At 52.8% G+C, this 69,925-nt stretch overlaps 1 protein-coding gene and 4 pseudogenes across 1 annotated transcript in view; 4 read left to right on the top strand and 1 right to left on the bottom strand.

The window, feature by feature from the left end:
• The first annotated feature begins 6,032 nt into the window (after nucleotides 1-6,032).
• Nucleotides 6,033-8,860, top strand: LOC114684805 (annotated as a pseudogene).
• A 3,241-nt stretch (nucleotides 8,861-12,101) lies between these two features.
• On the top strand, nucleotides 12,102-15,537 carry LOC114684815 (annotated as a pseudogene).
• Nucleotides 15,538-17,307: 1,770 nt separating this feature from the next.
• LOC114684828 lies at nucleotides 17,308-31,141 on the top strand (annotated as a pseudogene).
• Nucleotides 31,142-37,939: 6,798 nt separating this feature from the next.
• On the top strand, nucleotides 37,940-53,106 carry LOC114684827 (annotated as a pseudogene).
• Nucleotides 53,107-65,761: 12,655 nt separating this feature from the next.
• Nucleotides 65,762-69,925, bottom strand: part of LOC114684808 (ret finger protein-like 4A) — a 5,250-nt gene continuing 1,086 nt past the window's right edge. Inside the window, exon 2 of the mRNA XM_037201671.1 lies at nucleotides 65,762-66,390. Coding sequence (XP_037057566.1) covers nucleotides 65,880-66,390 — 511 coding nt within the window. The 3' untranslated portion in view covers nucleotides 65,762-65,879. The remainder of the gene's footprint in view (nucleotides 66,391-69,925) is intronic.

Here is a 69,925-nt window from a genome sequence, read left to right as displayed (position 1 = left end):
AAAAATAAAGCAGAGCACGGTGGTGCATGCCTTAAATTTCCAGCACTCAGGAGGCAGAGGCAGATAAATCTCTGTGAGTTTGAGGCCAGCCTGGTCTACAGAGTGAGTTCCAGGACAGGCTCCAAAGCTGCACAGAGAAACCCTGTCTCAAAAGCCAAAAAAACAAAACAAAAAACAAAAAACAAAAAAAAAACAAAAAACCCAAGTAAGGCTTAAAAAAAAAAAATTCAGTAGCTATGGTAGGTGGTGTCTATAATAATGAGGCAGAGGATTGCAGTTTGAGCCCGGACTGGGCTACAAAGGAGCAGTTATGTACATTGTGGGAGTGAGGAGATAGTTTCCTCATGAATGTGCAGTGCTCTGCACAAGTAGGGAACGAAAGGCCACGTAGCTTGTAGTTTCACCTTGTCCTCCATCTAAACGTGGCTCTTCAACCTTGTTAACCCCGAGGGCCAGGGATTCTCCACTTGTGGGTCCTTTTTCACATGCCGGTAACCGTTCACTGAGAAGTGGTCTTATTTCTAAACTAAAACATTTAAAAAATCTCTGTGTGTGTGTGTGTGTGTGTTGTGTGTGTGTGTGTGTGTGTGCATTTGCGTGTTTATGCATGCCATGGTGTGCTTGTGGAAGTCAGTTCTCTTCTTCCATCATGTGAGTCTATTGTCAAACTCAGGCCGGGTGTCAGACAGGCTCTCGGGGTTGGCAGCAAGACCGTTTATTTATCCACGAGCCATCTCACCAGCCTGATCCTTAAGTCTTTGAATGTGAATCTCACAATCCGTGAAAATGGAGGGAACGTTTTAATAGTTTGAACTTTGTCGCCCCCATAAGGCCTGGGAGAGAGTTCCTTTATGGGGAAGTTTCATGACAATCAGCTTGGGTTTTTGTCCAGTGTGCTTTCCAGTGCAGAGACTGTGACCAGGGCAAGTTAGGGAAGTAAGGGCTTATTTCACCTTACAGTCCGTCATGGAGGGAAGTCATGGCAGGACTCACGGCAGGACCTGCAGCAGAGGCCACGGAGGAGGCTGCTTACTGGCTTGATTCCCATTGCTTCTTCATTTGCTTTTTTATACATCCCAGGACTTTTTGCCTGAGAGCCCCTCCCCCCCCATCAGTCATCAATCAAAAAAAAAAAAAAAAAAAAAAAAAAGTCCCACAAACTTGCCTCCTGGCCAATCTCTTGTATATTTTGTTTGTGTTCTGACAAAGCCTGCCTGGAGATCAGAGGACGGAGCAAGTCACTAGTTAACCATTGAGGCCAGGCGGCAGTGACATGCACCTTTAATCCCAGCGTGTCCTTGAGAAGGAGGAAGCAGGAAGATCAGGAGTTCAAGGCCACTCTGGTTACAGGAGATTAAACCGGTCTAAAAGAGAAACAGAGCCAGGTGGTGGTGGCTCATGCCTTTGATCCCAGCACTAAGGAGTGGAGACAGGAATATAAGGCGGGTGGAGACAGATTTCGTAGAGGTAAGACGTCTTTAGTGGCTGGCTGCTCTGCTCTCTGGTCTTTCAGCTTTCGCCCTCCACTCCTGACTCTGGCTGCTATTGTTTAGACTAATTAGGATCTCTATTCACCAGTCTACTGGAGACATTTTTTTTTCTATTGTGATTCCCTTCCCAGTGTACTCTAGCTTGTGTCAAGTTGACAAAAAAACAAAAACAAACAAAAAGTAGCTGGGAGGTGGTGGCGCATGCCATTAATCCCAGCCCTGGGAAGGCAGAGGCTGGCAGATCTGTGAGTTCAAGGTCAGCCTGGCTACAGAGTGAGTTTCAGGACAGCCGGAGCTACACAACCAGCACAGGCTTCCTATGCTGGTCCCCCAAGAGTCACAGGGTTCAGAGGCTCCACAGAGCTGACTTAGTGGCATGTTCTAGTGCTTCCGGGAAGAGTGACGGTGGCCGTTGGTATGGGGCTGGATTAGTAGTCACCGTTCCCGGATCCTCCCCAGGGTGTCCCGTGTCAGCCTGGGAGGCTGCACAGCCACGGCAGCATGGCCGCCAGATCGAATGGTTGACCCCAACTGTGGGCTACGCTGGAAACCCACAGGTGCCAGGGGAGGCAGCGGCGTGGGACACCTGGCAGAGGGAATTTTAATTAATCCCTTCTCCTTTCAAGCTCCAGATTCCAAACTTCTGCCCACCCTGTTCCCGATGGTGCCAGAGGCCTCCTCTTTCACCTCTTCTGTTCTCCGTGATTTCTGTCTTCTCTATGCTCCCCCTTGCCTCCCCACCCCCCTTGAAAACAGTGTCATTGGTGGGAGTGGTATCTCCTGCTGTGTATAGTCGAGGAGCCCCTTGTCCCTGGATCCCTGGGCCTGAGCTGGCGAGAGATTCCATTGTCCGTGGAATATGAAAGCCCTCGAGAGTTGCCTGTGCCTGCAGAGCACTACACTGGAGCCCAAGGCAACATCAGCGCCGCAGTCAGTGGGGAGCCCCTCAAGGGTGCCAGCGTTCCAGAAGGGCATTGCTTCACACACAGCTTCCGGCATCAGCCCTGGCTCACACTTGGTCTTTACGGTCCTGGTGATGGTTGGAAGCTGCAGTTGGCGTCCCCGTTCGGGCCAACAGGGCCGGATAATGGACGGGAAAACTGCGTTCCTGCTGGTGGCACAAAGCCAAACAACTCAGGCCAGCGAGGAGGCTCTCCAGGTAGAAGTGCTCACTGCCTGCTGTCCTGCATTTGATCCTTGGAACAGACTATGGAAGGAGAAAAGCAACCCACAAGTTGTCCTCTGACTTCCACGTGTGCGATGACGTGCACACACTCACCTGTGCGCACACACACAGGCTGACAATACAAATTCAAAGACTTTCTTCAAGTCGTATTTTTGTTTAATGGACGTTTGTTGCCTTGCTTGCATGTATGTGTGGGCACTGCGTGTGTGCAGTGCCCTCGGAAGCAAGAGGAATGTGTCAGACCTTCCGCACCGGAGCTCTGAGCCACCACGTGAGTTCTGGGAATTAAGCCCGAGTCCTCTGGGAGAGCAGTCAGTGCTCTTAAAGCGGAGCCATCTCTCCAGCCCAGACAATAACGTATTTTCTATAACGCAAAGTGACTCCCTTTCTGGGCCCAGGGATGGCAGCCATACGTGCTGGCTCCCACCTGTATTCCCCAGCACTTGGGAAGTGGAGACAGGAGGATCCGGAGGCGAGGCTAGCCTCAGCTACACAAGACGCTTTCTTATAAGTGTCTTGTGGCAAAAGGAAAGACAGAAAGAGGATACAAACAGGAAAGAAGCCAATTGTCCCTTCTTGCAGGCAACGTGATTCTACACCTAGACCCTATGGGCCTCACCAGTAAGAAATTAGGAAAAATAGTCGATTCACAATAGCTTAAACTAGAAACGTACCTCAGACTCTGAGTCAACCTAACCAAGGAGGGGAAAGACCTCCACAATGAAAACCTTTAAGACATTGAAAAGAGAAGCGAAAGAAGACAGTGATTAGATGATGGGCAGACAGACATTCCATGTTCCTGTTCTGACAGAATTAGTACTGTGGAAATGGCTGTCATTACCAGAAGCAGTCTACTCTGCTTTTGTATTTTATATGGCTCAAAGCCTACCAGGGAACTGTGAGCCTGGGTCCTGAGCACTACCTACTGTTAAAGCAGTACAGATGGCCTCAGGCTCAGACGACTGGACTCGTGTGTGTGTGTGTGTGTGTGTGTGTGTGTGTGTGTGTGTGTGTGACCTGTGTTCATGTGCCCTCAGAGGCCAGTTCCCCTGGAGGGAACTAGTGTCAGTGAGCCACCTCATGTGGGTTCTGGGTTCCGAACTCAGGACCTCTGGAAGAGCATGGTGTGCTCTGAACTGCTGAGCCATCTCTCCGCCCCTGACAAGGTTCTGGATGTGCAAGTGTAACATTCAATTCAGTTGTCTGAAGAATCCTATTAGGCCACCGCAGGCTGCAGTACTAGGAAGAAAGTGGACATGGCATCCAGAGGAGAAGCTGCCAGGACGGCGGCTTCAAAAACAGAGTGGAAGACCGGGCCGCGTGGCACACTCCTTTAACCCCGGCACTCGGGAGCAGAGGCAGGCGGATCTCTGAGAGTGAGGCCAGCCTGGTCTACAGAGTGAGTTGCCAGATTCTGTCGTTTTTTCAAGACAGGGCTGTGTGCTTACGTCCTGGAACTCACTTGTAGAGCCTCGAACTCCAGAGACCTGCCTCTGCCTTGCAATTCAGATTCTGTCTTAAAACAAAACAAAACTAAAAACTAAATCAAAACCCAACCAAATCCACTACTACCACCAACCCCGCCCCCATCCACAAACAAACAGACAAACAGTGGAACCTATCAGGGCATGGATCTGATGGAAGATGAAGCCTATTTGTCTGGCTTTTGGGGGTGGGGGAAATGAGACACTAAAGTGTTGGGGATCTCCCCTAAAGCTGCCCTCCCTGACCCCACCCAAAGAAAGCCCGCTGAGGGCCAGCCCCTCCCCAGGGCTGCTCAGGACCACGCCTACAGGGTATTTGAGACCCAGTTGCCAGACCTGCCCTGTGCTCTCTCTCCTGCCTCCCCAGAGTCACCCGGGAGTCGCTTTGCTCTGTTTTTTAAACCTGGACTCATTAATTTGGCCTGATCTGACTTTTTGCACACTCACTACTGGGGATTTTTACTTATCACGAAGGGTTTAGATTTATGCTGATTTCTGGTGAGATTGTGGTAGGAATTTAGCAGAGTCACTATATTTTGGGTAGACATAAGAAGAACAGCTGTTTTCTAGAAGTACTTTGACCTTGAAGAATCCTTTCAGATAACAGTGATTTGCTGAAAGGGCATTACAGCCACTCTATGATTTTGGTCACAAGATGCCTCAGGCACACCTGAGGCTTTTGTCTATTGTGTATTGCAAATGATATATAATAAAGGACTAGAGTCATGGGGGCATGTGATGCTCTCCTTCAGTCAGACATGTAAATTAGATTAGGGATCTTGGTATGAGGAAATACTTTGAATAACAATCAATAAATATGACTTTGTATGGCTGTTTGGGGTTCAGTCCATCAGAGAGGCTGGACCTTTCATCTTGAAGTGCCTTCCTTCTTCAACTGACCCATGCTACACAGTGCAGCCTGATAGAGACTTTATCATGATCGTATCCAAGGTAGGAGGCAGGGATGCCCCTGTGGTTTGAGGGGGTGGGGGAGCCAAATCCAGGGTTTGGGCATACTAAGCAAATGCTATACCATCCAGTAGTGTCTTTGTTTGTTTGTTTTTTTTTTTTTTTTTTGGTTTTTTTCGAGACAGGGTTTCTCTGGGTAGCTTTGCGCCTTTCCTGGACTCACTTGGTAGCCAGGCTGGCCTCGAACTCACAGAGATCCGCCTGGCTCTGCCTCCGAGTGCTGGGATTAAAGGCGTGCACCACCACAGCTCGGCTATTTCCAGTTTTGCTCCCTCTCAACTTCTAGTACATGGTTCCTGCACTTAGACCTAGATGCGCACGACGCACCCCTAATGGCTTCTCGCGTCCTCGCTGGTCCAGGCTGCATAACAGTGAATGCTCAGACCTCCGCGAAGGGCCCAGAGCGCCGGCTACACTGGGCAAAGGGCTCCAGTGCCCTTGCCTGCACTCTTCTCCATTCCGGAAAACCCGCTTCCTTGACTGACTGCATAATACGTAGAAAGTCTGGTTCTCTGAGTCTCAGCTTCCCCATGTATTCAATGGGAAGTATACACCTTCCCATGCCTGTGCCTAGAGTGTCTGGCATCCTCTGGGCTTTACTTTCCCCACCTGATCACTGGCAAGAATCACAGGCCCCCCCCCAAACCTTTGTTTTGAGACATGTGAGTGTCATGTCGCCCAGGCTGGCTTCAACTCGCTATGTTGCTGAAGATGACCTTGAACTTCTGATCTCTCCAGTTTCCACTTCTGGAGAGCTGGGATTAAAGACTTGAGTGAGATACTACTACACCCGGAGGATCGAACCCAGAGGGCACGGTAAAGCACTCTGCCGACTGAGCTATACCTCATCTCTGTCCCACTTCGATACCTAAAGCTCCAGGTTTCAGTTTTCCCATATGCTCGGCAGAGAGCATTTCCCTTTCTATGTCAGTATCTGGTGTAAGCGTTGCAGCTCGTATGGAAAGGTATTTTAGCGACCGAGAAGCCAAGGACTATCACAGAGTCACTGTAAGCCTAGCCCCTTTTTACCTTACATCTGGTCTTCTCCAGCCTATTTCCCCGTATGTTAGTGGAGCACGTGTACCTCACCTAATCTGGCAACGTCTTCTTTGGGCATTGGCTTCCCCGTACCCCGCCAGAGCAAACATCTGGCCGCTGGACATCAACCTCTCCATTTGCTCAACCAACAGGAACACCCTTTCTCTACCTTAAGTGGCTTTGCCTGAGCGGAAAGGGGAGGGAGGCAGGGTGGAAAGATGGCAAACTGCACATTCCAATTCTTTAAGGGTGGTTTGCGAGACTTCACGGGGCCAAGCTTCAGTTTACTGGCCATTCAAAGCCAAGGAACGGCTCTTGCTGAGGACGGGGGCACGCAACGGGGAACTGTTCCTTTGCAGGTCCCTCTCGCTGGCCACGCGCCAACCTACCCCCCGCCCCCACCGCGCGCTCCCACTAGAGGGGCCGACTCCGGCGTCGGAACCTTGGTGCGTGGAGCGTGCGTTTCTGATCGGCGCTCTTTCCCAGGGACGCCGTCGCCCCTCGCGCCCCTGCGCCCCCCGACCCGCGTCCCCGGCGCCGCCGGCCCGGAGCTACCCGGAAGCTCGCTCCTGCCGCGGCGCTCGTCAGGGCAAGCCCGGGTCCGTCCGGGACCTCGGCCCTGCTCTCCCCCGGACCCGAGAGGCTGCTGCACCGGGTACGGGGGCCGGGATGGAGGGAGGAGCCTGGCTCGGGCTGGGCGCGAGGCCGGCAGGGCTCTGGGTGTGGGTCGGGGGCCGTGAGGCTGGGAGACAGGGGCGTCGGGAAGGCAGGGCTCCTTATGGAAGCCGGTGGAGTAGGGAGGCCCTGGATATAACGGGATCGGGTGGTTCAGAGGACCAAGGTGCTAGAGCGCCCCAGCGCGGGACTGTGCATCATAGAACCGGGGAGGTGAAGAGAGACAAGAGATGCCAGCTGCATCTAGAGAGGAGGGACCAAGGTTAGGGAGAGCTGGCGTGGGAACGGGAAACCAGAAGGTCCCGTGTCTGGCTGCAAATGGGAGGAGGCTCCACGGTGCGGCGGCGGTGGAGAGAGAAAGAAGATGTCAGGATACTTTCCGGGGAGGGGAGGGGGCTGGGGATGGTGGTGAAGGAAAAAAATGCAACAAGATGGGGGCGCATATATGAGGAAGGCAGTTGAGGATGAAGTAGAGACGATGTGGGAAGAGAATGGCGAGACCTCTAAGTGCGGAGTGTGGGGATAACATAAAAGAGCCCCGAGTGGAAAGTGGGGAATTGGGTTAGTGGGACTCCGGGCAAGTATCTAGGGAGGGAACTTGAGGCCACGACAACTGTGGAGATTTGGGAGGCCCCGAAGGGCATCGAGTCGGGTGGAGGTCCCCCACCCCCAGGGTGTTGTGGGACCCGAGGGAGAGGATTAAGCCGGAGCTTGAGTAGAGCTCTGGCAAAGAGGGAAGGGTAGATGGGAGAAAAATCCCGGAGGCCGCCGCAGGGCCTGGAATGTGAGATTCGAGAGGACCTAAAGGGAGAGAATGGACTTGGAGACGGATTGCGGTGGTGGGGATGGGCGGAGGGAATCCGGAGGATGTCCGAGGTTCTGACCTGAGTCGGGTGGAGCTGGGTGTTGCCCAGCCCTGGTGGAGGAGTCCCAGAGAGGAGGACTGGATCAGTTTTCACTTTGTAGGGAGGTAGGTCAGTAGCACAGAGTCTGGCAGAGAATAGGAACACCTTCCTTTTTAGGAATTTTTTTCCTGAAAGGAAGAGACGATCTTAACTTCTCTTCCCTCCGCCGCTCCCAGCTGCCGCTCCAGATGCTGCTGCTGCCGCCGCGGCCACCCACCCTCGGTCCTCCTCCCCGGAGGTCATGGACCCACCGCCCCCAAGACTCCCCCTTTTCCCAAGGCGGAAGGCCCCTCCTCCACTTCTTCCTCGGTGGCGGGGCCGCGACAACCGCGGCTGGGCCGCCACCTGCTCATCGACGCCAACGGGGTCCCTACACGTACACGGTGCAGCTGGAGGAGGAACCTCGGGGCCCGCCGCAGCGCGAGGCGACCCGGGAGAGCCGGGTCCTCGCAAGGGCTACAGCTGCCCAGAGTGCGCCCGTGTCTTTGCCAGCCCTCTACGGCTGCAGAGCCACCGCGTGTCGCACTCGGACCTCAAGCCCTTTACATGTGGTGCTTGCGGCAAAGCCTTCAAGCGCTCCAGCCACCTGTCGCGGCACCGCGCCACCCACCGCGCGCGTGCTGGCCCACCGCACACCTGCCCGCTCTGTCCACGCCGCTTCCAGGACGCCTCGGAGCTGGCGCAGCACGTGCGCCTGCACTGAGCTCCGCCCTGCCCTCTCTGGGCCACCACGTCTGACCCGCACAGCGTCACACCCACACAGTCCCAGTTCTGCTGAGGTTACTGCCTTACCCTAGGCCTCAGTTTCCCCACCTGTCCCCCAAAGAGAAACATCATTTTGTCTTTTCTCCCGTCTAGCTGTGTGATGTAGACCAAAGTTGTTGCCCCTCTGGGCCTGGGTGTCAGTTGGAACTGGGCTTGGTCTGGCTGCGCTGGGTGTACGCCTTTGCAAGTGATGCGGCCTCTCCTGAGTCTTGGTTTTCTACTCTTGCCAAGAGGTGAGGTCCTCGTGGAAGACATGGCAAAAGCACCAGCACGGTCTGGATCATCTCTGTACTTCCCTCTAATGCCCACGACCCCTCATTCTTTCCCCAATAAACATTCCGCACTTCACTCTCAGGCTCTTGCTTGCGTGTGGGTTGAATGTTGGGAGAAGGGAGATTGGGTCCGGACCGCTAACACCTAGGAACCTTGTGCTCTAAGTGCGTTTCCTACCGGAGCTATTTTCTGATGCTCAGACGACCCGCCCTCTCCTGGACCCTCGTCTCTCTGAGTCCCTATTTCCCAAACCTGGTACTGCCAGGTGCTGACTGTAGCCAAGGGTTTCTGGTCCCTCTGCCGCCTACAGCTGTGGGCGCAACCCGGGGCTGTCGCGGGCCGCCCGGACCCGAGATGCTGCTGCACTGGGTACCAGGCATGGGAGGGGGATGGAGACCCTAGCGGCAGCAGAGGGGGCGGAGCCCGGTAGGACGCGTCCCAAAGGGCAGCTTTTCGGAAACTTGCTGGGAAATCTCCAAAGGCGGGGGCTGCGGACCTAGAAAGAACTACGGGTGGGGCCTGTAGTGGAAGAACCTAGACACAGTGGATGGACCCACTTTTAGACCGGGTGGTGGTCAGAGCGCGGAGAGTCCCGGAGGGCCACGACATGTCGTGCAGGATGGCTGCAGAGTGACCGCAGGAGGGCGCACGGGGGGAGGGGACTGAGGTCTTGACTTATAGAGGGAAAGCGACTGCGTGAATATAGTGGGTAGTGGAGCCCAGAAGAGAGACTCCAGGGGCCTTATAGGGACAACGCAGAGGACCTTGGGCAGAGCACATAGCAAGAACGGAGTCCTTGTTCCTTCTCCCGTAGATCCTCTCATACTCTCTCCCATCCATCAGGCCTCATTGACATCTGGGGATGCTGGTGCTGTTTCCTCGCTGCTCCCAGACCCAGGCACTTCCCTCTATTGAGGCCATGGAGGGGCCCCTCTCTCGGACAGGTGGGTCCCAGGCTTCATTCCCTCCAAGGCTCAGCGATATCTTCTCATTGACACTAGGGTGTCCCTACCTAGTGCTGGTGGACAAGGGCACAGAGGGAGGCCGGGGCCAATGGACTTCGGTTCAGAAAAAGTGCTACAGCTGTCCGGTGTGCGTTAGGGTCTTCCAGTACATGTCTTACCTTCAGGGACACAGCATCACCTACTCCGAGGTGACGCCCTTCAAGTGCGACACCTGCGGGAAGGCATTCAAGTGCCAGTCACCTTGAGCGGCACCACTCCATTCATAGGGCAGGTGCCCTCCCCGCTTCCGGGATGAGGGTGAGTTGGCCCAGCACATCCGTGGACGCCCATTCCAGTGCCTGCATTGCCCGTGCTGCTTTACGAGCAGAACACACACAGAAGTACACTCGGTGGAAGCATCCATGAACTGTTCCTGGGGACCCCAGGGATCCTGGGTCTCCTGAATCAGACACTGGCCTGAGTTGCAGGCTGGCTTTCAGGGTCCTGGACACAAACCCTCTTTGACGTGAGCCTTGCCTGGAAGAGTCTCTGAGCTGTTAGTGCATCATGGTGCTGTGGAGCTATGATGGGAATGAGCCCTCAAAGAGGCCAGCCCTGCATCTTGAACACTTGGGATATTATTCTGGAGTCCTGACCGGAGGGATGGAGGACAATGCTGTTTGGGAAAACTCTTACCTCAGAAGTTTTGGTGGGCTGTCAAAAGTCTCCTCTGTTTTGACATTGGAGGTAGGGCCCTAGACTAGACACCCAATAAACACCCCATTCTCAATCACTGCTTAAAGTTTTGAGCTATCTTAGTTTACACTCGCCACCTGGTACAAAGACCTTGGCTGGGGAATGGGAAAGTTTGCCTTTCTCCTCTGGAGTTAGGCCCACTTCAGTTCCTCCAAACCTGCCATCTATTTGTTTATTGATACAAGGTTGTAATGTAGCTCAGGGTACCAGTAGACTTATGACCTTGCCTCCACATCCTGGGTACTGGAACTCAGGGCTTTTTGCATGCTAGGCACCCTACAGACAGGGTACATTCCCAGCTCCTTTGGAAATATGAAACACCACCCTCCCCCACTTAAATTACAACCCACATTAATAGACCTAAAAAAAAAAGCAGCCCAAAACATAAGCACACCAAAGGTATGTGGAACAGTTTTAACGGTAGTTACCTTTAGTGTGCACAGGACACACTTATATTTTAAATCTAGAGTTCACCTTCCTAAATACAGTTCTCTGCGGTTTGAAGTCCTGATCTAGGGCAGGTGGCTCCCCCTGGATTGCTGACCCAGGCTGCAGCTGATTCGTAAAGTGAAGCGCGAGGAAGCTGCTTGTCTCTTGGTGACACGTTCAGCCTCCCTCTCTGCAAGGTTAACGCCATGCCTCCATTAGGAAGGCTTCATAACCATAAGACAGGCTGTTGCTTGTGAGACGGAGAGGCAGGTGGAACCTTGCTGCAGGCCTAATAAACATGTCTTCCCCGTCCCTTTGACGCCGGTTTTGTGGCAGATGCAGTTAGCTTCTTACATGACTCCTTTCGGGGCGGAGGGGCGAGTAGGAGTGTCTTAAGCCGGGGCTTCTACTCCACCGCCTGACTTCAAATAATACCGAGCGCGCTTGGATCTTAAGCCCAAGAGTGCTCCCTCTTGGCTGAGCCTTTGGGGTCACACCACTGCATGCCGCGTAAAGGCCCCAGAGAGCAACTTCCACTTAACAGGTGAGTAAACTGAGGCTAGGGAGGAATGAGGCAGCAGGGATTGGAGTGTAGCTGTTCTACAGGCGGCTATTCCTGACCCACACTCTGCGGAGATACAGCCACCACACAACCCATTCTCACATCTGGCTCTCGTATTCCTTTAAACCTTTTCGTGGATGGGGTTGGGGTTATGGCTGGCTGAGGCGTCTAGGACCAGAGGTGTGTGTGCGCCAGCTCCCCGGGGATCATTAAAAGGGGACTCAAGCTTCGCCTCAGTTTTCCTCGCTGCCTCATACCTTCTGACTTTTCTTGGCCCACCGGGCACACAGCCACTCACCCGGAGGACCCCTGTTGTCAGCTGTGCAGGATGAGAATTTCGTGAGGATCCCTGCCTGGGCTCTGGGAAGGGAGGGGGAGTGGGGTGGGTGGGTTGCAAGGGGCTATCGCGCAAGTGCGGCCCCGACCTCCGCGCAAACGGTGGGCCTCACCTGGGCTCCGAGAAGAGGCGCGCCTGGCCTGGCCGGCCGGATCCCGCCAGTGCCTGCGTCCCGGCACGCTCCGTCCTTCACTCCCGAGACTCCCCCTCCACTGCCGCTGCGCCCGCTTGCTGGTGGGTGGGCGCTTTTCCGCGACACTTTGCAGACGCTCCCCAACGCCGGCATGGGCGCCGCCGCCACCGTCGGTCCCAGGGCTGGAGTCCTTGCGCGGGTGGGTGAGAGCGGGGCCCGGGCCCCTTGTACCCTGAGCACCCAAGGGCGGGGAATGGTGCCCACGGTCGCCACTCCCATGCTGGTTGCCCTTTCTGGGACCTTTTGCCACGGTCACCCCTCCCACCCGTGGGACAAAGGGCGGGGGCGCATCCCCACGCGTGACCTCCCCCGCACTGCGCACGCGCCCAGCCCCCACTTCGGGGGAGGGGCTCTTAGCCCGCACGAGTGCAGGAGGAATGGGCGGCTGGGACAGGGGGACGCCTGCAGGATGGACCCCCCACCCACACGTGGAAGTTAGGGGTGGTTTCTCCCTTCCATTTATGGCTTTGGGTCCGGAGATGGCCCACGATGAGGGTCCTTCCTACTCAGGCCAAAGTGTCTCTGTGGTGTTGACCCCATGAAGAGCCAAAGAATCTAAGGGTCGAGCTCCTTCACAACCAAGAGTCCTCGCCGAGCCCCCTCGCTCTGGGTACACGATTTGGAAACCTCAGTGTCTCTGTCCAGGAGTATGGGTTCTTTCCTCCCTCAGACCATGGCTCCAGGCCGGTGATCCCTCCCAACTCCAGAGGAACAGGTACCCCACCTCTCCAGGAGCTGACTACATTCGGTGACCTGTTTCTGTCCAGTGCCCGAAGGCTCGGCTGCTGGGTCTGCTGGAAGCCTCGCTATGAATGACCGAAGCAACCGTAGGCGGACAAGTGAGGCACTTGGGGACCCTTTGCTCATCCTCGGGCCGACATTCTGGTTCCCTCTATCCACGGGGAAGTTATGGTTGGGGGTGGTCTGAAAGGGCCAGGCCGCTTCTGGGGTGACCTGCACTGGCTCTCTCCAGTGAAGGACGAAGAGACCTTTGAGATCTCCATCCCCTTCGAAGAGGCACCCCACTTAGACTCACAGATCTTCTACAGTCTGAGTCCCTCTCAGAGAAATTGTGAGGGTGAGCTGAAAGGGCGTGGAGGGACTGGACTCAGGTGGGGTACTGCCTCATCCTGGGCATGACCTCTGCTGTTGTCCCTAGAGCCTCCAGAGGCCACCTCCCCGACCCTGGCCCTGATGAACAGCGTCAAGGCCCAGCTGCACATGGCCCTGGAGAGGAACTCGTGGTTGCAGAAGCGCATTGAGGACCTGGAGGAGGAGAGGGACTTTCTACGGTGTCAGCTGGACAAATTCATTTCCTCAGCCCGGATGGATGCAGGTGGGGGCGGGGACACACCGTTCCCCCCAGGACCCCGGGATTCAAAGCCCACTGTTGGGCCGACCTGATGAGGACTTGCCATCCTTCCACTAAGAACCATGATATTTTAGGGTCTTCCCACCCAGCCATTTCCTTCGTGGTGTCAAAGACTCATGTCCTACCCTGTCACAGACTGTCCCTAACCCACTAGCCTCAAGCACTTGGTGTAACTGAGTCTGGATTTCCAGCCCAGGTTCCTCATCTTAGGGGAAATGTCCCTTGTCCCCTTGCCAGTAGGCCACCGGATTCCTCGGAGGGGCCCTGCCCACACCCCAGGACTTCTGAATCATATATTCCAACCATCAGAGGTGCCCTGGAATAACAAATCAGTGGTCTGTTTCCCACCACCCTGTTTTGTATGCCTTGGCTAACGTTTTTATTCCTCAGAGAGAGAGAGAGAGAGAGAGAGAGAGAGAGAGAGAGAGAGAGAGAGAGAGAGTGTGTGTGTGTGTGTGAGTTGTCCCCTAAACTCTGCCACAGGTCCTGGCAGATTCACCACTCTGCCTTGCGCTAATTTATGACGGCAGCATGGCAGTGTCCGCTCTTCCTGCCACATTCCTCATTCGATGCTGCCCTTCCCTAGACTTCAGCTCAGGTCTTGGAGAACTTAACCTTTATTCAGGCCAGAACCGAACCTCTGTATCCAGCTGAGCTGCTGGCAGGCTTTCCAGCTGGTGATGTCAAAAGCCCCAGCAACGGGACTAAGGGATCTCAGTTCCTGGGACCCAGCCTTGGGATGGCATCATGTATGTCCCCTCTCCTACACTGAGAACTCTATCCCCAGAGTACTGACTTCAGTCCTCTTCAGGAGTCCCTCTCCTTTGGAAGAAGCTGAGTCTGAGCCTCAGTTGGCTCCCTGTTCAGGGAAATGTAGTTAGCCTTCTCCAGCACCCAAACTGAACTCTGATATCCAACCCTCTCACCCAGAGCCTTGCCTGCCTCTGGAGGCCCCCGGATATGTTCCCCTACAGAAACCCCACATCATCACAGAGCCCAGTGAGTTCCTTGAATCTGGGGCTTCACCCTGTCCCCATCCCGAAGACCTAGCCTCCAGGTCCATTTTCCCCTCCCTTCAGGGCAGCGATAGGACATTGTGTCACAGTTCATTTTTTGTCTCTCCTCAGAGGACCACTGCCGGATGAAGCCTGGGCCACGGAGGGTTGACGGGACAGCAGCCGGGCTGGGGTTGGGGGAGAAGCTTCAGACCCGGAGTCCGCAGCCTCCTCCTTCAGTGGGGCGTCCGAAGAGGGCAGTACCGGGAAAGGAAGAGGCAGAAGCCCAAGGGAAGTACTGGCCGGCGGCGATTTGGGAAGCCCAAGGCTCGAGAGAGGCAGCGGGGTGAGTGGGGACATGTGATGGCCTGTTGGGGGGTGTCCACCTGCTATTGAAGTGTGAGTTCTGCCGCGATGCCCCAACTTACCCATATACAAACCCACCAGACTCGGCCCATCTCCTGAGTTAATTTCAAATTTCCGTTTACACCAACCGGCAGTCAGTCCTGTTTCCTCCTCAGAAAGGAGGCCTCTGGGCCCATCCCACAGGTGTTAGCCTTCCCCAGCATGCGCAGCCTCTCCTTTCCTCTGGTGTCCTGGCCTGCCTTCTTCAATCTCCCCCTGGTCCATCTCTACTTCTTACTCTGGTCTCTCCTGTTCCCGTTTTTACTCCTTCCCTTCCTCGATTTTCTCCCGCTTCCTTTCTAACGCGTGTGTGTGGTGCATGCATGTGCGCCTTTCACCCCACCTTTCCTCCTCATGCTGCCCTGCTGTTTCTCCTGGGTTCCCCACATGGCTGTCTTTCCCCGTTCTCCTCTTCTGTCCGTCTGGCCCTGCAGTGAAGGACGCTGATGGGGTCCTCTGCCGCTACAAGAAGATCCTGGGCACCTTCCAGAAGCTCAAGAGCATGTCTCGAGCCTTTGAGCACCACCGCGTGGACCGGAACACGGTGGCGCTGACCACGCCATCGCGGAGCTGCTCATTGTGGCTCCCGAGAAGCTGGCTGAGGTCGGAGAGTTCGACCCTTCCAAGGAGCGCCTGCTGGAGTACTCCCGCCGCTGCTTCCTGGCGCTGGACGACGAGACTCTCAAGAAGGTGCAGGCTCTCAAAAAGAGCAAGCTCCTCTTGCCCATCACCTACCGCTTCAAGCGGTGATGCCGGCGGCGGCCCCACACGCCTCCCCGCCCCCGCAGATCGCTGCCAAGGCTGGGGTCCCCCCGCACCCCGGGGCCCCCTGCCGCCCTCCCGAGCACTGGGCCCTGCCCTCGGCCGCCCACGCTGGGCATGCCATCTCCATTCCACCCAGCAAGGGCGGCCAGCTCGGCCCCTGGCCAGGGGTAGCCCATCTGCATCTTACACGAAGACAGAGCATTATTCAGAGAATTTAAATTAAAGAGACATGAACATTTTCAATAAACTGGGGCCCAGGTCTTCCTAGAAAGGGGCCGGGCCGGGAGGGGGGTCCGTCGCCACGGAGACCGGGACGGGGGCGCTCGGGCTGGAGCCTCCGGAGAGGCTGGGGAGGACAGGGTGTAATTATCCCCAGGAGGCAGGGGCGGGGAAGGGGAGCAGCCGCTTCTTCCCCGGGGAACCAGGAAGGGAGCCGACTCTCAGGCGCGGCCGTGGCTGGGGCACCGGTCCAGTGACCTGCAGCTGAGCCTGCCTGCCGGGGGGAGGCTCCGGGGGGCGCCGCGTGGACCCCGTCCTGCCGCCCGCCCGTCCTGCCGCCCGCCAGGGGCCGGGAGTCGGCAGGCCCGGAGCGGGCACGTCCTGCGCTTGCGCGCTGGGCAGGAGCGGGGTGGGAAAGTGAACGCGATCGCCAAGGCAACCGGGAGAGCGCAGTCTGGTTTAACGGTCCCGGGGTTGGCACCCACGGGAGGGGTGGGAGTGGGGGGAGCCCCCGCGCACGCGCAAGGTGGACTGAGACCGACTGACCGCTACGCAGGCGCAGACACGCCTCCCGCCGCCTCTTAATCATCTTGCGCAGGCGCTCCGAGCCGCGCTAAAAAGAAAAAAAAAAACCTCCGCAGAGGCCTCGAGCCCCCGTGGCCCCCACTGGCTGCGATTGTCCCGCACACCTTCTCTGGCCTTCCGCGGTCGGCCTTTCTTCCCGATCGCCTCACCGAGAGAGCCAGGCGCCCGGAGTGAGACCCCGCCCCCTCTCCCGTAGCTCCCCGACCCACCTCTCCTCTGCACTCCCTCCCTTTCTGGGTCTTGGAGCCGAAAGGAGCCGAAGCGACGGCGGAAAAAGCCGAAGTTTCCCCCGGTGCCTGAGGCCTTCCCGAAGCCGTGGCGGAAGGGAACGGAAGTCTCCGGAAGGGCGGAGTGACCCAGTGGAACCTCCGGAAAGAGCCGAAGATTAGAATCGGGCTTAGTCTCTTGAGGGCCGTGAGCGAGCGCTGGAAACCTTCGGAAAGAGCCGAAGGTCTGGACGGTTGGGATTGTTGGAAGAGACCGACTGCTTGGACGGGGCCAGCGAGGGGTGGGGCGGATCTTCAGAGCAAGCCAGAGCCTGGGGCGGCTTGAGCTGTAGGAAAAACCCGAACCTTTAGAAGGGGCTGGCGGAGGGAACGCGAGGACCACGGAATCCTCCGAACGTTGAGACACTAGTCTCCGAAAAGTTGCCGAAACTTGGGCAGCCTGCAAAATCCTCGCCTTGGGTGATCCGAGGGCCGCCGCCGCCGCCGCCCGCAGACTCCTCGGTCTGCGGCCGAGAATAGCCGACTGGCTTCGGAGCCGGGCTCGGCGGGCTCGGCGGGGGGCGGGGCGGGCGGGGCGAGGGGTGGAGTCGGGGCGGGGCTTGGGGGGCCTTGATTAGGTAGGCGACGGAGCGCCGGCGGGGGCCGGAAGTAGCCGGAGCCAGCGGCGGAAGTAGCCGGAGCGGGCGGGCGGCAAGGCGAGGCGAGAGCTGCACAGGGCCCTACGCGGCGCCTAAGCATGTCGGACTTCGACGAGTTCGAGCGGCAGCTCAACGAGAATAAACAAGGTGAGGGCGCCGGGGCTGTGGGGCGGCCTCTTGCTTCGCTCCGTGCCCCCTCCGCCGTTTCTCCCTCTGGGTCCCCTCCCCCGGGGCCGCATGATTTAACCCCCCCCCGTCCGCGCCCGCGCGCCGCGTCCACGTGACCGCCCCTTCTCCCCGCCGAGGGAAGGGGCCGCGGGCCGGGCGCAGGGCGCGTGCGCGCAGGGCTCTCCCGCGCCCACGTGGTCCCGGCGGAGGCGGCGCGTTGCGTCGGCGCGTTGAGAGCGCGCCGCATTCTACTACGTGAGGTTTTTTTTTTTTTTGGTTTTTAGGTTTTTCTCTTTTATTTGAGCAAGAGATGAATTTAGGTCCCTTAATCCAGCCTTTTTCTTTTGCTGCCTTGGCACTTCCGCTTCCGGTCGGGCGTACTTTTTCCTTTCTCCACGCCCCCTTTGTTTCCAAAATGGCGGTGGCGAGGCATTCCCTCCCCCCTTGCCTTCACGTGGACTGGCGCTGCAATCTCCCGGTGTTTGCAGATTTCGAGCCTGTTATATATTTTCTCGATTTCTCTGGAGCTTTCCCCGCCAGAATATTTCTGTCCCAGCCGCCACCCGGCGCCTTATATGTAAATGTGTCCGACACCTGTTTGCCCGCCAAAGTCGGGGAAGCCACTGCATTCTTTGTGCCCATCATACACAAATCATGTATGCCTTGGGGTTTTTGGCGGCTGACAGTTTCTGAGAGTGTCTTCCACATCCCTGGTTTTAGGCAAAACCCCAAGTCCTTGTATCATTTCAAACTCGGGTACTTAGACGCAGTCTCACCGTGGAGGTAAAATAGTCAACAAAATGAGAAAGAGGGAGCTGGCCTAATTGACATTAGTGGATTAGTGGATGCAGGTACTCCAAAGTAGGATCTTGTACTGTGAATTTGGATCAGAAAGACAGGCTGTGTCGGTGCTGATGAGTTTAGGGATCCAGAAGAAAGGGCTCTTGTAAGACATGCCTACAACCTTCTCTGTTTTGGTTTGAGTCTGAAGAAGGGCTTAAGTTTCTTGAGGATTGATGCTCAAGCTGGCTTTTGTTCCTGGTTGGTGTTTGCAGGACTGGATGAGGCAATCAGAATTCTTTGAATTGAAGCTAGAGTTGAGAAGAGAGTACCTGAAACAGTGTACGTGGAAAAAGTAATTTTTCTGAGTGCCATTCGTGTTTTCTTTGAGTAGTCTACTGTGTAGGAATTGAATACCTGAGTTCAAATACCTGCATTTGTTGTTGGTAGATATGATGCTCTAATACCTTTGTATCTGTCTCCTGTATGCTGACTATCACTGTATAGTTACTGGGTTTTTGAGATTAGTAACAGTGGTATACATTGATTATAGTTGTAATTAAACTCAGGGCTTACCATGTGTCAAGGCATGGCAATTTGTTAATAACTAATTTTCCCCCCAAGGCAGGGGGAAGACAGTCCTGGCTGTCTTTGAACTCTGAGTAGATCAGGCTGACAGAGATCCATCCACCTGCCTTTGCCTCCCAGAGTGCTGGGATTAAAGGCGTGCGCCACCACCGCCTGGCTAAATAGATTTCTTAAGTGAGTCATTTGTAACAGGCTTCTGAGGACAAAAATAATTCTTGTTGATCGGGCAAAAAACTGAGACTCATAAAGTTTTTATTTTTCCTTTAAAAAAGAAAAAAGCTCCAGGCATTACTTAGTCGAAAGCTGGAGCTGAGATTAAGTGGAGCAATGCGTACATATAGTATGTGGCTTGGATTACAATAAATGCTTAATTAGCCATATTTGTTACTGTGTAGACAGGTGATCGTTGCTCAGGTAGACCTGGTGTTGGAGTTACAGAATGGTGGGAAAGTGGATGCCCAGTGTTACTCCTGTAAGACCTCGAGACCTGAGTGGTGTAGCTGTGACCTTCATTCAAGGAAGAGAAAACGGGATGTTAAAGCTAAGATCCTGCTTTTGTTTAGAGCTCTGACTGCAAAGCCAGTTGCACTGTGCTGCAAGTGGAGCTGATTTAGCTGGCCTTTGAGGCTGTGGTAGATGAGTTGTAGTTCCAGAGTGTCCCTGCTGATTGGACACAGGGCCTGAGACCTGGCACCCAAGGGTTGGTTGGTGGAGCTTTGTACAGAAGACAACTGTAGTGTAGCATTTTGAGCAAATGAAAATTCCATTTTCTCAACTGGCCAGCGTCATTATGTGGAAGGCGCTTGCCTTGCTGGAAGAAAATTCTGCCAACTTGTCACCCTGCCTGTGGTATTTGTCTCTGACCCAGCCTCCCTGTATTTCTCAGCTTCAGCCCTTTTCAGCCCCCTGAGTCTTCCCTGTTTGCTCTAGGCACCCGGTGTTGTCATTGCTTCCTCTCTGGAGATCTTTGCTGGTCTTTGAGGCTTAGCAGCAGGAAAGACATTTGAGATTTATTTATAAGTGGTGCCACTTGAGGTGTGGCTGCCTGGTGCTGTGCCTGTCCCAATATTCCATTGCTTGCCTCTGTCTAACTCTTGATTGGTAGGTTTTTTATTTTTGGGGTGTGTGAATGCAAATAGTAAAATCCTTTGTCGTTAGTAGTTGTGCCCAGACTGAGGTGAATGTTCTGCCTGATCCTCAACAATGCAGCCTGGTGTCTAACTTACTGGCATTGCAATTTGAGTTGGGGCTTCATTGTTTCTTAGCTGTTGGGCTTTGAGCAAGTCATGGTCTCCTCATGCCTCAGTTTCCTTTTATCTGCTATATGAGCTTCTAGTTTTTCCAAAGCAATAGTGATAATTAAATGCAAGTGAAAGTATTCTGTCTGTGTAGTTTTCTGATAGAAGCATCTTGAGATTGTGTTTTCTTTCCTGGGTGCTTTTCTCAGTTTAGTAGCTAATGGAGTTAAAATAGATTTCAAATTTTGCTACTACTTCTTTTTTTTTTTTTTTGTTTTTGTTTTTTTCGAGACAGGGTTTCTCTGGGTAGCTTTGCGCCTTTCCTGGAACTCCCTTTGGAGACCAGGCTGGCCTTGAACTCAGAGATCCGCCTGGCTCTGCCTCCCAGAGTGCTGGATTAAAGGCGTGCGCCACCACCGCCCGGCCATCAAATTTTGCTACTTCTTGCATCAGAAAAATATATAATACAAATGTGTGGTGAGTTTAAAATCTACTTTGAGATCTTTTTCATTGCTTTTTCCTACTGCTAGTCTTAGAAGTCAGTACTTTTAGGATACACCTGTTAACAATTTTCGAGTTTGTTTTTGTCTGTCACAGGGTCTCCTTTAACTTACTAGCCTCCAATTCCTGTCTCAGCCTTCCACATGCTGGGAACATTAATGTGCCTCCTTACTCCGGACTTTGTGTGTATGTGTTTGTGTAGACTTGACCGTTGAGAAATCAGTGGTACCTTGGAATTAAGGAAATACATTGAAGTGATCCTGGTTTAGCGTCTACCTTGAAGGGCCAGTCTCCAGAATTGAGGTTATATAGTTGTGTTTTTGTAGGTCCAGCAGGCCTGGAACTCTGTGTAGACTAGGCTGGCCTCGAAGTCGAAGAGCTCCATCTGCCTGCCTTTGCCCTCTTAAGGTTCTGTAGTTTTTCTTGCAAGGCTGTTCTCTGTTAGTAGCCATAGTCTCTGAGGCAAAGAGGCTAAGAAGCAGAATAGATATTAGTGAAGACACAAGTCCTTATTCTGTCTAGCCCATCCTGCCTTTGGCTTTGAGAGAGTCAGGCAGGAGGGTCTGGTGGTTTTGGATGAGGCTGCTCTGGACCACCAGTTGAAGTACTGGAGAGGCATCTTTTCCTTACTTTCTGTACATTCAGAAAGAAGTCCTCTTTTTCAGAGGGTGCTTGCTCTTACATTATTCACCTGGTTGGGAAGGGATGGAGTTGAGTTTCCTCACTTCTTAGGGTTACTAGATCCTGTCTGGCACCTGACCCTTGGGGCCTTATGGTGGGACTGTGGGTGCCAGCTGGTTGCAGAGGTTTTTCCTGAGGGGTTGCTGAGTTTCTTCAGGAAAACATCATTGGGTCTCTTGATTCCCCAGCCTCTAGCCCTGCCCCTCTCAGGACGACCCTGGGGTCAGGCCCCTCAGCCCTCGAGGGGGACCAGGAGCCAGCCCCTCTGTCTTCTCTGGCTCCTCAGCTCCTCTTGAGCATCTTCAGGTATCTTACACCCCGGGGGCATTTCCAGGCCCTGTCCCTTTGGTCCCTTCAGAGTCCTTGGGACTCGGGTGTGGACCCAGGAAGCCTGTTGTCTCCCTCCATTAAAGCCCTCCCCTGGGGTGGGGGGTGGCCTCCCTGGGTCTTGGCATAGCCACCAGCACGCAGGGTGGGCTGGGCCTGCACTTTCTCTCCACTCATCCCATCTCTTTTCACACTTGTCCAGAACGGGACAAGGAGAACCGGCATCGGAAGCGTAGCCACAGCCGCTCTCGAAGCCGGGACCGTAAGCGCAGGAGCCGGAGCCGAGATCGGCGTAACCGGGACCAGCGCAGTGCCTCTCGGGACCGGCGAAGGAGAAGGTACTAGAACTCTGGGACGGACCTCTGGCTGGGCCCTCTGTCAGAACCTGGGTCTGTGTGGCTGTTCTCTGTATGGGTGCCCCTTGTTCTGCCTTGAACTCGGGTTTCCCTGTTTCTGGAGTTTGAGTTTCTCTTTCGGCAGTACCAGTGGGTTGCTGGGGCAATAGTTCCTGGGATAGGGAATGAGGCTTTTTCTCTTTCCCTTTCTAAAGGTAACTCTGTCCCTGTCTTTGAGGGCCCAGTTGTTTTTCCTTGCTCTGATCCTGTTTGGGGTTGTCTTCCCTGCTTCCTAGGCGTTCTGGAGTAGGGTAATAGTTGAAGCCTGGGCTTTAGTTTCCAGCTCAGGGCTGTTGGTCTAGTTATTCAGTCATCTTCTCCTCTGGGTTTCCCTCCTCCTCTCTGTTGCTCCTAGGTAAGGAAGTGTGGGATCTCTGAAGTCTCCTTCCTCATCTCACTTTCTCCATAGAGTGACCTAGCTTCTTCCTGCTTCTCCTTACTTCTTTTTTCCTGGAGTAGTAGGGTTGGGGGTGGTTGGCGGGGCCGAGGGGACCTGCATGCTCCCTGTTCTCCTCGGTCCTGCCTCAGTCCCGGGGTTCAGTGACCTTGGGTGGGGTGTGTTGCATTGGGAAGACAAGGTCCCCAGTCACTCCTCCCATACCTTTCCCTCCCTCCCCCAGCAAACCTTTGACCAGAGGCGCTAAAGAGGAGCACGGTGGATTGATGTGAGCTTCTCTCCTGCCCCTTCTGCCCCATGTCCACTCCCTCCTTCCTCACCTGTGCATCTTGCCTGCTTTGTGTCCCCACCCTGGCCTGAGCCCTGGGGAAGAGTGTGTCATCTGCCTGTGTCCCGCCCAGGCCCAGGCCCAGCTCTCCTCCTGGAGAGAGTGGAGCCTGTGTGGGAGGTGTGGAGGGCTGGGAGGTGCCCCTGGTGGGTCTTGCAGGCCCGGTGTTGGTCAGACTGAGGTTACCCTGCCCCACTTTCCCTTCCCCTTCCCCAGTCGTTCCCCCCGCCATGAGAAGAAGAAGAAGGTGCGTAAATACTGGACGTACCACCACCTGGCTTTGAGCACATCACCCCAATGCAGTACAAGGCCATGCAAGGTAGGCCTCCCCCACTTCCTCACAGGCTGTTGTGGAGGTTAACATTGGGACATCTCTTCCATGAGTTGTGCGTGTGTCCTTGGTGAGACTGAAGGATCTCACCCAAGGGCTCTGGCACCTGCTCAGAGTAGCCCTGCTGGAGGAGGGAATTAAGTCTTCCCCACCGGGCCCTTAGGAAACCAGGCTTCTTAGCTTGGGGCCCTGCTGCTGAATTGACTTGGCTGATTGAAGAGCTTCTAAATGAAGTGGGCTAGAGGGTGGGTGGGTGAGGTCAGTGTATGCTGAGTGGTCCTGGTTTTAGGGTTGCTCTAATGGGGTTTTACTCTGTACCCATCTTGAAGCTGCGGGTCAGATTCCAGCCACTGCCCTTCTCCCCACCATGACTCCTGATGGTCTGGCTGTGACCCCAACGCCGGTGCCTGTGGTTGGGAGCCAGATGACCAGACAGGCCAGGCGCCTCTACGTGGGCAACATCCCTTTTGGCATCACTGAGGTACTGCCCTCCTCCTACCCCTGCCCTCTCCCCTGTCCCCCCACCCTGTTCCTCCCCTCCCTCCATTCCTTTCCCCAACCTGCACGGGTCAGACTCTGTTCCTGCAAGACCCCCCGGCCCCTCCCAGACGGACGGATGGAGTTGAGCCAGCCAGGGGCCGGGCTGGGGGTGGCCCTCCCTCCCTCCTCTTCCCCTCTCCCGTCTCCCTTTCCCCAACCTCCTCTAGCAACCCAGGGATCAAACACACACATAACGTACCTACCTACATATTGTACCTACGTGTTGGAGAGAGACAGAGAGGGAGACTCGACACACAGACACACAGACGCACGTCCCTGCAGTTTCTCTGACATGCTCTCCTCTTCTGCCGTCTATCCACATCCTTTTCCCACACATCCCTCCCATGGTCGCTGTTCTTTTATTTTGATAGCCCTGACCTCCCCCACCTTCCCTACCGCTCCTCTCCCCCATCCCTCTCCCCACCCCTTCCCGTGGCACCCCCTGAGAATCCCGAGATCAAAGAGTTGTTTCCATTTCTCTTTAAAGTGAAATATTGTGGGGCTGAGATCCCTCGTAGCAACAAAAAGTTTGCTACCATCGTCGAAGGCAAGTAAGGTCCATTCTGACTTTCTCAACCTGCACTTTGCTACATTTGATAAACCAGCCCCCCGGACTCCAGGGCCCCCACATCACTCTTTTCTCCCCCTCCCGCCCTGCCCCTTCCTCCCCTGCTCCTCCATCCCTCCTGCCCTGCACTCTCCTCCGTGCTCTGCCTCTCTCTGGGCTCCCTTCCTGTCCCTTGGCTTGTCTTTCTCTTCTTGCCTGTTGCTCTTCTGCCTTCCCTGCCTTGTCTGCACCGGGTGTTTCTTCCGTGTCGTCATCCTCGTGCTTTTCTTTCTCTTGCTGTCCTGTTCTTCCATCCTTTCTTGAATAACTTTTCCTCCTCCTCTTCCTCTTCCTCCTCGTGTTTGGACTCCATGGCTCCCCTCACGCCTGTCCTGTCTGCCCGTTGGCTCCTGTCTCCTGTTTCCTCCTTTCTCCTCCTGCATTTGTTGCTACTATTGACCTCTATACCCTGACCCATATTCCACTGTCCCTTCCCCCTTCTCCCTCCCCTCATTCCTCTCCCCTTACCCCCAAACCCCTCTGTGTCTCCCTCTCTCACCCTTCCCCTCCTCTCTCCACCTCCCTCCCCGCCCTCCCTGTCTCCTATTCCCTCTGCAGGAGGCTATGATGGACTTCTTCAACGCCCAGATGCGCTTGGGCGGATTGACGCAGGCCCCGGCAACCCAGTCTTGGCTGTGCAGATAAATCAAGACAAGAATTTTGCCTTTTGGAGGTGAGCTTTCCAGTGATGGAGTAAGGGGTAGTGGGGCTGGTCTGTGCTGCCCTCTCTGACGGCTTTCTCTGCACCCGTTTTCCATTTGGCTGCTGTAGGAGCTCTGCAGTCCCCTCCTTCTTATGCCTTCGTGTTCTCTCTCCCCTGGGAGGCCTGTTTGGGCCCTGCTTGCTTTGTGGGTTTCTGCGGACTGTTCTGGCCCAGTCCACTCTGCTTAGTCTACACTGGTCTTGCAGAGGACACAATGTGCTTTTTTCTCTTTGGGACTTAGGCTGAAGCAGTTCACTCCAGATGTTTGTTTCTAAGTCACCTTTCAAGGCAGTTACTCTCTATGATCTATGCAGACCTAGCTTTCAACTCTGGGGCCATACTCATAAAACACAGTGGAGGTGCTGGAGTGATGTAGGCTGCTGAGGTTCTTGAGTGTTCCTTCTTAGTCTGCACTTGCCCATCAGAGTCTACTTTGATTTGTACTGTTGGAGACTTCATCAGCTTAAATGTCGCTTCATCAGAAAGCCTGGGCTGTCATTGCCACTAAACTCAGTTGACCTGACTTCCCATGCTGGCTTCTCTCAGCAGTTGGTCCCTTTCCAGCACTGTCTTGTCAGAGCTTAGGACTCTGTGCTTGCTTTCATATCTGGGGTGCCAGGATATTTGCTTTCTAGAATGTGAGCTTCTAGAAGCAATCTCGTGACTGTTAGTCCATTGGCTAGTCCAGGGTTTGGTGTATGATATTTGTTTATACAAGTGGGAGGAAAGTTACAGTCCTGGGGTCTGGGAGCTGGTCTAATCTAGTCCCTGCCTACCTGTTAATTCTACTGTTTTTCTTTTTCCTTCAGTTCCGTTCAGTGGATGAGACGACCCAGGCCATGGCCTTCGATGGCATCATCTTCCAGGGCCAGTCATTGAAGATTCGAAGGCCTCATGACTACCAGCCGCTGCCTGGCATGTCAGAGAACCCTTCTGTTTATGTGCCTGGTGAGTGGGAATTTGTTGGGGTGGGAGGTGGGGATTGGATTCACTATTCCCTCCACCCAGATTCCTGTACTTAGCCCAGCTAGAGTTGCTTGGAGATAGTGTGTGTGTGTGATTTGGACCCTGTGGATAGATACTCTTCTAGCTTAGCATGTGTCCTGGGCATCTGAGGTGGTGAGCTGTGATCTGGGAATACACAGCCTGTAAATGTCAGCCAGGTTCAGACCAGAGGTGTTGGGAAGTGTGGCACTTGCAGTCTGGGCATTGTTTCTGCCTTGGCCCTTGGTCCTGGAATTTCAGGGCTTGGTGTGTATGTATGTACCTACAGGTGCATATCAACAGACCTCTGCCTGGTCCTGGTGTGTGGTCCTAGCATGTCAGTGCTCACTGATTCCATGTCTGTCTGGCATGTGTTCTGGGCTATTTCTTCTAGTTGTATTTACTTACCTTTGATTGGTAGGTCACAGTGTGAAACCTACAGACAGGGTCATTGAGAAAAATAGATTTTGAATGTTCTGCATTAATCTTTCAGAATTTAAAAGGCCCTGCATGTGTGTCAACCTGCAGGCCGTAGTTTGCTGAGCTAGCATTTGGCAGATGAGGTGGGGTGTAAGTGGAGATGTGTAACTTGTTTGTCCTGCTGGGCTGTAGGAAGCCATGGTGTTGGGGCTCTAGCTAAGTGGGAATGAGGGCCAGGTCTGAGGTTGATTGGGACTTTCAGAATTGGGGGTCCTGCTTGCTCGCTGATGCTCAGCATTGGAGGATGCCCACTGGGGCCAAGTTCCCCTTCACTTTAGAGCAGGGAAAAATTCCTGGTAGTGGAGGTCTTGGGGTCAGGGTCCTGATTACCACATACATTTTCACAGTAAGTTCTGGTGAGGTCAGTGCCTCTTTCCACTCTACACGTTTAGGTCTAAAACTAACATGCTCCTCAATGTACTGCTTGAAGAAGATTCACTGTGGTACTGAGGATTGAACCCAGGGTCTCTGCCGTGAATCCCAGGCCCCTTTGAGTTCTTGAGAGAGGGTCTCACTACAGGGCTGGAGCTGGAGCTTGAGCTTCCAGCCCGTCGCTGCTTGAGTGATTGGGGTATTACTAGGCCTGTGCCACGGTCCGGCTTGCTCGGTGACTGGCTACACCTCTCAGATGAAGCTACAGGACATCTTGTTTCTACCTCTTCCTTGCCACCAAATGCACTGTGTGAACTGCTCTTCAGTTACATAGTCAGCCACCTGCTGGTCTTACTGTGTCGTATGCAGGTGTTGCCTGTCCCTGGATCTGCTTTAGCCTTCAGTTGCAAATTATGACTTGGGAGTCAGCTGTGGCCTACTGCGTGTGTTTACAAATAGATTTGGCACACAGTCAGACCTTTTATGTTACCTGTTTTTTATTAGTGTTAACATCATTGTGCTAAAAATTGTACTTAGCCTTTGTACATACATGTTAAGTAGTCTGCCACTGCGACGATATCCCGATCTTTTTACTAGTGTTTTGAGGCAGTCTCTGAGGGAGGCCTTGAACTTTTGGTCTTTCTGCATCAGCCTCTTGCATATTTGGGATTATAGTCTTGTACCAGGAGCCTGGCTGTAGAGTTTTTTTGTATCTGGTATGTAACCCCAGACTGGTCTCTCCAATTCGACTCTTGCCTCCTCGCCTCCAGTGTTGATCACACAAGGATGTGCCACACGACACCTGCCTCTGTAAGTGTTAATCACAGTTTGATAGGACATCCTCTGTAGAAGGTGGGATTGTCATTTCACAGAGGAGGAAAGCTGGGAATGGTGGTGAATTTTTTGTTCATGGTCATTAAATTCATAGGTATCCTGGGCTGCACAGGTTGGCTCTGGAGTCTTCTCAAGCTCTTTCTCTGTCCTCTTTCTGCTGTAACGTGTAACGTGCAGGCACAAGTGTTGGGTTATGTCTGTGCTAAGTGGCAAGCCCTCTTCCAGGGAGTCTGCTGCGATTAAACCATAGTCTTTGGGAGTGCCTATACCTGAAGAGGTTTGGCTTTCCAGCTCTGCCTGTGATTTGGCACCTCATTACCACTTTGGAGAACGCAGCAGCAAGTGGGATTCTGCCTTTATGCCCTATCTTCTGAATTTCCAAAGGAGGAAAACAAATGTCACTACATAGACCAAAGAAGAAAAATGTGATGAAATCTAATATCTTGATCATTGGGTTAAAAAACAATTTGTAAATTGGAAGGCTGACATCCTCCCTGGTGAGAGTGTGTGCTGGTAACTTGAGATTGCTATCACCTGGGGTGGAAGCCGAGCTGTCCACAGAAGTGAAGCTCTTCTTAGTCACCCAGTGTTGGCACTGCTTGTGTGAAATGAAGCTTGTGTATGTCCCCTAGTGTGGTGTCCCTGTTTCTGTGGGTGTAGCAGCAAAGAATTGAATGGGCCCCTAGTGTCCTGCCTTGGCACTGTGAGAGATTGTGGGGGATTGCTGCTGCCATGACCTGCCTTACTGCTTACTTGTCAGAGAGACGAAGAGCCACGCTGCTGAGCTGCCTTTGAGAGACACTGTTGAGTTGGGCTCTAGAAGTCACCTTTTCCCTACTCTTAGGGCTTTACTCCTTTTGAATTAGACCTGGGGATTTTGATGAGATAGATTTAATTTTTTTTTTAAGTTTCATTTTATGTGTGTGAGTGTTTCTACCTACATATGTCTGTGTACCGTATGCATGCCTGGTGCCCAAGGAGGTCAGAAGAGTGAGTCGGATCTCTAGAACTGGAGTTATGGATGGTTGTGAGCCATCATGTGGGTGCTGGTAAACTGAACCTGCGTCCATTGCAAGAACAACAAGTTCTTAACTGTTGAGCCATCTCTCCAGCTCCAGATGGTAGGTGTTTAAAGTAGTTGGATCCTGGCCAATGGCAGCGCTGGCTATGCCCTGGTTCTCAGTGCTTCTGCTTGTCATGGTGGCTCTTGAACGAGGCCTGTTGTGGTCTGTATGAGTCTACTACTGGGTTACAGCTCTGGTGGTTAGAAGTCTCTGGGGTTGATGCCTGCAGTTCTCTGGGCTAAAGTGTTATAATGGGGCAGATGATAGCCTGGAAGATGGATGGGGCACAGTGGCTGAGGTTCTATATGCCCATTAATATCTTACCCTCTCATAGATTAGGATGGACTGCTGAACTTAGTAGGGGGAGGGCAGAAAACGGGGAGGCTACGTAGTGGGACTTTTGAACTGAGGAGTCAGGCTGGATTGATGCTGGGCCCGATGATGGCTCTGAGAATTAAGTGATGGTAATACTGGTGAGGCTTGCATGGTGCCACACAGAACTGTCTGGCCAGCACTTATCCATGTGGGTCCAGAGTTGAGCTGAGCAGGCAAGTCAGACTTCCTCAGCTGATAGCACCGTGTGGTACATTGGATCTTGAATGGATCCTGAACACAGCTTCCCAGAGCTGGCCACGAGTCACCACTGCAGGTGGCTAGCACTGAGGCCCTGCTCTGTGGTTCTCAGCAGCCTCTCCGCTCCTTGTCACTCTGCCCTGGAAACAGGCACCCCTGCAGGACCTGAAGGCAAAGGACTGAGCATTTGAGTGAGAGTTCCGAGGGTTGGCAAATCTTAGGACATTTTTGACGTTCAGTTGTTGGTGTTCTATGTGTACTTTTTAGAATGTGGGGGGTGTGGTGTTGGAAGTGTGTATAGTGTGGGTTCCTCCCTCCCACCTTTATTGATGAGGTGTCTTAGGTAGGATAGGACTTGTGAAGGGGCTTACTGTAGACTTTTTTTTGAGACTGAGCTTCCTGCCTTAGCCTTCTAAGTGTTGAAAGACAAGCGTGGGGGCAGGGTTGGGGGATTTAGCTCGGTGGTAGAGCGCAAGGCCCTGGGTTCTTCAGTCCTCAGCTCCTAAAAAAAAAAAAGAGAGAAAACAAGCGTGTATGTTACCACTCCCTGCTTCTCCTTGGATGTTGAGAAATGACTGTATACTGGAGTTGAAGTCTTTATACATTCTGTCTTTAGGAGTTGTGTCCCACTGTAGTCCCAGACTCGGCCACAAACTGTTCATCGGGGGCTTGCCCAACTACCTGAATGATGACCAGGTAAGTCCTCTGCCCCCTTGCTAGCCACCCCTCTCAGCCTGACCAAACCCTGATGGATTGTTGGCCTCCTGCAGGTGAAGGAACTGCTGACATCCTTCGGGCCTCTGAAGGCCTTCAACCTGGTCAAGGATAGTGCCACAGGGCTCTCCAAAGGCTATGCCTTCTGTGAGTACGTGGACATCACGTGAGATCAGGCCCTGACGCTTCTTAACTGGCTGTGTTTCTAAGCCTAGGTCTCCTCTCCTCAGGCTAGGGTGGGAGGTGGTTGGTCTGAAGCAAGGGCTTGTGGGGACTCATCCTTTCCCGTGGTTTTGCCTCTTTCCAAACTAAATGCCCTTGGCCTTCCGCTCTTTCCCCATCGATGCTTGGTGCTTTGGGGGAAGTGCTGGGCCCCCGGTTCCTGACCTGTGCCTCCCCCGCACCCCTCCACCCTTCGTCCTCTGACCATAGGCCATTGCGGGGCTGAATGGGATGCAGCTAGGGACAAGAAGCTGCTTGTCCAGAGGGCGAGTGTAGGAGCCAAGAATGCCACGCTGGTGAGCCTCCCGGCACGTCATCTTCCATTGGCTAGAGGGACCCTGGGGGTGGAAGGGTTGGATGGGAAGGTTTCTTAAGTTCGGCCCCAGTTTTCATGGGAGGGGATTTGGGCAGTGGGTTCATAAAAGTGTTAAGTAGAGGAATGGTCCCCCTGGTTGGGTGTGAGAGGCACAGGCTTGAATGGAGGGAGGCTAGTCTGAGCCATTTGGTGACATTGCTGTTCTCCCTGACCCCACAGAGTACTATCAATCAGACACCTGTGACCCTTCAAGTGCCCGGCCTGATGAGCTCTCAGGTGCAAATGGGCGGCCACCCGACTGAGGTCCTGTGCCTCATGAACATGGTGCTGCCCGAGGAGCTGTTGGACGATGAAGAGTACGAGGAGATTGTAGAGGATGTACGAGATGAGTGCAGCAAGTATGGGCTGGTCAAGTCCATTGAGATTCCCCGGCCCGTGGACGGCGTCGAGGTGCCTGGCTGTGGAAAGGTCAGGGTGCTGTCTTTGTTTTGTGTGCCACCCTTACCACCCTCTGCATCTCTCCATGTCCCTCCAGTTCTGGCCAAGAGTGATGCAGGGGCTCCAGAGAGGACCAAGGCCTTCTGGGAGCTTGGGGCCTATAGCAAGAATTTGGTCTCAACCTATCTGTTTTTTCTGTTCCTTGTGGGATATGTTTGCAAGTGGCTTTGCCTTCCTTGTGAGATGAGAGAGAAAGGTGCCATATACAATCATTACTTACGTGTCTCAGGTGCCAGGTACCTTGAAGCTATGTCTGTTCTTGTCAATGGCTCCCGAACCTCTTCATAGGATGTGGCACAAATGTGACAAGCCACACAGCTAGGCATCGCATGTCTGTGGTCTTGATTTCAGAGGCCACGGAGTTAACACCTCTGCACTGTGCTAGGTTTAGATAAGCTTTGCATGTCCACCTTGAAGGTGCTGCTGAGGGTTGGTGGTATTCTTACTCTGCTATATTTGCTTGTGAACAGAGCTCTTGACCACAAACAGCTGGGGACACAGTTTTGTTGGGCAGTACCAGGAAGGCTGGGAATCAAAGTTGTCTGATTCCTTAATTTTCTTTCTGGTACTGGAGATGGGGTCCAGGAGCTCTCCTATACTAGCTAGGCAAGTGCTTTACTACTGAGTCACATCCACAGACCCAGGTTCTGGTTTTAGATAGGTAGTAGTTGAAAGGTGGAAGTAAGTTTCAGTGAGGTGAGGTTGTCTTGCTAGGCAAGTCTGTCCTCAGTGGATGAACAAAGCAGAGACTTCAGGTAGTATTGTGTGTGTGTGGTTCATGGTGGGTATATTCAGGGTAGGACCCCCCCCCCCCAAGACAGGGTTTCTCTGTAGCCCTGGTTCTGGAACTCTCTCTGTAGACCAAGCTGGCCCCAAACTCAGAAATCTGCCTGCCTCTGCCTCCTGAGTGCTGGGATTAAAGGTGTGAGTCACTACGGCCGACCAAAAGTAGGGGCTTGCTGTGTCCCTGTGGAGCTGCTGGCTGTACGGCAGGCAGGTGTGAATGGGTTGAGAGACAGGATGTTCAGCCTTGTGTGGTGGAAAGGAGCATGTGTAGGGTTTGTGAGAGAAGGCCAGCTTTGCAGGAAGGACTAGGGAGAGGGCCTTAGGAACTTGAGGAAGCTAGGGCTTTTCCCTAGAGAGAGAGAAAGGCTGATGTGAGGCCAGCTAGTTTGGTGAATGTATGGAGAGGGCCCAGGCGTGAGTCAGGTGATCTGTGAAATATCTCGTATTAACCTGAGAGATGCTGATCTGCTTTCAAGTATGTTCCAGTGCTGGAGGATTGATGTGTTTTATAGTCAAGGACGTACTGCATACAGTCCTGTAAAGTGTTATCATCTGGTGATATATAGTTGTTTGTATCTCCCATCAAATTTGAAGTGGTGATATTGTGAAATTGCCCAGTGACATTCAGAAACCATTGGTGTCCATGAGTGGTGTGGTGTTGGCTGTAGTAGGGGATGAAAGAAATGGATGAGTTGGGGAGGCTTGAGCCCTTTAACTGTCCATATCTTGGTGATTGGTATGGGTTTGTGGAGATGGAGAGGGAGAAAGGCCCAAGAGACTAAGAGTGTCAGGTGAGGTGGAGGGCAACAACAGACTTGGCCCGCCACCTTTGAGGTCACTTACCTGGAGACCCTAATAGAGACTGCTAGGAAGCAGTCAGCTGGACAGATGGGAACTCCGGGGGGTGGGGGTTGGCAGAAACAGTGTGCCAGTTCCTAAGGGGAGGCTGGGCAGGTTCCAAACGCACCGTGGGAATGCAGCCGAGGTGTGCAGGGTGGGGCTGGCGTGCAGGAGTCAGGAGGAAGACGATCTCCTCCTGCTTCCTGTGTCACCATTTGTATCTTAGGGAAGGAAGCCTGGCTTAAGTGGGATTGAGTAAGTGCAGGGGAAGGTGTGAGTGGAGAGAGAGGTTGGCTTCTTGAGCAGCTGGCCTTTTTATTTATTTTTTTTTAAATGGATTTTCATATTTGAGACAGGGTTTTGCTATGTTGCCTAGGCTGGCTGGCATCGAACTCTCAGGCTTTGGCACTGGAAGCATACACTACTATATCCACCTTATTTTTGTTGTTTATGGGTCTTTTAAAAATACCTAAGAGAGCAGCTAGGTGGTGATGGCACATGAGGCAGAGGCAAGCGGATCTCTGAGTTCGAGGCTAGCCTGGTCTACAGAGTGAGTTCCAAGACAGCCCTAGCTACACAGAGAAACCCTGTCTCAAAGGAAAGAAAGAAAGAAAGAGGCTGATGTGGCTATTTTCAGTATTTATCACCCAGCTCTCAAGTTATCAGTATTTCTGGGAGTGGCTTTGTTTCTGCTCTGAGATCGGGTCTTGGGTAGCCCCGGCTGGCCTTGGGCCTGTGATCCTGCCTTAGCCTCCCTGGTGCTGGGGATAGCAGGTGTGTATCCTCACACCTGGCTTATACAGTGCTTAAAGCATGTCTCAGAGTTCATGTTAAAACCTAGCTATATTTCTCAATTGTTGGCATTTTGGAATAGATAAGTGTTTTGGGGTTTGGACATGTATAGGTAGGTGCTACGTCCTCTTTGTGACAACAGACATTGCTCATTATCTCCTGGGGACATGTTCTGTCCCTAGTTGAGATCCAGTGTTGTAACCTCAGTTTTAAAAAAACCCCAAAGAATACTGTTAACTACAGCAAAACAGCCTTCATTAATTTCTTGGTGTCTAATCTACCTAAGTTTTGTTTTGTCTCTGGAATGTCTTGTTTCAGTAGGTCCAAACCCCAAATTTGGTTGCTGTTTGTTCATTTCTTTTAAAACAGGACCCCCCCCCCAGGTTTCTTTGTGTAGCACTACTACGCCCGGCTTCTTTTAAACAGATCTTTTAACTCACACACTTTTGTTTTGTGCAAACATGGGACAGCTTTCAGGAGAGAAGTCAGGTCTTTCCGGAAGTGGTTGAGGGGCTTGAACTCAGGGTGTCAGAGTTGTATAGCAAGCTTTTGGCCCACAGTTGTCCTATCAGTTTTATCTCGTCATCCCACCCCATCTCCCTTCAAAGTCAAGCTGGTTGTTTGTTGAAGTAGGGCGGTAGTTGTTGGGTCTTCCATGTTAGAGTAGCTTCCTGTATTCATGTCCTGTAAGCAGGTAGGACAGGATTAGTGGCATGAATAGATGAAGGTTCAAGTGCTTTAATTCCGTTTGGACTTGGAACCTCATTTCTGAGCTTTCCTTATCCACTGTGTGGGACGGCGTGGCTGTTACCGGGCTTGGGGAGCACCCTGTGGAATGCCTGATAGAGAAGTGACCCTTCTCCTCTGGGATCTTGCCTCTGGCCACCTGCCCAGTGTACCCAGGTGACTCAGGCCTGCCTGTTTCTCTCCATTCCTGTGATGTCTCTGTTCTTTGCTGTCTTGGGGTTCGGAGAATGTTTGGGTGAGCATCCTCAAACTGAATTGAAGGTCTTTTCACGGTCTGTGGTGAGGTGTGTTTCTTTCCTGTGCTGATTCTGGACTTCAATGTGACTAGTTGCTCCGGGCCAGCCTTGTTCACAGCTCTGCCTCTTGTTTCTACAGATCTTTGTGAGTTCACCTCTGTGTTTGACTGCCAGAAGCCATGCAGGGCCTAACCGGCCGCAAGTTCGCCAACAGAGTGGTGGTCACAAAATACTGTGACCCTGACTCTTACCACCGCGGGACTTCTGGTAGAGGTGGCTGGGGGAGGGTGGGGGCAGGGCTGGCTGGGGGCTTTCCCCACCTGTCCCCCCTCCTTTCCCCTCGCTGAAGATGATGGGCAGAGGAGTGACAGCCGAATGACAGCCGGCAGCAACTGGAATGGCAGCAATTAAGGGGGGCGGGGGGCGGGGGCTAGGGCAGGAAGGGGCCTGGGCAAGTGCACACAGGCCCACACAGACACATGCACCCACAGACACAGAGGGAAGGGGCTGGGACGGGGCTGTGTGCACAGCAGGGCGGGTAGGACCCCACAGCCCCGTCCCAGGCGGCTCCTCTATCCCTGACACCCTCTCCTCCCCTCCCCATGGTAGGAACATAGCGTGTTTATATTTTATGGCCAAACTCTTTTGAATTTTGTTGTCTGGCCCTCAGTGCCCTGCCTCCCTTTGCAGGACCACAGCTCCCGTCCTCTGGCTTCTGGTCTCCCTGTTCTCCACCCTGGTTTCTTAAGTAGTTGGTTTTCTCTTTAGTCTTACCTGACCCTCAACCGTGGTCTCCGTCCCGCTCCTCCTCTCTGTGGCAGTTTCATATTTGCTAATACGAATTTGCTCATTAAACATTTTGTTGTATTTTACTTTCTGGAGCCCCTTCTGTGTCAGTGTGTGCGCCCTTCTCTTGCGGTCGTGGGGGTGGGGGTGGTACCAGGGAGGGAGGCGGGCCTGAGCACCTTGTGGACGCCATCCTGGAGGCTCAGGTGCTGGCTCCGATGGTTCCCGCCTCTTCACAGCTGAATGTGTTGATGCGGAAGTGACGCAAGGGTACACAGACGCAGTCCCGTGCGCCGGAAGTGATGCCAGGGAGGGTTTGGTCGCGGAAGTAGGCTGCCGGGCGAGGTGCAGAGGGGGGCGCGCGGGGTCACTTCCGCTTCCGGTCCGTCGCACCTTCGGTTGCTTCCCGTCCGCTCGGCGGCTCCCTCCCCCGCCCGGCTCTCCGCGCCCCTCCCGGGCGCCGGGGCGGCGGGGCCGTCGCCGTGCGGCCCTCCGTGCGTCCGTGCGTCTGTGCGTGCGCCCGTGCGCACCTCTGCTTCCCGCAGCCCGGCGCGCGCTCCGCGACACACCGAGGCCGAGCGGGGGCAGGGGGCTGACCGTCATGACCCCCGGGAGCCCGGTGTGAGTGGGCCGAGGTGAGAGAGGGGCGCGATGCTGGCCTCCGTCGCGGCGAGTCCGGTGTCCTGGCCGGGCCGTGGCACGCGCGGGTCGGCCAGCCTCGGAGCCGGCGTTCCAGCCGCTGATGGCTTGTGGCTGCTTTGTACCACTGTGCCCGGGTCGGGTTTGCCTGCCGGTGTGTGTCTCTGCTGGGGTTGTCAGTGTCCCGTCTCGCGCGGTCCTGTTGCTTGTGTTGCCCTGCCTCTGTTTCGGTGTTCGTACAAAAGGGTTCGGAGATCCGAGTGCCGTGTGTCCGTGTCTGGATCGCTCCGTGTTCCTGTCAGGATACCGTTCTTGCCCCTTGTGGGTTGTGTCTTCATTTCCCCGGACCTGCCTCCCTCTGGTGCATGTTTCTCTCCCGGTCTTCACGTCTCGTTTTTGTCACCATCGCTGTCGTCCCCAGGCCCTAAGTTCCTTCCCCGGAACCTTTCGCTTTGGTTGAGGATGCGCCCCTTTTCCCCAGGGTTCTGAGTTTCTGGTGGTATGGGTAGGAGCTCTGACTGGGATCCAGACGCCCTGCTGCTTGCCTCGGTCTCCAGACCTCAGTTTCCTAGCCTTCTAAATGGAAGCGTTCGTACCTAGTTCTGCACCACAGGCTCTCCGCACATTAATTGAGGTGGTGCTTGTGAAGTGCTTAACAGTGTCTGGCCGGAGTTAAGTGTTTGAGCTCTGGCTATTATTATTGGAGATTTTTGTTTCGCTTAGTGTTTAATACCAGTTATTTGAATTCCCCGTGGGGAGAATTTCGCTGTATTGTTGGCACTGTTTAATAAACATTTCTAAATTAATTAAATGTGGAAAACTGCCTCATTCTCAGCAGTATCTGTGAAATCTGGTATTTTTTTTTCAAACATGCTTGAAGTAGGTTGGTGTTAGGATAGCGCATCTTTAGATGCCACCTTTGGAAATGGTTTTCTCTGATAATAATAGCAGGCTGGGGTACCGAGCGCCTACTATCTGTGGGGCATAGAACCAAGCCCTTTATATGTACACATCTTATTTAGTCAGCAAGCCTGCCAGGTAGCATCCCTCCGTTTGTTACACAGTTCATTGAACTGAGGCACACGGTTGGTTTTGCTGGTTGCTTCTGTGGCTGGGATTTGTGTGTACATTTTGTGTTATTTTTAATTATGTCTTGGGTAATGTATGTATGTATGTATGTATGATTTTGTCTTAGTCTGGAACCTGTGTGTTATGTGTGTTTTGTTTCGGGGTCCCTGTCTTTCTGCCTCCTGCCTTGCTGTTGCTTTCTTTTTGTCTGAGTCTTCTCTCTCTCTCTCTCTCTCTCTCTCTCTCTCTCTCTCTCTCTTCTCGTTTGTCTTACCGTGTCTGTCTGGTCCTATCTTAGGACCCAGCCACCTTTTTTTTTTTTCTTTTTTTGCCTAGTTACGCCTGCTGCAGGTGCTCCGTTCTCTGACCCGAGTTCAAGGCAGAGGGCAGCCTCTCCCATTCACCTATGTCTTCCTTCAGGTTGGATCATGGTAGGCTCACTAAATCTCCCTCCATGGCTTGTTGGAGAGACATAGACTGGTGATCGGAGCCTACTCTGGACCCAGGCTGCTCCAGTTGTGAGGTGTGTGTCCTGGGCGAGGCGTTAATGTGTCCATGTTCCCTCCTGTGTAAAGTGGCTGTGAGTCATGGATTTGTAAAGCTTGAGTTGAGAGTGTAAAGCACTTAATGGGTGCCTAGAAGGATGTAAGGGTTGTGGAAGTGCTCGTTAGTATTACCCTCATTTGCCTGGCTCCCCTTGATACTTTTTCTCATCAGCTGGTCACAAGCAGGCTTAATTTTTAGGTTAATTTAAAAGCATGGGTTTAATGGCACACACCTTTAATGCCAGCACTTGGGGGAGGGGCAGGGAGATCTCTTGAGTTCCAGGCCAGCCTGGTCTACATGTTGAGTTCCAGGCCAGCCTGGTCAACATGTTGAGTTCCAGGACAGCCTGCGCTGTGTGGAGAGATGCTGTGTCAACCCCTCCCCAAGCATGAATTTATAGAAGTAAAATAGGTTTGTTTCATAGTTGGGTATTCTTTGGCATTTATTATCTAACCTTGGCTGAGTTTTTTAACTCCCATGAGGCCGTTGTCTGCATTCAGTATTAAATGCGATAATGTGTGCCTCGTGGCACAGCTGGTACCATGACTGGGGACTCCTCCTACATTCCTTATCTCTCCTCCCTTGAGCCTTGAGCTTCCCTCCCTGCCCTTGGGACATGCCCAGCCTCCCACTGCCGGGACCACCTCTGGTGTCTTGAATGCCATCACGGGCCTCTTCCGTCATGACTCCTGTCCTAGAGGTCTTGCTTCCGTCCTTCTCCATTTCCTTCCCTCACTGTTTATTGAATGTTTTCCGCACCAGCTTCCTTGTAGGGAGAAGCCATATACAACAAATATCATTTCCACCACTGTGGGTCTTGGGTCCCCATAGCTTCAGAACCAGACGAATAGGCTGTAAACCACAGGAAACTTCAAAAGAATCCTTTATCATCAGCCATAAAGATGTTTGAGCTCGGGTCTGGGAAGTTTAAGCAGAGCCCTGGGGATGTGTGGCAGTCTCTGCCGAGGAAGGAGAATTTGTTAGCAGGACAGCGGGGCTCCCTGAGAGCTGGCCAGCCTTTACTGAAACCTTCTGCTTAGTAGAACCCTTGCTCACAGAACTTCATTTTGTACGGGAGAAAACTAGGGTCCAAAGTTTGAGGCCTGCACTGTTAAGCCGAACTGGGGTCTGGACTCGGGTGTCTGACCTACCATGCATGTTCTGCCTCAGCTGGCCTGGGGCCCCAGGCAGGAGAAGCTAGGCTTGTTTGAGGAACTGAAAGAAGGATGGGCTAACTTTAAGACAGAGCTTAGCAGGGGAGGGAGTCTTCTCAGCCACACAGCATCTTGCCTTCTCTCAAGAGTGCTGGGGAACCTCCAGAGTGGGAGGCTCAGGGCAGCTTGGGTGCTGGTTAGCCCATGTCTCCTTTGTGTTTCCAAGACTCTCTCCCCTTCAGATGTGGTGATCTACCGGCATCCATTGCGGTCTCCCTCTGTGAGTCGCCTCATCTCTCCATGCCCAGGGGGCTGGTGCCCCTTGACACCACCACTGGGCAAAATGTCGACCTCGTCGCTTCGGCGTCAGATGAAGAATATCGTCCACAACTACTCAGAGGCTGAGATCAAGGTCCGGGAAGCCACAAGCAATGATCCTGGGGCCCATCCAGCTCCCTCATGTCAGAGATCGCTGACTCACCTACAATGTTGTGGCCTTCTCGAGATCATGAGCATGATCTGGAAGCGGCTCAATGACCACGGCAAGAACTGGAGGCACGTCTACAAGGTAAGCCCCGGGTGTGGTTCCGTGGGGCGGGAACAAGAGCACAGCAGGGGTGCCTTGCCCCCCTTCCCCTTCTCAGGATGGGGGCCGGCTAAAGACTGTTCTTAGGTTAAATCTCTTGGTAACAGAGTCCTCCTCAGTATCCCCGGGGCATTGGGTTCCTAGCTCCCACTTGACCAGAGTCTGTGATGATGTCAAGTATCTTCTATAAAATGGTGCAGACCTTGTGAACGGCCAGGTGACGTCTTTCAAGTTTCTCTAGATTGCTTAAGGCACCTAGTACAACGCAGACGGTGTGTGATATGCTGTTACACGGTGTCATTAAGGGGATGACGAAGGAGGAGGCATTCTTTACAGACAGGTTTTTCTCTAAACTAACTTACTTTCTTTTGGTCTTTCTGTGTAGCTCAGGCTGGCCTAGAATGTGCAGTGATCCTTCTGCCTTCTGATGAGTTCTGAGATCGCAGGGCCTGTGTCATACACAGACATACACGTTTACTCATTTAGTGAGGGTTTTTTGAGGTTGGGTCTTACAGAGGCCATGCTGCTCTGAACTCTGTAGCTGAGTGTGAGCTCCTGATCTTCAGTCTTTGTTTGATTTGTTTGTTTTTGAGCAGTTCCCAGCTTCTGAAAGCCATCTTTGTCCACGCTCTGAGATGGGTGCTTCCACGGCACAGATGGCCCTGAACTGTGGGCACGTTGGCACAGCACATGTGATCTCGGCTGCCTTCCCTGTAAGGTTGTGTGGATGTCAGGTTGGCTGGCACTTATTGACCCGCTGCGAAAGGCAGAGACTCGGAGCAGATAACAGGCGTGTCCAGCGGTGTGTGCAGTAGGGAGATAAAGTGGAGCACAGGGGAACTTCGGGGCCATGGAGACGTGTTGTGTCTTTTGTTGCTTGCCATACTGGGTTTTAAATCTAGGGCTTCACATACATTAGGCAAACGCTTATCATTTATTTACATTCTCAACCAGTTTTTACTTGTTTTTCTGAGATAAAGTTTTGCTGAATTGCCTTGGCTGGCCTCCGACTCGCTCTGTAGTCCAAGTAGGCCTTGAACTTGTGAACTTCCTCAGTCTCCTAAGTAGCTGGAATTACAGGCCTACGCTTCCAGGCTGTGGTGGTGTTGGGCTTTTTAAGCAAAACTGCTGTTAATATCCTGATGCGCTTGCTTTTTTCTGGTGCTGGAGTTGCTGGGTCAGAGGGCATGGGTATGTAAGTTTGGTAAATGTGGTCTGGTTTCATGCATGAGGAGTTAGGTACCCTAGTCTCAGGCTTTCTTTAGAAAAGAACACATCGGGGCGGTACTGAGGCAAACGGGTTTCAGGTTGGACATTGCTCTTAGGGAGTGGGGGACCCGCTACTGCCCTACACCTTGGTCACTGTTCAGAGGTAAAGGATGGGCTGGGGCCGGCTGCCTGAATTACAGTGAGGATCATGGGACCTCAGGCAGGTGCTGGACTGCCTTCCATGGCGAGGAGTCACTGCTCTTCTGACTCGGCCCCCCAGGTTAGTACCTGAAATCTCCCCACTTTGGAGGGCCACTCTCCATCCCAGGGGACAGACTGAGGCCCAGCTCTCATGGCCCTGGTTTAAAGTCTACATGTCCTGGACTATCTGAGAGACTTCCTGTCAAGGTAGGATGGTTTTTCTGCTTCAAGGTGGGGAGACATAGTACATCTACATACTGAGTGGAGACTTGAGGCCTGCTTCACGCCATCACGAACACCAAGATTGGCCATCGCTTGCATTTAATCATTGATGCAGTTCCTTATTGGACTTAGAGTGAAAACCTGGGTGGCATTTACTCTGCTGGGAATGGGGGAAAGCCCATTGTCACAAGTCAGCCTTTGCTGGGGGGAGGGGGGTGGAGGGGGAGGAGAGGAGGGGGAGGGCTGCAGGGCTTTAGTGGGGATGGAGCAGCCTGGAGTGCAGGACCCTTCCTGTTTAATGGCTGAGACTGTGCTGCTAGGAGCCCAGAACGGTGAGGTGCCTTAGCTAGGGCCCGGGGTTCTAGAGCGTGCTGTTCGAAGGGCCGGCGGTGGTCTATGGCAGGGAGGTGCAGGGGCTGTGCGTGGGGTCCGGAAGTCAGGTCGAGCTATGGCTGCTTCCAGAGGTGGTGCCAGTCCAGGAGGGGCTGAGTCTGGATCCCCATGTTTGCTTCTGTCTCTGGCCTTCCCGTGGTCCATCCCTTAGGCAGCTCTCAGGCAAGTAGAGGTGGCTGTTGTAGTTGGAGGGACCGGTGGAGGATCCTGTAGCCTCCAGCAGTCAGACTTCCTGAAAGAGACTGCCAGGCTGCTCACAGGTCCGATGATGATGATGATGATGATGATGATGATGGTGATGATGAATGGTGATAATTTTTTTTAAAAGTAGTCCTGGCATCCTGGCAATGTAGATCAGGCTGGCCTCAAACTCACAGAGATCCACCTGTCTGCCTCTCGAGTGCCAGGATTATAGGCGTGAGACACCATACCTGGCTGTCAAGGGTTCTTTAAAGATAGATTTACAAATATGATTCGTGTACAGAAAAATCTCCCCTTTCTAGGAACAGTCCTCTAGGTTCTGAAGATGTACTTGTTCTAGCTAGTTTGTGGTCCAGACAGCAGGTTTGCCCTGAACTCTAACTGTGTGGTCCCCTTGGCAGGGCTCCTGGGGAGCTGGGCGTGGCTTTGAGTGCTTGCAATTGTCTCTCCATGTGGCTGTGCTGGTGTCCTGCTTGCTTTGAATTTCTGGTTCCTTATGCTGTGCTGGGGCTCCTGCTTGTACAGTCTTCTGGCGACACTGTGTGGGTCTAGGCACCCTTGTGGAGAAAGAATCTGTGCTTTGGGAGTGAGGAACTGTAATCACCCCTTTGTCCGATGTTCTCAGAGGAACACGGACTCAGTCTCCCCAGTCTTTGTCTTACACTAACCAGAAGTCCGCAGAGTGCAGGCTGCGGGTCAGAGCTGTGCACCGCTTGCTTTGTGAGTCAGGTTGTGTCGGAGCACAGCCAGGCCTGAGCCACCACTGTGGGGTGGTTGGACAGAGACAGTGTGGTGTGGAAATGGAATAGTTATCACGGGACCTTTATAGGGAATGGAGCTGACCCTGTTCAGTTTTTTAATATAGAAGGACAACCTTGGTGGAACTGATTTATGACCTAACAAGCTCCATGGGTTCTCCATTTGGGATCATCCAGTTCAGTTGCCCACATTCAAAAAAAAAATCCAAGCTTTTCATTGAGGAGTAGCAGATCAGCTAAATCATGAGTGCATAACCTGATGAGCTTGTGCAGAGGTGCACTCTGGAGCCTCTCCGGGGGGGATAGAGGACCTGTTCTGTTCCTAGGAGGCTTCCTCGTGACACTCTCCCCAGGGGCACTGTAGATGTCTGTGAGGTCTCTCCTGGAACTTCTTAGGTGTGGGACCAGTGACGTGTGGCCTCTGGGGTCTCCTCCTGTGCTCGCCAGGGCTGGGTGGTGGTCTCTGCCTGTGTGTGTTGTTGTGTAGCCATTGTGTCAACTGAACACTGATGTTCTGTGTTGTTGGGTGGCCCCAGTGCGTTTGCAGCGGCTTTTGTACAAGTGGCACCGTGCCTGGGCATTTGGGCGATTTCCTGCTTCGTAGTCTGTAGCTGCAACTCCAAAGTCCAGAGAGTTGCAAGTTTGAAGGCTTCTCATAACCACATGGCACAAGGGCGATGTTCTCTGAAGTGAAGCCGTTTATATACTTTGCTCTTGTCCCAAGCTCCTGTCCTGTTTTGCGTGGCTGTTGGTTCTTACGACATTTACAGGTGTGCCCCAGTGCAGTGACTTTCTGGTCCCAATCGGGAAGATTCTGGATTCCAAAGCACTAGGGCCCCAGACCTGCCTCTCTGCCTTTCCTCTTGGGGTGTAACCATGCATAGAAATCTTTCTCCCCGAGAGTAAACACTGCTACGCCAGGGCAGTTGCGGACTAATCAGATGTAAATACCAGAGAGCCTTTCCAAAGCTGGGCGGTGGCATGTACTGTAAGTCCTAGTTCGCAGGAAGTGGAGGCCCTACTGTGAGTTTTGAGGCCAGTGTGGTCTACATAGCAAGTCTGTCTGTCTGTCTTTGCACTCTCCTCCTCCCCACGTTACAAAGCTTTAATGAGGTGTAGCATTGTTTTTATGGCAGTTTTCACCATTTAGATAGTGCTTAGCTCCTGTGGCTGCCTCCTATGTCCCATTTCTTTCCTTTCCAGTCTACATCTGAGTGTTGGGGGCTCCATGAAGTCTCTGCAGTCACCTGTAAAACCTAAGGTGTGCTTTTCTCCTCGGTCAGTGGCTAAATAAGCCTTTTTCAGAGGCTTATAGGGACCATGACCATGACGTTCTCTAGAAACAGGCTCGAGTCTGATCTTTCCTTGGGTTGGTTATTTATTTCAGAGGTTTAGGATTTATTTAATTTTACTTCATGTGTATGAGTGTTTGCCTGTATCTATGTGTGTGGAGCGCTTATGTGCCTAGTGCCTGCAGAGGTCAGAAGAGGGTGTTAGACTCCTGGCAGGCACTGGAATAGATATGGTTGTGAGTCACCATGTGGGTGCTGGGAATGGAACTGGGGTCCTCTGCACGAGCAGCAAGTACTCTTAACCATTGGGCCGTCTCCAGCCCCTGGGTTATTATTTTTATTTTTCTTAAGTACTTAATTTCATTTTTCTGAAAAGGGAATTTGTTTGCATATTACAAAATAGGAAAGATACCAGAGGATACAACTGAGCGTAGTGCTTCTGCTCGATCTGTCATTCCTGGTGTGTGTTGGGCTTGGCTTGGGCGCTTGTCCTTTCTGAGAAAGCCTAGGACTTAGCAGCCTCCTGAACCATCTCATCCCTCTAGGAGCAGGCCATCTCTTCATCCTTAAAGACTTCCTGCTTTTGAGTTTGCTTTGGCTCTGCTGCTTCAGATTTTGCCTTCAGGATGTGGGGTGGTGTTTGTGGTCCTAAGTGATGCCCAGGTTGGCTGCATTGGTGGTTGCCATCTGTCCTCTGTGTTACTGTTAACTGAACTGCGTAGAGTCCCACACAGCAGTCAGCTTTGTGGTGAGTGATCAGTTCAGAGGCATCTGGTGCACTCAGTGCTGATAGCCACACCTCTGGCTGCCAGATGCACGTTTTTCTTTGACCCCAGTGAATATCCCCACTCATACTTGTCTCCTGGCACGATCTCCTCTGTCTGTCTGAATTAGTCTTTTCTGGACGTTTCATGCCCATGGGACCACACATTGTGTGGCCATTGTGCTAGCTTCTCCTGGAGTGCAGTGTGTTGTTGCTCATGGTAGCCATGTCCCCACTTCTCTCCTTTTAGGTCTGTTCCACACTCTACTGTGGGTTGTGAGACTTGAATGTGGGCAGCTGCCCAGGGCCAAATGCTTCCACAGTTTTTAGTCCCTTGCTAGGAGTTTCAGTGTCAGTGACTGGTGTACCTGCACCTTGCAGGCCATGACGTTGATGGAGTACCTCATCAGACTGGCTCTGAGCGTGTATCACAACAGTGCAAAGAGAACATGTATGCTGTGCAGACGCTGAAGGACTTCCAGTATGTGGACCGTGATGGCAAGGACCAGGGTGTGAATGTGCGGGAGAAGGCCAAGCAGCTGGTGGCTTTGCTGCGTGATGAGGATCGGCTTCGGGAGGAGCGCGCCCACGCGCTCAAGACCAAGGAGAAGCTGGCACAGACTGCCACGGGTGAGGTTTCTCTCCCACTCCTGGAAGTCCCTGACAGCTCGGATCTGTCCTCTGTTCTGTGGGCCCGTTCCAGCTGATCCACCTTTTCCTGCCTCGTGTGATGGCCTCAGGCTCTAGAAGTTTCATTCAGCTTGCCTGCAGTTTGGCTGAATGCCTCCTTTGGGCCCAGGTGTGTCCAGACCCTGAGGGCAGCCAGCAGAGTCCCTGACCCTGCCTGCCCTGGTCCTTGGAGTGTCCAAGCAGGTGCGCCCACATCTTGTCAGGGTGCGTGGGGCTCGGGACTCCCGAGGTACAGGGTTAGGTCAGCCTCTGATGGAGCTGCCATTCTGGTCTTCTGTAGCTTGTCCTTCTGGCCTTCTGAAGGGCAGGCAGTGCACAGGCCTGAAGGGCGCAGGAAGGAGGTCGGCACCATGGGCGAGGGCTCGGCCAGGGTCACGGCGAGGTCTGGGAGTCTGCTTTTAGAGGTTTCAGAATGTTGTTTGTAGGTGGTGAGCTCCAGTTTGGTGGGTGGTGACGATATTTGAGGAGGAATGCGAGCGGCGTAAAGCGAAAGTGCGTCCCCATGCCATAGCGCTGTGGTCTGTCTAGTGACATGTTCGGGTGGCAGCTGTGGGGTTCATTTTATCATGGTCCGGGAGAGCGAGACAAAGAGTCGGGGCTGCTGTGAACCCTCAGTTTGCATGCGGTGGTGGGGCTGGTGAGGCAGTGCTGCCCTGGGGGTGAGATGGAGCCTGCTTCTGTCTGGTGCGGCAGCTTTGGCGGCAGTGTTGGGACGCTGACAGCGTGGGATGTGCTCACAGAGTTTAACCGGAGTGCAGTGGAGGGGAGGAGAATGGAGGGTGGGGAGGAGGGCAGGCTAAGGTAGGACTGGGCTGGGCCGAGGAGGCTTGTCTGCAGCAAGGAGCACGCCTGGCTGGCTTCAAGGCAGGTGTGTGTGTGGCATGCATGTGTGGTGTGGGGTTGCACGTGTGGGCGGATGGCCGTGCACTCACACCACGTGTGTGGGGCCCGGTGTTGATGATCCTCTGCACTTGCTCTGTTTGATGCATGGTCTCAGTCACACCCAGAGCTCCGGTATGCCAGCTGGCCTTGTGAGCCAGCTTGCTCTGGAGAGCCCCTGTCTGTCCCTAGGCTGGACTGACTAGTGTCAAGTCTACCTGGCATTCAGGTGGGTTCTGGGGGTCGGAACTCTGGTTCTCACGCTTGTGCAGCAAGTGCTTTTAACCACTAAGCTGTCTTCCTAGTTTCTACGAGGAGGGTTTCTCAGCTGTTACACATGGCCACGCTCCTGAGGGGCCAGACACCTGAGTACCTGAGCTCTGCGGACAAAGGAGCCTCAGGCGCATACTTCTCCAGTCCACACACAAGTGAGGGTCGGAGCCGGGTCACATGCTCTCTCCACTCCGCCATGGACTCTGAAACTGGGATGGGCTTTTTTGTTTGTTTGTTTGTTTGTTTTTCGAGACAGTTTCTCTGTAGCCCTGACTGTCCTAGAACTTGCTCTGTAGACTACTAGACTGGCCTCAGACTCAAGAGATCCGCCTGCCTCTGCTCCGAGTGCTGGGATTAAAGGTGTGCGCCACAACACCACTTGGCTTAAGTTGGAATTTTTAATGATTTTTGTATGTTTGACATGCTCTTTCATTTTCTTTCTCAACCATTTAAAGAGCCGGCTTTGGCCATGGGCAGAGTCTGCTGACCCGTGTCCCAGAGCACTGCTTGGGAGGGCTGCTAAGGGAGCTGGAGAGGCTGCTAAGGGAGCTGGAGAGGCTGCTAAGGGCTGGCAGCCACAGGGAGCGTGGAGCTGGGGGTTGGTGTGGGACGCTCTCGGGCTGCTGGTTGATGTTTATTTCCTCATGAGGCCTGAAGCGGGGCCTTCAGGATCAGCACATTCAACCTGGCGGGAGCCTTAAGGTATTTGCACAGCAGAGGTTTGGGACGGGGTAGGGATTGCCAGCACCCACCTCTTGAGGATAGCCCCTAGGACCTGTCCTAGGGTGGAAGTGCTTGGGGACAGGAGCAGACAGCTTCCTGTGGTGTGTGGATCAGCTCTGAACTGTGGGCGCAGTTAGAGAGCCTGCCTCTTGGCAGGGAGTCAGGAACCACCGTGGAGCCTGTGGACAGTTCTGGCCGGCCGGCGATGGGCGCGTGGTGCCAGGACTGAGGACTGAGGACTGAGGACTGGGGACAGATGCTGACTGTAGGGCCTGGGGTCTCGGGCCTCCTCTCGGGAGCAGCCATTGACCTCCCGCCTTCTGCTGTCCCTGGAGCCTCTCTTGAACTTCATGTGGCCTGTCCTCTCTCGTCTTGTTCTCCTCCGATACCAAGGGTTCTTGTTCCCTTCCTTGGGTTCCGAAGTCTGGACAGATGTTGCCTTCCCTCTTAAGTTCCAGCTGTTCCTGCCAGGGCTGCAGTTCTGCCTGGCAACGAGGCTCTTGTCTGCTTTCTTGGGAGTTCTCCTAGCCTGGGAAACTAGGGAGATTCCTCTGGAGGCCTGGGCCCCGCCGTCCTGCAGCGGCCCAGGGCTTCCTTTTCCTTATCAGCCGATGGCCGTTCTGAGGGTGGGGCTACCCTTTGGCCCTCCTGGACTCTGGCTCCATTCATTTCCCTCCCAGTTTGGCCCCTAAAGGCCTGGGGAGGGGGCACTGTGCTGGGGCCTGGGCCGCAGCCCGTGTCCGTGTGTGGGTTCCCAGCTCTTGGTCTCTGGTCATCTGTGTCTGTATGTCTTCCGTCTCCAGCCTCCTCAGCAGCCGTGGGCTCTGGACCCCCCCTGAGGCAGAGCAGGCCTGGCCGCAGAGCAGCGGGAGGAGGAGCTGCAGCTCCAGCTGGCCCTGGCCATGAGCAAGGAGGAGGCTGACCAGGTACGGGGCGGGGCGCTGCAGGGGGAGGGGCCGCCTTCTGTTCTGCCATCTTGTCCTCATGCCTCGCCCGCCTCCCCTCCTCTGCTCTCCCTCTCTTCTGGTGCTTCTCACCCCTCCACCTCTAGCTCCTTGCTCCCGGGAGGGAGGCTGTCCTGCCCTTTGGCAGTCAGGTGCACAGCTGCTTTCTCTGCCCTCCATCACCGACTCGGGAGAAGCCCTGTCCCTTTCTTTCTTGACCTCGCTCGCTCAGCCCTGGCCTGCTGTCCCTTGGTCGGCCTGCCTCTCTGACTGGTGCTCTGGCTCTGGCTTCCCCTGCCCTGCCCCTCATACTTTCTCTCCGCCAGCCCCCGTCCTGCGGCCCCGAGGATGACGTCCAGCTCCAGCTGGCCCTTAGTTTGAGCCGAGAGGAGCACGATAAGGTCAGAGTGGCCTCCCCGCCCCTCCCAGGGCTTCCCTTGCTCCTTGTCCTCTCCTGAAGGGCCTCCCTGGACACAGGTGGATTCACTGTCAGCCCTCAGTTCAGCAACGTTAGCTGTAGAAACCTTGGGCCAAACAAGCCAGGGTGGGCACCCAGGACACTGGGTGGATCTGCTGCAGCTATCTGGGGGTGCAAGCATCCCTGAGCAGTCCTGCACCTCAGCAGCAGGCCGGGATGACAGGGTCACCTAGCTGTTTTCACAAACCAGGTTTGGCTGCCCCTTTCATAGCACTGCATACAACCCCGTCCCTCTCCAGGTCCCAAGCCCCCCTGCCTCCTGCCCTCCCTTCGTCCCAGGTGTCCCGTCCACATCCCATACATTGTCCACATCCCATCTTAATTTTTCCATTTTCGTTTTCAGAGTGGGGGGGGTGGTGGTTGGGATGGGGACCTCCAGGCTGGGCAGCTGCCCTCTCTCGGCTTACGTTCTGAGCCCTACCTTGTCTGGCCGCTTCTGCCTCCCGTAGGAAGAACGGATCCGCCGTGGGGATGACCTGAGGCTGCAGATGGCAATAGAGGAGAGCAAGAGGGAGACTGGGGGCAAGGAGGAGGTGAGTGCTGCTGTGCTCTGCCTCTGGCTCACCTGTGCTCAGAGGGGTGCGCCCCCCCCCAGGCCCAGGCGGCTGAAGAAAAGAGGGCCTAGAACCATAACCACAGCCTGACCAGCTGAGGAGGCAGGCCGTGGGCTCATCTGTCCGTGCATACTGTTTGGCCAGATGCCATCCAAAGACCCTGCCTGAGTCTCCCCAGACCAAGGTGCAGAAGAGTTGGTCTGCCACGCCTGTGCCCTCAGCCATGTGGCAGACTTCTAGACCTGCTCACGTCTGGTCACGTGCACTTGTTTTCTCATGGTTCTGCGTGTAGACAGGGTTAGGCCAGGCAGGCTTTCCGATCTTTCTGTCAGGACTGGCTGCACTTGGGGCTGAGATTGTGGCAGCAGCAGCAGCAGCAGCAGCAGCAACAGCAACAGCAACAGCAACAACAACAACATCGTAGCTACCCTAGTCAGTGTTCTGTCCTGAGTGTCTTTATGACTCTGATACCCTGAGCCTAACCTGCTTCCAGGCCGGGGTCATAAAGAACAGGCTTGTTTCCATGTGATTAGCCAATGGGACTTTTCTTTTTGAATCACTGTCTCATGTAGCCCAGGCTGGCCTTCAACTCTGTATCTGGGATGACCCTGGATTTCTGATCCTTGCTTCTCCACCCCTGAGTGCTGAGATGCATATGCATGTGCTGCCATTGCATGATTTTATGCGTGGCTGGGGATTGAACCCAGGGCTTTGTGCATCCTAGACAAGTACTTCGAGAGCTCCAGCCCCAGTTCCAATGTGACTCTTGCCGATGTGGCTTTCTGATAGGCAGCTCAAGCTGGCCTTAGGCCTGGGAGGTCCTGCATCTGGCTGTGGGAGACTCACTTGTTTTCTGCCTCTGCCTTTACACTCTGAGTGTAAGTGTGGCCACTTGGGGAAGGCCTGGCTGTCCTCCCGCTGAGGCTGTTTGCCTCCTGGTACTGATGGGAGAGTGTGTGTGTGTGTGTGTGTGTGTGTGTGTGTGTGTGTGAGAGAGGAGAGAGAGAGAGAGAGAGAGAGAGAGAGAGAGAGAGTGTGTGTGTGTGTGTGTGTGTGAGAGAGAGAGAGAGAGAGGAGAGAGAGAGAGAGAGAGAGAGAGAGAGAGAGAGAAGACGCAAGTGCATATGTAGGCTATATCTCCACTGTCGGGAGGGCTGTGGTTGGCAGCTTTTACATGCCTGCCCACAGATCCCCAGGCATTGCTGAGGTGTCTGCACGTGGACAGGCAGCCACAGGCAGGTGGCTGTGTGGGAGTCACTGCAGGACAGTGACGTGGCATCAGGAGGAATAATGGCCAGGGTGACCGACCGGTGGGGGCTCAGGGAAGGCATGCTGTGGGGAGAGCCGGGCGGTGGTGGCGCACACCTCTAATCTCAGCACTCTTTGGGAGGCAGAGGCAGGAGGTCAGCCTGGGATACAGAGGGAGTCCAGCACAGCCAGGGCTGTGTCACAGAGAAACCCTGTCTCGAAAACAAAACACCAGACCAAGCCAGGGCACGGGGTGAGGGAGGCTTGCAGCCCTGCTGGTCGCAGGAGGAGGCTTCGCCTCTGTCCTCACTCACGACCCGTGTGTTTGTGCAGGGAGCAGGCTAGGCCTTTGGAGGAGGCCCTTTGGGGAGTGGCCGGGTGGGGGAGGGGAGGATAGACGGCAGGCACACCTGGGGTTGGGGAGAGCAGGTACAAGCGGTGGCCTCCGACTGTCTCTGGCTCTCCCTCACGTCCCTTTCCTTCTCTTCCCACAGTCTCTCTCATGGATCTTGCTGACGTCTTCACGGCCAGCCCCTCCACAGGCCTCCGACCCCTGGGGGGCCCAGCACCTGTGGCTACTGGCGTCCCTCCAGCTGCTTCTGCTTCAGACCCTTGGGGGGGACCTGGTGTCCTCCAGCTGCTGATCCTTGGGGTGGCCCAGCCTCCACGCAGCTCTGGGGATCCCTGGAGGCCTGCAGCCCCTACAGGGCCCTCTGTTGACCTGGGGTGGGACCCCAGCTCCTGCAGCTGGAGAGGGGCCCACACCTGACCCGTGGGGAAGCTCTGATGGTGAGCACCACCATCTGCTTTTGCATCCCTTGGGCCAGCTACCCCTTCACGACGGGTGCCCTGGGCACAGGAGGGCTATGAGGTGGCTAGGGCAGAGAGCAGGCGTGGGCATCTGTCTGTGTGATGTTGAGTGAGGAGGGCCGTCAAGGACGGGGTGGGGAGGCTAAGGACAGTATGGGGGGCCTGACCCTGACTGGCTAAAGCACGTGTGTGTAGGCAGAAGGCCTGGAAATGGGGCTGGGCACTGGGTGGTTTTGGACCACCGCAGATTGGGAAGCAGCAGCTGCCCGAGCAGGAGGGGCTGCTACTCATTGATATGCCTCCTTCCTCATCTAGGTGGGGCGCCCGTCAGTGGCCCCTTCTTCTGACCCCTGGGCACCTGCCCGGCTTTCTCTGACCCCTGGGGAGGCTCCCCCGCCAAGCCCAGCAGCAATGGCACTGCAGGTACTGGCGGTCGGGGGATGAGTGCCGAGCGCATCTGGACCCGAGGGTGGAGGGGTTGGGGTCGCGCCCCCAGGCAGGTGCTGAGCCGAACATCTTGGCCCCACACAGCAGTCGGGGGCTTTGACACAGAGCCTGATGAGTTCTCAGACTTCGACCGACTTCGCACTACCTGCCGACCTCTGGGAGCAGCACGGGTGAGTCACCCCCTCCTGACTCCCGGGAGCCCCCACGCTGGCTCTTCCTTCTCCTGCGTGGCACCGGGTGCCTGCTGCTGTGCTTGAGGGTGTAGGAGGCATGCGCTAGAGTGAGTCAGAGCCAGCCACCCTCTTCACAGAGATGTGTGGCCTGTGTCTGCCTCTGGGGTCATTCCCTGAGGGACAGGAGCTGGAGAAATGGCATCAGTATGTTGGCCCTGCCTTGTGCTGCTCACTTCTTTCTCCCTGGCCGTCTTCTGCTTAACCACGAGTCTCTGAGGAGCAGACGAGCGAGCACACCCACCTTGACTGACAGCTGTAGGCTGAGTCAGGTCTTGACAGCAGATACCCCAAGTGTGAGCCTGAGCCGCCTCGAGTGTCTTACCGAAGCCACTCTAGGGGGGGCTGGTTATCGCTGGTCACTTGTCTTTTGAGGTAACATGTTGCTAGGTTACCGAGGCTGCCCTTCAACTTGTGATCCTTCTGCCTCAGCCCTGGTGTCTGGAGTTAGAGGTGGATTCCCCCACACTCTGCCTTTTCTTTTCTCGTGACACTGGATTGAATCCCAGTTGTTGATGCTAGGCGCGGAGGTGCCTTACCGCTGAGCTACACCCCAGCTCTCTGTGCAGTTACTCTCTTTCCGCCGGGGTCTTGCTATGTTCTATAGCTCAGGCTGGCCTTGAACATGGGATCCTTCCACCTAAACCTCCCAAGTGCTGGGATGACAGGCTTGTACCGGGCTTGGCCGTGTTTCCTTTATTTAAGCCGCCTGCCTTTGAGATGCTGGTTGTGCTGTGGACATGCGTTTCCATCTGTTAATTCGCAGAGGAAAAGTCTGCCCTGCATCCTGTCGATGTCACGAACTGTCCCAGGGTCATGGGTGTCTGCCAGGTTTCTTTGCACAGTAAAATGTCACATGGGTTTTGTAGCTGGAGGACTCCCCTGGGGGGTTGCTCCTTTGAGACTGCTGGTGTCCCCTAGCAGCCTCCAGAGACTGCACTTCTGAGACTGTCACTGTGACTTGTCCTGACATTGATTCCGTCATTCCTTCTGCCTGTTCACGGCAGTAAGAGCCTCATAGCCGTGAGTCCAGGCGCAGCTCTGGTGCCTGCCACGGCGCGACTCTGTCCCTTCCCGAGTCTTCACCCTCAGCTCCCCACTCCGAGTGGACCTGCCAGGCCTCCAAGCACTGTTCTGGCTTCTTCCAGGGGAACTGGAATTGCTCGCAGGAGAGGTGCCCGCCCGCAGCCCTGGTGCATTTGACATGAGTGGGGTTGGAGAGTCTCTGGCTGAGACTGTGGGGAGTCCCCCACCTGCTGCGACCCCAACTCCCACCCCCCCACACGGAAGACTCCGGAGTCATTCCTAGGCCCTAATGCAGCCCTCATGGACCTGGACTCGCTGGTGAGCCGGCCAGGCCCACACCGCCAGGAGCCAAGGCTTCCAACCATTCCTGCCAAGCGGTAAGTGTGGGACGTGGGACTCTGCATCCTTGATCTTCCCTCTGGTCCTCCAGAGGAGAAGCCTCGTGGAGCCGGCATGTTTCTCTCACCTGGGTTATGTCCAGACACACAGACACCGGGCAGACAGCACTATCATTTCTTCTCTTTGCAGGCGCTCCGGCCACCGGCCCCTCCGTCACCAATCCTTTCCAGCCAGCACCCCCTGCAACGCTCACCCTGAACCAGCTCCGCTCAGTCCTGTGCCCCAGTTCCTGGAGCGCCACCTACCTACATCTCTCCTCTTGGTGGGGGCCCTGGCCTGCCTCCTATGATGCCCCCAGGTCCCCCGGCCCCAACACTAACCCTTCTCCTATAATCCAGGGTAGGAGGGAGGCCTGCCTCCTGGTTTCTGTTCCCTGGGAGATCAGTGTTGTGAGTGCATGTGAATCGGGGGACCCTCCCCCAGTGCCCTTCCCTCCTGGGGCCCACTCACACTACACCCTCTTCCCAAGTCCCCAACCCGCCTCCTCCTGAGAAAAACTGGACATGGGGGGTGGGGGGGGGGAGCCGGCCAGAGGAGGACCTTTTCTGTGGCATTAGATGGGGAGGGACAGCTGGGGTCCCCACCCACCCACCCTCCTCCAAACTCCTGACACCCCCAATCAGTGTTTGAGCCTCCTCGTTCCCTTGGCACCCCTTGGTGAATCCTTGGTGATGATTTTGGCAACTCCGGGAATAAATGGCAATTCTCATGGGTGTGGCTCCCCCAAATTCCCATCCACAACTCGTGTGTCCCTGAGAAGCTCCTCTTCCAGGGCAGACTCAGGGTTGGGACTGAGTCACCTCTCGACATCATCTGGGAACTAACCTTTCTGAAGCATGGATTCCCTGACTCAGTTCCTGGAGCTGGGGTGAGCTGGGTGAGGGCGGGCAGGGCCTGGGCTGTGACCCTTGCCAGGAGCACTCAGCCTCTGGTGAGTGTCACAGAGCAGCTCCACTGGGGAGCTAATGGAGTCCTTGAATGCCAGGCTTCCGAGAGATGCTGTGTCTGGGGTCACATGTGGAGGTCAGAGGGTATGAAGAGTTTTTACCCAGAAGTCGTAATCTGAACCTGTCACTGAGTCCTGCACAGGGATTCACCCAGCACTCTTGGGGAGCCTTGTTAGCCTCTGCTGGCTGAACCCAGTGGTCCACCAGATGGCATCTCTTGGCCATTGGTATGTGTTCTTGTCATGCCCTGGACCTCATGTGAGAACTGTGTCGGTAGGTGGTGCCCCTGCCAACCTGCATGTTCAGATCGGCATTTGCCAACAGAGTCATCCATGCTTCCTGGACTTTCTGTTGCTCCCCAGGTCAGGGCCCGACTGCCGGTTCTTCTTAACAGTTCATTGGCCGAAGGCTGGGTGGGAGCTGGGCCAGTGCGAGGTCACGGCTCTCGCTTCCCGTGTGGAGGCTGGTGAGACGGACAGAGGTCAGACGGCTCTCGCTTCCGTGTGGAGGCTCACGGTGAGACGGATAGCAGAGGTCAGACGGCTCTCGCTCCCGTGTGGAGGCTCACGGTGAGACGGATAGCCCACACCGTGACTCTTGTTACCATGCTGGAGCCTAGAGCAGCACCTCGGCCAGTTAAAGTACTCAAAAAAAGTACCCAGAGAGGATGTACCTGGGAGGCTGTAGTCAGGACATCGTGAGGGCTTTAGAGATGACTCGGGCGGGACCCTATGTATAAGCTGTGGGGCAAAAGTGTCCTGACCCGAGGTATTTGGTTAGGGGCCGTTGCTGGCTGTGGAATGGCTCCCGACACTGACGGGGGGGGGGGCACACTGGTCCCCGTCTGTCTCCTCTTCAGGGCCAGGGCTGCTGGGAAGGGTGAAGTGGGAGGTGGAGGTGGCTGCCACTCCATAGACGAGGAGGCTGTCCCAGGGGCTCTGACAGGTGCTGCGTCAGGGCCAGGTTGGTTCGGTAGATGTTTGCCTGGTGGAGCAGTCCACTCGAGTACTCCCGGTGTGCTGGGGTGTGCCCAGCTGCCTGCCCTCTGCTCTGGGCCCTGCTCCGGGGCAGGGTTCCTGGGCAGTCCAGTTTTGCTGTGAAGGCAGGAGGGTCCTTTATTTGTGGGCTGAGTGAAAATGACCTCATGGTTGGGCGACCACTCAGGGCCGACCCTGTGCCCCGGAGGAAGTGCATTTGGCGATTCCGTGCCTTTGAGCTTTACACCAGTTTCAGTTAATCAAGCACAGGAGGAAGATGGTTCTGATCCATTCACTGCCCAGCCTGGTGGAGGGTAAGGCTTGATGCCTGTCCCATCTCTCTTAAGAAGAAAACCGAAAGCAGCATGGCCTGGGAGCCGGGACTCAACCTTTGCATGTCCCCTTCGCATCTTCCTCTCATCCCTTATAGTCTGAAGTACAAAGCAACACCAAAGAGATTGTGTCTCATTTATGCCCCTTTCCAGAATATTCTAGCCGCCAGACTTTTATATCACATGCTGCCATTAAAAGATGCCCCTCTGAGGCTCGGCGCCTGGGCGTGGAGTGATCCCCATGACTAGATGCGGGATGAGTCAGCCCACACATCACCTCGTAGCAGTGAGAGGGCTCTTCAGTTACATCGTGTCTAGGCAGCATGCGCAGGGGCCGGAGGTCGGCTCAGGAGAGTGCCGTGCAAGCGTGAGTTCAGGCCTCTAGCACCCACCTGAAAGCAAGATGCAGCCTTGAATCCATCTGGCTAGCAAGGGAAGCAGATGGGTGGGCAATGGATGGTATCCTGGAGACTTGGCTAACCACCACTTCGTAGGTCCCAGGTTCAGAGAGAGATCCTCTCTCAAAAACGGTGGTGGAGGCTGGCGAGGTGGCTCAGTAGGTAAGACACAGTCATAGGAGTGTGAAGACCTGTGTTGAGATGCCTAGAGCTCAGAGAGGCATGGAAGTGTGCGTCTGTAGTGTGCTACTGAGAGATGGGCCAGGCAGGAGAATCCATCCCTAGAACATCTTAGGCTTAGGCCAGCTCATCTCTCAAGGTAGAAGGTGAGGACCAACATCCAAGGTTGTGTTCTGAGCTCCACCTGTGCCCTTGCACACACCTGCGTATACATACATGAAAAGATGAGGACATCTGGTGTTTACTGCCAACCCCTGCATGCCCAGGCATGTGGACACATATCTGTGTATTATGGAGGCACACAGATTATTTAGTAAGACTGAGCGGTTGCACATTCAGGGGACCCTGTGAGTGGGTCTTACACTGGGACGAGAGATTGAGCTCAACTCTGAATGCAGAGTCGGGCAAGTTGTGGAGACAATCAGGTGGGTCTCTGAGTGGAAGAGGACTAAGAGGGAATAGGGTTTGGGGTTGATTTAAAAAAATTATTTGTATTTTATGTACATTGGTGTTTTGCCTGCATATATATCTGGGTAAGGGTGTTGGATCCCTTGGAACGGGAGTTACAGAGAGTTGTGAGCTGCCATGTGGGTGCTGGAATTGAACCCTGGTCCTCTGGAAGAGCAGCCAGTGCTTTCTTTTTTTTTTTTCCAGACAGGGGTTTCTCTGTGTAGCTTTGCACCTTCCTGGAACTCACTTGTAGACCAGGCTGGCCTCGAACTCACAGAGATCCGCCTGCCTCTGCCTCCCGAGTGCTGGGATTAAAGGCGTGTGCCACTGCCTGGCTTTTTTTTTTTTTTTTTGGTAACAGCAGCCAGTGCTCTTAACCGATAAGCAATCTCTCCCAGCCCATGGGGTTGATTATTGCCTTGTTGAATGGGGACTAGATGTCACTTGGGGTAGGGTGTGGGGTGGTTGGCATCAAGAGCCCAGTCATAAAGGGTGAGGGGTTCTTGCTAAACGAAAACTCATGTTCAGGGTTGACCTACATGTTGGGAAGGGGTGTGTGGGTATCTCTCTGACCTGGGTATCTGTGCAGTGGGGTTGGAGTGAACAGATCCCATGGCAGAACTCTCCTGAGTAACAGAGTGGGGGAGAGGGACTCCTAAGTTTTGATCCATAGAGGTGTACGCCTGGGTGGCAGAGCCTGCAGATCTTTGCCTAGCAGGATCCTCCCCGGCACTCTGGTTGGCATGGGAGATGGATGGGCTTGGTTTCTCAGCCGCCTCACATCTAAGCTCTAGGTGGCTCCCAGGGACTCCGCCACCACACGGCTCCCTGCCATCTTGCGGTGTACCATGGATGAGGCTGGGGCCTCTCCGGCTCTGCTGAAGCAGCTTCTCGGGAACTTCATTTCTGAGACACAGACCCTCCTCGGCCCTCCCCCCGTCTCACTGTGCACAAAACAGGAACCACATTTCCTGCAATGGGGCGCTGCTGCTTTTTTTGACAAGGTTCTTGTAGAGATTTGCTGGCCCAGGCTCTGGTGGCGTTGCACCGCAGTGAGTGAGCTGGCAGGCCAGCTGGCTGCAGAACGCACCACCTGGCTCTGAGAGTCGGTAGAGTCCTGTAGCTCCTGGTATTTTGCTGAGATTCTAGGCAGCCACCCCCAGCCTGCAAGGGCCTCCTCCCCTTGGGAGTCCTCATTTCCTGTAGGTTTCTGACATACTTTCCGCTTAGAAATTGTTATGTTTTCTTTTGGTTCTGGTTGGGGATGTCTTCAGATTTCTGTTTTTATTTTAGGTAGATCTGTGTCTTAGCCACAGTGTTTTAATTGGCAAATTGTAAAGAGCACTTTTAAAATTGCTGCTTAAAAGCAGACTTTAAAAATGTATCTTGATTGGCTGGACGTGGTGGCGCATGCCTTTAATCCCAGCACTAGGAAGGCAGAGGCAGGCAGATCTCTGAGTTTGAGGTCAGCCAGGGCTACACAGAGAAACCCTGTCTTGAAAACAAACAAACAACCCCCAAAATGTATCTTGATCAGTCCACCCTTCTCTTCCACACAATAGGTACTCCCAACATGTCCCTCTTCCCCCTCCATCTCCTTTTCTTGTTTTTGTTTTTTGGTAACCTACTAAGCTCAGTTAGGACTGCCTGCTGGGATGCTGACTGCTTATGGCTTGATGCTGTGCAGGTGACCATGGCTACGGTGAGTTCATTAATGCAGTGTCCAGAGGACGGCATTTCATGGCACTCCTCCCAGCTTTCTAGAGCTTACATTCTTTCCATTCTAACTCACTGTACCTGATTCCCCATGTCTTGGCGGGGGCGGGGAAGTTAGAGATGTCCCGTCTAGGGCCGAGCAATCACTAGTCACTTATTCTCAACTTTGACCAGTCTGCAGAAAGGCTTTTCTGGCTAAGGTTGAAAGCAGCCCTAATCTATGGGTATACACATAAGTACTCAAAAAGTAGTTATCATGTTTGTTTATTGGAACAACAGTGGTGTGCTCCCCTCTAGTTTTTATGATCTCCAGAGGCATGGGCTGTAACGGGCTTGCTTTGGGACCACCAACCAGCTCCCAAAATCATGAACAGACTTATTAGTTAGGAATGCTTGGCTTTTTTTAAAAAAAAAGCTTTTTTAAAAAAACAGTTTATTTTTACTTTATGTGCATTGGTGTTTTGCGTGCATGTATGTCTGTGTGAAGGTGCTGGACAGTTGTGAGCTGCCATATGGGTGCTGGGAACCAAACTCAGGTCCTCTGGAAGAACAGCCAGTGCTCTTAGCCACTGAGCCATCTCTCCAGCCCTCCCTTTATCTTATTCTTGTCCCACCAGCTCTTATAACTTATTTAAACCTGTCTCTCTGTACGTTTTGCCTCGGGCCTTTTTACCTTTGTTTCTGTAAGTCCTACTCTGTGTCTGTCTGGCCCCAGGCATCTCCCTCTTCCTTCTTTGTTCTCTCTCCTCTTTCTCTGTAGCCTAGATTCCTCCTCCTCCTTATTCTCTCTATCTGCCAGCCATGCCTACCCCTCTGTTCCTAGCTACTGGCCTGTCAGCTTTTTATTAGATCAATCAGGTGCCTGGCAGGCCAGGGGAAACAGCAGCACATCTTCACATTAAAAACAACTGCAGCATAAACAAAGCAACACGCCTTTACACAGTTAGAGTAAAATCCACAGCAGTGGGCTTCTGACCAGTTTCTAGTCAGGGCAGGTACACCTTCATGCCCCTGTTCTACACCAGTGGGCACATCTTGCCTAGTAACCCCTGGCTAATTCTACTGAAAAGTACGAACTGAAGGACATTTCCGGTGGCGGCGGCGGCGGCGGTGCATCTGACTCAGAAATCCAATGCAGGCCTTTATGTGCCGGGCAAGCGCACTACCATGAACCACTAGGGAATGTTTTCAGGCTCAGTGAACTAGGAGTTGGTAGAGTACTTGTTTAGCATGCACAAGGTCCTGGGTTCAGTCTCCAGTACAGAGTGACACATTGAACGGGCAGAACTAGAGACAGCGTCAGACCCGGAATAACCTGGCCATTGGCCATGCCTGGTTCCTCCCAGATTTATATGGACCAACCTTGTTACTCTTGTAGCTCCATCAGTCCTCCCCTGGAGTATCTTTTTTTTTAGACTGGTAATTATGTTCCCTAGTGACCAATTGGGTGTTACTATTAAGAACTCTAACTATGGGGTTAGAGAGAAGGCTCAGTTGTTAAAAGAGCACCTGCTGCTCTTCCAGAGGACTGGGGTTCCAATTCCAGTCCTTCCTGGCTTCCTTGGCACCAGCATGCAGGAGGTACAGAGATACACATGCAGACAAAGCACCATAAACATACAACTTTAAAAAAAAAAAGCTGCAATAACAGTGTATCCATGAGTTAGTCACAGTTAACCAGTGTTGCCAGGCTAGATGGTACACTACTGTAGAGAGGCAGGATTCAAGGCCAGCCCAGGTAACTTAGACTTCCAAAACGCAAGCAAAAAAAAACAAAAAACAAAAAAAAAAAAAACAAACACCAAGAATGGGGTCATAGTTCAGCGATAGAGTCTAGCATGTCTGAGGCCTGATTTAATCTCCAGTTCTGACGAAAGAATTTCAAAGGAAGAGGTCGGCAGGGAGGAAGCTGGTGGAGTGACTGGGACTGTCATGACTAACCCAGTCAGTTATCCAGGACTAGCTCACCATGACCCGAAGAGCTGATGTCATAGGTGGGTGTGGCCTACGCCAATGGCCACTGTGTAGGTTTACAATGGAGGTGTGATACTAGGACCACCAGGGACATCAGGGTCTTAATCAGAGTATAAAGGTGTTTTGTTTTGTTTTTTAGACATTTATCTCTCAGCCAGGCTCTCCTGTCTTCACTGGCATAACCATTTCATTTTATTTATTTTTTTATTTAAAAAAATTTTAAAATCATTTTACATACCAACCACAGACTCCTCTCTCACCCGCTCCTTTCCTCCAGCCTCCTTGCCCCGACCCCCCATCCCTCCAAAAGGTAAGGCCTCCATGAGGAGTCAGCAAAGCCTGGCACATTCAGTTGAGCCAGGACCCCCCCCCATCAAGGTGGAGCAAGGTGTCCCACCATAGGTAGTGGGCTCCAGAAAGCCAGCTCATGCACCAGGGATAGATCCTGTTCCCACTCCAGGGGCCCTCAAACAGAACCAGCTACACAACTGTCTCCCGTATGCAGTGTCCAGTCTGGTCCGTGCAGGCTCCACAGCTGTTGGTCTGAAGTTCGTGAGTTCCTACAAGCTTGGTTCGCGGTTGTCTCTGCAGGTTTCCTATCATGCTCTGACTCCTTGCTCAGAGAATCCTCTTTCTTTCTCTTGGACTGGACTCCTGGAGCTCAGCCTGGCACTGGGCTGTGGGTCTGCCTCTCCTTCCATCCGTTACTGATGAAGACTCTAAGATGACAGTTACGGAAAAGTGCTTTAACTTTACTTTTTGTATGTGTGAGTCAGTGTGCGTGTGCGCTGGTGTACATGTGGTGACCAGAGGCCATTCCTGGAGCTGCTTCTGGCCTTCCTCCTTGTCGAATCAGAGTCTCTTGCTGCTGCTGTGCACTCCAGACTAGCTGGCCCAGTCCTCTGAGTGATTTCCCGTCTCTACAGCTCAGGAGGATTGCTGGAATTACATGTGTGCCCACCGGATCAAGCTTTTTCCCATGGTCCTGACTATCAAACTCAGGTTGTCGGGCCATCTCCCTGGCCCTGAACTCTTTCCCTCCATGTCTCTGGTTCCATTTCCTTTAGAAGAAGAAGGTGATAAAATACCCCGAGTCACCTGAAGATTCAGGTTAGGTCACAGGCTGCCACATTTGCTTCATGAAAAAGCTTGGGGTACTATTCTGCACTGTAGTCCCCCTTTTTTTTCATATCTAAGAAAAGTCTTTTGGGGGGTTTTGGTATATAGGTTGTGGTTTTTTCGAGACAGGGTTTCTCTGTGTAGTCCTGACTGTCCTGGAAACTCACTCTGTAGGCTAAGCTGGCCTTGAATTCACAGATCCGCCTGCCTCTGCCTCCGAGTGCTGGATTAAAGGCGTGCGCCACCACACCTGGCTCCTATAAAGAATTGGTGAGTCCAGAAGTCTCTGGAAAAATCAACACGGGGGTCCTTATGAAGGTATTTCTGGGCCAGGGAGAACTACCAAACCCAAACCACCACAAACAAAACACTAATACTTTACAGGAGCTGAACTCTAGCTCGAGTTGCTATTAGACCTGGGAGGCACCCAGGGCAGGAGCGATAGCTATATTCTGGGAGCCACCATCTCTTGACTCTCCTGGCACTCATCACGTGGGTCACCTGCGTCCTTCGTAGAGCCCCGCTCTCGCGTGGTCTCCTTTCATTTGCTGGTTTCCTCATTTGCTCCTCGTTGTATACTTACATCTAAAGCTTCAGACCCACACCTGAGAGGAAGTGGCATCATTTGTCCTGGGTATAGTCCCCCAGGGTACCGGGATCATTCCTACTGAATCTCAGGAAATTTAAACCTCAGTACCTCCAGAGTGAGCAGTTACGGCGTTGGATCGAGTTTTGGCGCTTTTTTTTGCGCAGCAGGGGGCGCCAGAGATCATGCCGGTTCAGGGGCTGGCACAGGCAAGGGATGTTGGGAAACCGCAGGGACCCAGGATAGCGCCTTCTGAGTCACATACTCAGACAGGAACTCACTTTGCTGATGCGCCTTTCCTCTGCCTCCTGTAGTCACAGAGGTCACTGCGTCCTACAGTCTTGTCCGCTCTGCTCCAAGCCGGACACGTGCATGCTGGTCCTTAACCTTCCATCCCCTCTCCTGATAGACAGATGAGGTAGAACATTCTCTCAACACATATATGAGCACTCACCGTAGCAGACTGAATCTAGTCTTCCCCAAAGCCAATATTGAATCCAGTATTGAAGTCCGAATCCCCAGTGCCGCAGGGCATCGATGTATTTGGAGACAGGATGATTAAGGGGACACCAGGCTGTTACAGTGTGTTCTAATCCTTTAGGTGACGTATCCTCGTTAAAAGACACGGGGGGGGGGGGGCGGTTTGGAGATTTAGCTCAGTGGTAGAGTGCCAGCTCTGGGGGGGGGGAGAGACATCAGGACACTATTGGGGGATGAGGGGAGCCAATAGGAGCAGAGACAAAGAGTTGGGGTAATGGATTGAAGAAGGGAAATCAATAAAAAGTATATGTGGAAATGTCTTAATGAGGGCCAGATCCACGGTATGGCAGGCTAAAGTACTTGCTGTAAGCCTGATGACCTGAGCTTGGTCCCCAGAACCCACATGGTGGAAGGAGAGAACTTACAGTTTGTCTGCAGACCTCCAAATGTCCATCGTGCACACACGTGTGCAGTGTGCAAGCACACCCACGTAAAAAAAGAAAACAAACTAAAAAGCTAAAAACAAAATGTGGGGGTAAGAGACTTGGCTCAGCAGTTCAGGGGCCTTTGTAGAAGCTGGAGTTCACCCCCAGCACCCATGTCGGTGGCTCACTGTCTAACAGTCCTGGCTGTCCTGGAACTCGAGGTGTAGACCAGACTGACCTCCAACTTGAAGAGATCTGCCTGCCTCTGTCTCCCAAGGGATGGGATTAAAGGCGAGCTACCATCCCCAGGCTCATTTGTAACTCTAATTCCAGGGGATCTGATGTTCTTTTCTGGTCTCTGTGGGCTCTTGTACAGACACAAGTAAAAATAAAAAATCTTTTTAAAAAGCCATAATGAGCTGGATGGTGGTAGTGGTCTCCTTAATCCTAGCACTCAGGAGGCAGAAGCAGGTGGATTTCTGTGCATTTAAGGCCAGCTGGTCCATAGAGCAAGTTCCAGGACAGGCCAAAGCTACACAGAGAAACCCTGTCTCGGAAAGCCAAAAAGAAAAAGTCATAATGAAACTCATTACTTTGTATGCTGATTAAACTAACATATAAATATATAATATCTATATAAAGTAATATACATATATAGAGAGGAGGAAGAGGAGGGGAGGAGAGGATGAAGAAGAAAAGGGAAAAGAGAGATCAGGACACAGGCCAACAGAGGGAAGACCATAGGGCACAAGATGGCCAGCCACACAACTAAAGAAAGGCCTCAGGAGAAACCAGCTTGACTTGACATGTGTCTGAACATTCAGCCTCCACAACAGTGAGGAAATACATCTGTGCTGTTTAAGCCACCGGATCAGTGGGACTTTGTTACAGCAAATGGATACTGTTACCCTCATTGTCCATAGTTGTGTGTGCATTTACACACTCACATACCTCACCCTCCATCACTCACCTCAGACTTGCCCCTCTCCCGAGTCTTCGGGGTATCATCAACCTTATCCTGCTTTTTTGGCGGCCTGTCAGTGGGTAAAAGCACTTGTCACACCTGGCAACCTGAGTTCAATTTGGGCTCCACATGGTAGAAGGAGAAAACTGACTCCCACAGGTGTTCTCTGACCTCCACATGCGTACCGTGACAGGTTCCCCCTCTCATTGAAAAACAAAAGACAAATACAAAGTCAAGTGGAAATTATGGGGCTTGAAGTTAGATGTCATGAAATGAAAAATTCCATCGTGTGTGTGTGTGTGTGTGTGTGTGTGTGTGTGTGTGTGTGTGTAATTCCAAGGCACTTTGAGGGGATTGGTTTTTTTCCACCATGTGGAACCCAGGGATCAAACTCTGGTAACCAGGCTTGGAAACAAACGCCTTTGCCTGCTGAGCCATCCCGCTGGCCCTCTAAATTTTGTTAAGACAAGGTCTCTCTATGTAGTCCTGACTGTAGTCCTATGAACTCACTCTGTAGACCAGGCTGTCCTCAAACTCACAGAGATCCACTTGCCTTTGCCTCCTGAGTGTTGGGATAAAAAGCATAATCCACAAGATTGACCCCTTAGGGTAGCCTAGGCTGGTCTCTCTCTGTTGCCAAAGATGAATTTGAAATTCTGATTCTTCCGCTCCACCTCCCAAGTTCTGTAATTATAGGTGTGTACTACTATGTGTGGCGAATTTCTTTTCCTTCCTTCTTCCTTCCTTCTTCCTTCCTTCCTTCCTTCCTTCCTGCCCCTCTCTCTCCCTTATTTTTGTAGTGCTGGGATTTGAACTGAGGACCTGCCAAGTGCTAGGCAAATGCTGCACCACAGAACTGTATACCCAGCCCTGCCCTCCCTTTTTGTTTGGGACTGAGGATTGGACATAGGGTCTCATGCTTACTAGGTCATTTAGTTAGGGTTTCTGTTGCTGTGAAGAGACACCATGACCACAACAACTCTTATGAAGGAAAACATTTAGTTGGGGCTGGCTAACAGTTTCAGAGGTTTAGTCCATTATCATGGTGGGAAGCATGGTAGCAGATAGGCAGACATGGTGCTGGAGAAGGAGCTGAGAGTTCTACATTTTGATCCCCAGGCAGCAGGAGGAGGCTGTGTACTGGGTGGAGCTTGAACATAGATGAGACCTCAGATCCTGCCCCAGTGACACACTTCCTCCATCGGGGCCACACCTCCCAATAATGCCATTCCCTGTGGGCCAAGCATTCAAACAAGAGTCTATGGAGGCCATGCTTACTCAGTCACCACACTAGGCAAGTGCTCTTCCACTTAACTACGTTTCTAACCCTCTTTTTCTTTTGAGACAGGGTCTCACTAAGTTGCCCACACTGGCCTCGAACTCACTCTAGAACCCAGGCTGTTCTTGAACTTGTAGTCCTCCTGGCTAATCTTTCCAAGAGCTAGAGTAATAGACTGAGTCCCTGTTTTTGGCCATTCTGTGTTTTGCTCTCATCATACGCATGCTAGCTCTCCGTTATTTATTTAGGCTGAATTACTATGTTTAAGATTGATATATTTTTATTGTTTGGTTTTTTGAGGAAGGGTTTCTCTGTGTAGCCCTGGCTGTCCCGAAACTTGCTTTGTAGACCAGGCTGGACTTGAACTGACAGAAATCCACCTGCCTCTGCCTCCCGAGTGCTGGGTTTAAGGGTGTGCGCCACCACTGCCTGGCAAGATCGATGTCATTTTTGTTTATGTCTATGTGTGGTATGTTTGTGTAAGCGTGTGCACATGTGTGCAAGTGTGTGTGGAGGCCAGAAGAGGGCACTGGATCCCCTAGAGCAGGAGCTACAGGCAGTTGTGAGCTGATGTGAGTACTGGAAACTGAACTTGAGTCCTTTGAAGAGCAGCAAGTGCTCTTAACCATTGAGCCGTCGTCCCTCCGTCTCCCCCACCACCCCATCTCTTTTAGGTGGGGATTTAACTCAAGTCCTCATGCCTGGCAAGCATATCATCCATTGAGGTATCTCTCCTCCAGCCCCGAGAGTGCATCATATAAATTTAAAAATTAGCATTTTTAATAACAACATATCTCTACCCCAGTGGATATTAAATTTGTATGTGAGATGAATTTGTGATGTTAAAAGTTATTGGGTACAACAGCATATCTAAACATTTCTCTTTTTTTTTTTTTACTGTTGATATATAGGTCTTATTTTCTTGTCCTTTAGAAAATCAATCAGCCTGCTTGGTCAAATCTGAAATTTTAATTTAGTTTATTTTTCCACAAAGCAGTAATTATAGCAAGTAAAAAGGAAGACATTCCAAGTTTATCTAAAAGTTCACAATATATGAATGGGAACAGAAATTTAAACAAATTCCAAGCAAAACAATAATAATAATATTTTATATTAAAAATGCAATTTTCCCTAACTAATTAAGATTCATGATGCCTTCCATATATTTCTGCAATGCTTTTGTGCCCTGTGTATACCAAACACAAAAATTCTTAGCCATAGTTAGGAGTACACAGCAATTTCCCATAGAAGATTTTGTATTCAAGTATTGTTTTCCTTGTTAGGGGTTAACTGGAGGCCCAAAAATGCCTGGATGCGTCACAGGACAGATAGTGAGGGTTTCTTCTTGATCATCTGGACACGAATTTGCTGGAATAAAGAGTGGGCGATATGCATCCGATTCAGAAATTTCAAAGAATGTAAAGATGTGGGAACCATCGCTAAGGTCCCAAAAGGATACTTGCTTTTCTTGTAGGTCAAGGAAAATCCCCACTCTGTGCAACCGGGGGTTCACAGAGAGCTCAGTCAAGGGTTCAGTGCTGGCGGCATAGACGTTTCCCTCTCTCACCCCCACAGTCCAGAATCCCTGTTTGTCCGACAGGGCAACAGGAACTTGTCGATCAACTGACTCTTTGCAAACGCCGATATCCCATTCTTTGCTGGTTCCCACCACTACCTCCCAGTAATGGCGGCCGGCAGTGAACCGTGAGGAGCCCAGGACGCAGGTGGTGATCTGGAATCTCTCTGCACATTCTTTCCGGTCCTGCTTCTTAGATCCAAAGTAGACACTCCTGAGGTCATCAGAGATGATGAGTTTGTGTCCACATCAAAGGTCATGTTTTCTGTGTAGAGAAAATCCTTAGTCCAGCAAAAATAAGCAACATGGACTCTGTCCTTCCTATTTATTGTTGAGGCCCATGCATCTCACTTTTATTTAATTCCATTCTATTTTTAAATCACATTTTGTAGAAAATTTCAAGATCTTCCTAGTTAGGTGACGTTTTATGTGTAGCATGAAAGCAGTTACCCAAAATGTTTCTCTAAATCACAGTTGGAAAGGTCTACAGCGTTGAGTATTTGACTTATGTAATACTTAATTTGTTTAATTAACATTTGAAGGGTAGCAGATACAACACTTACTGTAGAGTAGGAAAATACTAATCTTTTTCTTTGCAGTCATCTATTTGATTGGGTTCTTTAAAAATTATGGTTTTACATTATTTATGTATGTGCATGGGCACCAGAGTTATGTATGTGGAGGTCAGAGGACGACTTGAAGGAGCAGGCTTTCTCCTTCTACCAGGTGGGTCCTGGGGAATCAAACTCAGGCTGTCAGGCCTGGCACAAGAGCTTTTATCTGCTGAGCCACCTCGCCAGCCCTGGAGTTGCATTCTAGACAGGTTTTTTCTTAGAGTTATAAAAAAAATAAAGATGTCTGGGGAGATAGGTCTGCTGAAAAAGTGCTTGCCTTGTAAGCCTGAGGGAGGACTTGAATTCAAGTTCCAGAACTCACATAAAAAATGCCAGGGTGGTGGTTGGTGCATACTTATAATCCAAGTGCTAGATGGGGGGAACAGGCAGATCTCTGGGCTTGCTGGCCTAAGCTGTCAGTGAAGGACTCGTCCCAAAAAAGTGCATGGCAGCTAAGGAATGGCATTCAAGGCTGTCCTCTGGCTTCTACATGCCCGTGAATAACACATACATGCAACACACAGAAAACAAAGAGTTATCCAGGCCAGATAAGCCAGTGGGTGTGTCTGTGGGAGGGGGGCTTCCTAATTGTTAACTGATGTAGAAGCACCATATGTGGCAGGTAGTCCTGGGTATAGAAGGGAGTTAGGTAAGCATTCGAAAGACATCCTGCCAGAGGCAAGTTAGCAAGCCGTCTTCCTCCATGATTTCTGTCCAAATGCTTTCTCGAGTTCCGGCCTGGACTTTCCTCAGTAATGGACTGTACCTGGAAGTGTAAGTCAAATAAACCTTTCCTTTCCCAAGTTGCTTTTGGTCAAGTGTTTTGTTATAGCAACAGGCTGTTACTAAGACAGCCTCCTATTTTTGGTTGTGAGCCTAGCCTTTAATGGCTGAGCTATCCCTCCAGCCCCAAGTGAGTTCCAGGAAAGGCACAAAGCTACACAGAGAAACGCTGTCTCAAAAAAAACAATAAATAAATAATAAATAAAAATAAAAATAAGACAGCCTCCTAATTACTTGGCTCAGTGGAAAAAAGCTCTAATTGTAAGTTATTAGGGGTTATTAAGGACAAAGATATTCTGGAACATATTTTAGCATCTTTTTTGTTGGTTTTTTTTTTTGTGTGTGTGTTTGATGTGAGACAAAATGAGCCAAATAAGACCAAATGCTTTCACCCTAAAATTAAGGCCTAAGATTTCTCCTTTTGAGAACAGGCCAGAAGTTACTGAGACCAGTCAGTTCAGATTCCAGAAACCAGGAAGTGCAAAATACAGGTCACAAGTAGTCAGGAGGTAATGGCTGCTGACTATGGAATGTCCTCTCCCTGGCCCCTAGGCAACTGCTTGACCATAGAATGTCCAACTAGTTTCCATAGTGACTGTGTAATCACCAGATGCCCCATCTGGGGGCAGCCAATGAAAAATGGTGGTGGGCAACTACTTCCTTAGAAAAACTGAATTGTGATTTCTGGAATTCCTAGACACGAGCCAATCAGAATTGTACCTGTACTAGCACTAAATGATGTAACTTGTGACTTTTCCCTTAAAAACTGAGCTTGCAGACAGGTGGCGCTTCCTCCAGCCTCCACTACGTTGGATGTATTGACGAAGTCCTGCCTAGGTTGTATTGCTTTTGGATATCCAGAATTAAACCTTGCTTTTGCATTCCGGCATGCTCGTCTTTGTGGTCTCTCTGGGGTCACGATCAGGGCAACATTTGAGACAGGTTTCTCTGTGTGTGTGTGTGTGTGTGTGTGTGTGTGTGGTGTGTGTGTGTGTGTAACATCTCTGGCTGTTCTGGAACTCACCTTGTGGACCAGGATGGCCTCTAACTCACAGAGATCTGTCTGCTCTTGCCTCCGAAGCTCTGGGATTAAAGTGTGGGCCACCACCCGCTGGCTTGCATTTGACCATCTTCAATATACAGTTCATATGGGAGCAAGAACGAAACGGTTGGGGCTGGGTGTGGTGGTGCATGGCCTGAATTCAGCACTCAGAGGCAGAAGCAGGTGGATCTCTGTGAGTTCCAGGGCAGCAAAGGTGACATGGTGAGACCCAGCCTCAAACAATCCAAAAACAAGTAAGTAACTGGGAAGTAAACAGTTGCTATGTAGACAGAATTATGCACAAAGCACAGGCACTGGGAACAAAGAGAATGAGAAAGGACTGTGTACATTTCAATAAGCCTAGGGTTCAGGAGTCCAGTAGTAAGTCCAGACTGGCCTCCTGACTTCAGCTCACTCTACATACCACTGGGCTATGATAATCCACTTTCGCTGCATACCTGTCTAAGACATATCATAACAGCAATGCAGAATACATGTGATAATAGGAGAAGGCTTAGCGGGGAAAGACCCTTGCCTTGAAAACCTGGCTCCCGGGTTTGATTCCGGAACGTACAAACACACATAAGAGCAGAGGAGAGAAAAGAGCACCAAGTGATTCTTGGAGTCCTCTGGCCTACACACAACACACACACACACACACTGGATAAAATATTTAAGCGTGATATAAACTGAGCATACCAATAATGCCGAGTTAACTTGTGAAGTGGACCCAGGCATTGTTTTCTGCAGCCCTGGAGTAGAGAGCACCTGGTGCAGACATCAGTCTGGAGTCCCTGTGTAACTACACCTAAATTCCTCAAACAACCATCAGCCGGCTTTCCCCACTCACGTGGGGGCCCTGAGCGCCAGGATGATTTCATCCATCGCAATGGTCGCCTAAGCTCTCTGTCCATCACCATCACCTGGGGACTTCTGAACACTTCAGATCCCGGGTCTCGCTGTCAGACAGGGGCTGTATTTCCTGCTTGGGCTTCTGCTAATCCACATGTGGATTGTGAGTCAGCAGTATCAGCACTGCTCAGATTGTGTCTCAATCAACAATCCAGGAAAACCTGGTGCTACGGAATCACAAATTTGCCTTGAACTGGACTGTCAGGTAACTTACACGTGATCGAATATGAAAAGCTAACTTCTGGGCTGGTGTTGTCAAAATGGACTCAAGGTGCACACACATTTTAGATTTTTCTCGTAAATACATCAAAAGTACTGAGGGCTGGCAACCAATATGGCTTGGCAAGTAACAACTTGCTTGCCCTGCAAGCTGGATATTCTGAGTTCAAGCCCAGGGG

The sequence above is a fragment of the Peromyscus leucopus genome, unplaced genomic scaffold (assembly GCF_004664715.2).
Source record: "Peromyscus leucopus breed LL Stock unplaced genomic scaffold, UCI_PerLeu_2.1 scaffold_1057, whole genome shotgun sequence".
Lineage (NCBI taxonomy): Eukaryota > Metazoa > Chordata > Mammalia > Rodentia > Cricetidae > Peromyscus > Peromyscus leucopus.
The sequence above is the reverse complement of the archived record's forward strand: the minus strand, read 5'-3'. Positions and strand labels throughout refer to the sequence as shown.